The sequence below is a fragment of the Colossoma macropomum genome, unplaced genomic scaffold (genome assembly GCF_904425465.1).
Source record: "Colossoma macropomum unplaced genomic scaffold, Colossoma_macropomum, whole genome shotgun sequence".
Lineage (NCBI taxonomy): Eukaryota > Metazoa > Chordata > Actinopteri > Characiformes > Serrasalmidae > Colossoma > Colossoma macropomum.
The window spans coordinates 43,029,252-43,098,869 of NW_023494805.1; the positions used below are offsets into that span (position 1 = coordinate 43,029,252).

At 41.0% G+C, this 69,618-nt stretch overlaps 4 protein-coding genes and 1 long non-coding RNA gene across 8 annotated transcripts; 3 read left to right on the forward strand and 2 right to left on the reverse strand.

Moving 5' to 3' along the window:
• Positions 1-662: 662 nt before the first annotated feature.
• On the forward strand, positions 663-11,406 carry si:ch211-284o19.8 (protein lifeguard 1). Its single transcript, XM_036596250.1, has 7 exons — positions 663-803; positions 4,327-4,622; positions 5,534-5,613; positions 5,755-5,955; positions 8,906-9,034; positions 9,588-9,731; positions 10,556-11,406. The coding sequence occupies exons 2-7, from the start codon at positions 4,328-4,330 to the stop codon at positions 10,706-10,708; spliced, it is 1,002 nt and encodes a 333-aa protein (XP_036452143.1). The 5' UTR covers positions 663-803; position 4,327; the 3' UTR covers positions 10,709-11,406.
• A 355-nt stretch (positions 11,407-11,761) lies between these two features.
• parp2 (poly (ADP-ribose) polymerase 2) lies at positions 11,762-35,995 on the reverse strand. Of its 4 annotated transcripts, none has more exons than XM_036596247.1 (17): positions 35,888-35,995; positions 32,326-32,529; positions 31,058-31,219; positions 29,997-30,067; positions 29,825-29,875; positions 28,004-28,100; positions 27,241-27,316; positions 27,041-27,143; positions 25,071-25,224; positions 23,179-23,317; positions 21,638-21,701; positions 20,081-20,215; positions 17,785-17,912; positions 16,309-16,408; positions 14,633-14,731; positions 13,969-14,093; positions 11,762-12,209 (listed from the first exon to the last, which is right to left on the reverse strand). In XM_036596247.1, exons 2-17 carry the CDS (start codon positions 32,387-32,389, stop codon positions 12,050-12,052), a joined length of 1,728 nt encoding a protein of 575 aa, XP_036452140.1. In that variant the 5' UTR covers positions 32,390-32,529; positions 35,888-35,995; the 3' UTR covers positions 11,762-12,049. The 4 variants fall into 4 exon arrangements, with proteins under 4 accessions (XP_036452140.1, XP_036452137.1, XP_036452139.1 ...); XM_036596244.1 differs by lacking the exon at positions 35,888-35,995 and adding an exon at positions 33,638-33,809; XM_036596246.1 differs by lacking the exon at positions 35,888-35,995 and adding an exon at positions 33,294-33,537.
• mettl17 (methyltransferase like 17) lies at positions 33,837-53,113 on the forward strand. Its single transcript, XM_036596249.1, has 14 exons — positions 33,837-34,026; positions 37,968-38,106; positions 38,571-38,714; positions 40,997-41,084; positions 41,165-41,246; positions 45,450-45,523; positions 46,011-46,105; positions 46,189-46,259; positions 46,535-46,642; positions 47,623-47,691; positions 49,280-49,330; positions 49,466-49,558; positions 50,818-51,017; positions 52,445-53,113. Exons 1-14 carry the CDS (start codon positions 33,952-33,954, stop codon positions 52,533-52,535), a joined length of 1,380 nt encoding a protein of 459 aa, XP_036452142.1. The 5' UTR covers positions 33,837-33,951; the 3' UTR covers positions 52,536-53,113.
• sdr39u1 (short chain dehydrogenase/reductase family 39U, member 1) lies at positions 51,950-60,303 on the reverse strand. Its single transcript, XM_036596251.1, has 6 exons — positions 60,166-60,303; positions 59,136-59,242; positions 57,466-57,548; positions 55,792-55,913; positions 54,405-54,557; positions 51,950-53,621 (listed from the first exon to the last, which is right to left on the reverse strand). Exons 1-6 carry the CDS (start codon positions 60,179-60,181, stop codon positions 53,194-53,196), a joined length of 909 nt encoding a protein of 302 aa, XP_036452144.1. The 5' UTR covers positions 60,182-60,303; the 3' UTR covers positions 51,950-53,193.
• A 1,625-nt stretch (positions 60,304-61,928) lies between these two features.
• On the forward strand, positions 61,929-64,941 carry LOC118826627. Its single transcript, XR_005008765.1, has 4 exons — positions 61,929-62,253; positions 63,569-63,593; positions 63,777-63,800; positions 64,878-64,941. It is a non-coding gene; the product is annotated as an uncharacterized LOC118826627 (long non-coding RNA).
• Positions 64,942-69,618: the final 4,677 nt, after the last annotated feature.

The following is a 69,618-nucleotide window of genomic DNA, read 5'->3' on the forward strand; positions in this document are numbered from 1 at the left end:
TGTGTGTTCTTGTCTTGCTCCAAATGTCCTCACAATGAAAAGACAATATGAAACCCATTCACACAGACACTGATGAGGAAATTCACAGAAACACTTGTTTTACTATACTTGTCAGGACCTCTGTAGCCAAGTAACATTACATTCACACCTAAAAGGTAACATATAAATTTAAATAAAAAAAAATATGTTGAAAACTGTACAGTTTCAAGTGAAGACTTTTCCGCTGGTCAGTAGAAAAGAGCAGAAACTTTGCCCTTAGATTTGGGTTTAGGTGTAAGTAGGTTTAAGTGTTACTTGGCGTCACTATGGAAGTCCTCACAAGTATAGTGAGGAAAAAAAGGGTGTGTGTGCTCATCTTGACATGTCCTCACAGTGATAGGACAACATGATGTTTTTGCTCAAGCGAGGACATTTTGTTGAGCACGTGGTGTTTTTGCCACAAATTAAATTTTTTGGGAAAAACAAAGAGAAAGTTCAGGGTCAGGTGTCGGATTGTTTGGCTACAGTAATAAAAAATCAATAGAAATCAATAAAGGTCCTCACTATAAATGTAAGACAAACATGTGAGTGTGTGTGTGTGGAAAAAGTTCCTCATCGGCGTGTGTGTAAATCAGTGTGTGTGTGTGTGTGTGTGTGTGTGTGTGTGTGTTCACTACACAGGGAGTTTTATCAGTGCCAGTGTCAGGAAGTGAGCAGCTTCAGCTGGTGAGACGTGAGAAAACCAGTGTTTATCTTTGAGAGTCAGAGTGTGTGTTCACACCAGCGCTGCCTCAAACACACAGACACACACAGAGGACAGTAAGGTAAGAGGGCCTTTAATGAACTTTAAAATCTCCTGCTTTTAGTTTCCATGTTAAATGTACAGTTACTAAAACTGAAGGATGAAACTTTCAGTCTGTTTGAATAAAATCAGTTTAATTTTCTCTCAGCGTCTACCTGAAAACACGTCTTATGCAAAAGTTAATACGCAATTACTGTTTATTTCCTGATTTTAATACATTGTGGAAAAAAATTGTTTTCTTCCCCAATATGTTAAACTTCGCAAAATTATTTTCACTCAGAAATTCAACAACAACATTAACGACATTTTGACTTTGCATATGATTATTATATTATTATGATATTTATCTGGGCAGTAAGTATTTGTGTGTTTTAAAAAAAGCATATGTATATATATATATATATATATATATATAGTCAATGAGTGTGTATATATCATATATATATATCATATTCAGCGAGTATATATCACATATATTATACATACAGTAATATATCATATTCCTGATCACTGTCTTCATGCTTATTTGTGTTTATTTGTGTTTATTTGTGTTTATTTGTGTTATATCCAATGTTATGTAGTTATGCAGTGTTCTTACTGAGACAAACACACTTACAGCCCAGATCAATAGTTTCAATCAGGTTCCATGGCTGCCCAAGACTTTTGCCCAGTACTGAAAGTTTGAAAGCCTTACTGTAAAGCTTTAAAGCAAATTTGTGTCCTTGGTCAACTTCAAACTCAATTAAGAGTGACTTTAATTGGCCCACTGAGGACCTTCAGTTGGACACTGAGGAAATATGTGACCTGCTGAACAGTGACCGCAGCACTTTATGAGCTAACGCCATGCGCTCTGTCCAGTTACAGTCAAAGTGATCTGCTGTGAATGCGTTTGTCCAGGAGCTGATAGTGTAACATGGTGTCAGATTAGTCGCCATGACAATGACGTTGCTTCAAAGGCTGTAAGATCTTAATAGCTCTTCAAAAGCCATGTACTGAAATCTAAGCTTGCAGATGAATGTCTGAATGCATCTTCACAGCTTTCAGATAATCAGTAAGACCCCAAACAGAGAGCCTGTTTACAACCCGCATTGAGGTGTTTCGTGTCCAGATTGTATCTGGATAAACTTTGTCCAGATTTTGTTTACACTTTTCACTTAAACGCGTCTCAGTGTGACCAGATGAGATCCGACTGTACTTTTATTGTGTAAAGTCATGTCGGCAGAAACGTCGTTTCGGTTTTACTTTTGTTTAATCTTCCCCGTCACGAGACAAATGGACAAGCTTGGACGCTTTCATCAGCCTGGAGTCATGAAGGCTGTTGGTTTGGGGAACTCCAGCCTGGCATCCTCCATCTTTAGATTCCTTGTTTAACCTCTTATTCTCCAGGGGATATTTTGGTTTGTCCGTCTGAATTTCCATGACCAAATCGTGAGGCAAATTATTCAGTAACTGCATGAAATAAATGTACATTTTTATTTTATTTATTTGTTTATTTTTGTTAAAAGCTCCCCTCAAATTAACAGAACATGTTTTATGAGCTACACATATTGCTATATGCTTACAATTTACTGCTGAAAGCCAAAAATCTTAGTGTTATTTTATAATAATAATGTTTACAGAGCAGATCACTGAAGAGACGCCATCTGTTTATAGTTTATAGCCCAGATTTGTGGAAAAATGGGTCGACTTTCAGTAAACAAATAAACTGAGTTCAGCTTCTTTTATTATAAGGGTGTAAAATGACATCACCCATCTATTTGACTGGAAAGAAGACAGTCACAGCTTTCATACGACCCCCACCTTTAGAATGTAGCTTATGAAATATGAAAGTTATGAAGAATATGACGAAGTGCGTTTTGGAACCACCGGTGGCCTCAAGGAGTTGAAGAGGTTAAAGTCTCACCTGCTCAGCAAACGCTTTTCCTCTCATGTAATATTAGGGGTGTTACGATTCTCCGAATCCACAGTTCGGTTCATACCTCAGACTTTTATTAAATCACCAACAATTTGGGGCTCTAAAGAGAAGAACACTACAGAACATGGGCTACAGCTCAGCTACCTTTACACAGAATAATAATTTCCTCATTTGCATTCGCTTTAGTGTTAAATGTAATATGAAAAATGAGTTTTGATACCTTAGTAATGTAATGAGAGCTCAAGTGCGAGTCTTCACTTCTGACTTTATTATTATCCAGATGGTGTTGACATCAAAAAAATGAAAGACACTAACAACAAAACAAAGCAACTGTAAACATGATAACTTTTCATCAAATTGATGCTAAAAGTTCAGATGGACTGAAAGTTTAAATGACTGAAAGTTTGAGTAATTGAAAGTTCAGATGATTGAAAGTTCAGAAGGATGGAAAGTTTAAAGAATTGAAAGTTCAGACAGATTGAAAGTTCAGATGGATTGAAAGTTTAAATGATTGAAAGTTCAGACAGATTGAAAGTTCAGATGGATTGAAAGTTCAGATGGATTGAAAGTTTAAATGATTGAAAGTTCAGATGGATTGAAAGTTCAGATGGATTTAAAGTTTCGATGGATTTAAAGTTCAGATGGACTGAAAGTTTAGCACTTTCCACCCAGTTCATCCACTTGTCTCAAGGAGAGATAATCTGTGTGAAATTAGAACTGTGATTTATCATCGCTGGTGATGACTGTGACTTCTAATGGTTAATAACAGGTAATCTTTACACATAAGGGTTCATTTATTAACCATGATGCCTCCAATTATCAGAGCACACTGGTTCCTGATATCTTAGCCTAACGTCCTTCATTCGTTCAGTGTAAAACGAGTTGCCTTGCTCTACATGGACGTTCCTTCTGTTTCTCTGCTAAACCCCCCAGAACATCATCAAAACCACACAATGGAAAACCACAGAAACGCTGTTTCTGTCAGACACCTGTTTCCTCACTGCTGTGCGTCTTCTGCCCCACACAGTGGTGTCTCAGTGGCTGAGTGGCCTTAAAGGGCTCACAGCGCTAAAAACTGAATTCTGACCGTTTTTCTTTTAAGTAAAAATATTTGGTCAGTCAGCCTACTGCAGTTTAGCCCCGCCCATCCAGCCTACAACCACGTAGCTCAGCCTATTCATCTTATCAGTTTATTAATCGTAAGTTTAGCCCCACCCATTCAGCCTATATCCGTTTAGCCCCACCCATTCAGCCTATATCCGTTTAGCCCCACCCATTCAGCCTATATCTGTTTAGCCCCACCCATTCAGCCCACAACAGTTTAGTGCCACCCATTGAGCCTATGGCAGTTTAGCCCAGCTCACTTGGCCTACAACCATTTACCCCAACCATTCAGCCTATGGCTGTTTAGCTCCACCCATTCAGCTTAGAACAGTTTAGCCTGCCCATTCAGCCTAGAGCAGTTTAGCCCCGCCCATTCTGATTGAAGTGATGTGGAGTGTTGTTCCTGCAGACAGTCACAGTTGTGGAAGATGTGGAAAAATGTTTGCAATTAATTTGGTACATAACCCCACAAAAATACAACAGAACTGTAGAATATGGGCCCTTCAAAGATTCATCTTTCCTGCAGGATGACGGACATTGAGAAGCAGCCCATTCCTGAAGAGGTGGGCGGTGGGCCCAGTGTGTCTGCAGTTGCCTCGCCTCCGTATCCCACTGGAGCTGGACAGATGCAGCCGCCTCCACCCTACCTGCCCCCTCCCTACCCCTACGGCCCGATCGTCCAGCCCCCTTACCCTCCAGTAGAGGCATCCTGTGCCAATAGCCTCATCCCTCCCCCAGACTACACCGCTTACCCCCCCATGCAAGGCGGCTGCGTAGCGGACAACCTGCCCCCAGAGGAGAGCATGGTGATGCAGGACACAGGTACGTTCACACTGGGCTGGGACCACAGATGAGTTCTTCATGAGTTCTTCTAGGAAACTTAAGTAGCCAGCAAGTAATGGAGACCGACCCATTAGCATGGTGCTAACGGCATGTCTAAATCAGCACAGACTTGCCTCACACTGTGTGGAGTTCTTAGGACCTCTGATGTGCTCATGAGGTTTCAGACACTGTACACACATTCAGGAGGGGAGGGAACTGAGTACATTATATATTTTTGTGGTATCATTTAAGAGTAGCCTTACTTTGTGCTTCCGCTAACTGGCTACTTTATCAGAAACACCCATCTTGTGTTTCCACTAAAGGGCCACTTTATTAGAAACACCTACCTTGTGCTTCCGCTAACTGGCCACTTTATTAGAAACACCTATCTCGTGCTTTCACTAACTGGCCACTTTATTAGAAACACCTATCTCATGCTTTCACTAACTGGCCACTTTATTAGAAACACCCACCTTGTGCTTCCACTAACTGGCCACTTTATTAGAAACACCTATCTTGTGCCTCCACTAACTGGCCACTTTATTAGAAACACCTATCTTGTGCTTTCACTAACCGGCCACTTTATTAGAAACGCCCACCTTATGTTTTCACTTCCTGGCCACTTTATCAGAAACACCTACCTTGTGCTTCTGCTAACTGGCCACTTCATTAGAAACACCAAACTTGTGCTTCCACTAACTGGCCACTTTATTTGAAACACCAACTTTATGCTTCCAAGCCAAGAGTGGCTCTGTGGTCAGAACCTGACCAATGATGAAGGACTAGAGGATCTGCATTAACAGATGAATTAAAGCCTTCAGCTGTACACCAGCAAGGAGGAGTGATTTCTGGTAAAGTGGCTGCATTTCGATTCTGGTGTATGAAGGATAACTGTGTTCACTCTCGAACAGGAGCCGTGTGTCCAGAAACCCAACCTGCCTTTATATCATCGTTTGATGACAACACCGTGCGGCGGGCGTTTATCAGAAAGGTTTGTGCTGTTATTACTGTCTTGTAGCAATTAAAAAAAATATATTTTCCACATTTAAAGACGTCACTATTTACATTTGTCTCAGAAACAAACTTTAAGCATGAGCCTTTGGCTCCCGTTCCTCTCTGTGTACCTGAGCAGGTGTTCAGCGTGGTCACACTGCAGCTGCTGGTCACCTTCTCCGTGGTGTGCGTGTTCACCTTCTCGGACAGTGTGAAGACTGCTGTGAAGAAAAACATTTGGGTGTACATTAGCTCCTACATCATCTTTCTGGTGGTGGCACTGGCTCTGAGCTTCTCCTCCTCCTTAAGCCGCTCGTACCCCTGGAACTTCATCAGCCTGGTGAGAGACTGTTTGTTTTCAGATATGTTCAGTATTTTATATATATATATATATATGTACATATTTTGGACTGACCGTGCTGCTGTAGGAGCATTGGAGGTGTGGCCATGCAAAGTTCCCCTTGCAAGAAGAGACATTTGATGTTCATGTTGCTGTTGTTCAGTCTAAGATGTGCACATGTGTTACTGGTGCTATTCTGTGCTGGGCTGTGCGGTAGTTAATGCCTACCGTAGGGTCCAGAGTGTACGGCTGGAGATGACCTGCCTGCTATCCCAGAGACTTGAGTAGCGCTTGCTGCCTGTTCAATGCTTCCAGCGTCTTCTTCTTCTTCTTCTTCTTCACTGATGCTACACTGGTGTCAGAAGTGGGATCATTCCCCCCAGCAGCAGGGACAGCAGACAGATTACCTCCAGCTGTACAACCTCTCCCTACGGTTGGCACCAACATATATATATATATATATATATATATATATATATATATATATATATATATATATATATCACATATGGGACATATTATTACATATAGGTTCTTACATATATAGAACACATAAGGGATATATTATTATTTATTACAATATAACAAGGGGTCACCATGACTACAACACAAATATTGCCATTTTATTTACTATCCATTTATTTTACTATTACAGTTCATACAGTTCATACAGACCATACAGTTCATACAGACCATACAGACCATACAGTCCATACAGTTCATACAGACCATACAGTCCATACAGACCATACAGACCATACAGTCCATATAGTCCATACAGTTCATATAGTCCATACAGACCATACAGACCATACAGTCCATACAGACCATACAGACCATACAGTCCATACAGTCCATATAGTCCATACAGACCATACAGTCCATACAGACCATACAGACCATACAGTCCATATAGTCCATATAGTCCATACAGACCATACAGACCATATATGGAAACTAAATTGCAAAAACAGCCTGTTTTGAACTCATTTTGTCATTTTTCCCAACTCATTTACATATTAATCCTATGGCAGTTTAGCCCCACCCACTCACACAGGAGCTATAAGGAGTGTATGAATTAAGATTACATGTCATGTGGATACGAACCAGGGGTCACCATGACTACAACACATATATAGACATTTTATTTACTATCCAGAACCACCAGTGAACCTACACGAGTCTTCTGAGTTTATATGGAATGTTGATGATGGAAAATAGTGGAAAATCTGAAATAATAAGTTTTTTTTGGGGACTATTTTGCCTCACAGCGCCCTGCATGTATCCCTCCACCATGAATGGAGTTTAAGTTCTCTAAACTATCATAAAACAGTGTCTCAGTCATCAGGCAGTGAATTCATAACCATTTCATGTAGGAACTTTCTGTGAGGGAGCTTTTAGAGGTGGACGTCTGGTTCCTATCACCACCACTGTGAACAGTTCTCGGTAAGTTTATCTAGAACAGAGCGTTTCACACCAAACCGCTCTGAACCACTCTGATTACATATTAACAGATTAATTATGCAGAAATAAAAAAAAAATCAGTGGAGTTCCCCTTTAAAGATGAAACTCTTTGCCTGTGAGATGAAGCTGAGGTTGAGAAATATTGTGTTGGTGACTGGATCGCTGGTTAAGATGGTTGGGACACTGCTTTTTGGGTAAATCTGACAGTGTTCAGCCTTCACTTGTCTCTTGACCTGGTTCTCATGCAAGCATAAAAAGACTTACCACACAAGCAGGACATGAACTCCTTTGTGGTCACTCTTCTCTCTCGCTCTTACTCTTTCTTGCCATTAAGCACTTTCTGCAGCTACACTGTGGCGTCTTTTTCCATCCACTGTTTCACACTGCATTGTACCTTTCTGTCTCTCACAATTCAACTATCCAGTCAAACATGGGGTTCATCGACTTCAGGCCTTGAGTGTTTGAGGAGATCAGAACACGAAACACCACTTTCATCACCGACTGCAGAGGTTCTCGACTGCTTTCACGTTCCAAACTGTTAAGAAGAGCTATTTTGTCCTTTCAACAAAAATCAGTCCATCCTTGGAGCCACAACATTTTATGTCCATTTTACCATCTTGACTGTAAATATGTCTCAGTATGTGCTGATGTGCTGATATAGACTAAAAATATAAACAAAAACACAGACTTACTTTGCTCTGCTTTAAGTTTTAGATCAGCTATAGTCACTTTTCTCGCATCTCCAACAGGAAACTTTTCCACAAAAAAGTTTCCTGTAAAATGTCTCTCAACGTTCGCCTTTACGAGGCTGAAGTCGTTTTCTGGTTCAAATTTTCCCGTTCCACCTTAAATGGCGCCTTAGTGCCAGAATGTAACTGTTGCACCATTTAAGGTGGAACAGGAAAAATTGAACAAGAAGCTGGTGAACGAGAAGCGACTTCAGCTTTGCAAGGTTTTAGTGTCACTGCAGGTTAAACGTATCAGGAAACCAGCTGGAGTGATTATAAACATTAATAAGTCCATTCGTCTCTAAATTATCGATGTTCGTCTTAAATCTCTCTCTTTGTCGTTTCGTTAGCTACTAGATAGGCGAGACTGTAGTCTGTGTTGCTATGGTGACCAGCAGTCTGCGCTGATCTTCAGGGTTAAAGGGTGAATTAGCAGTTCTACATTAACTCCAGAGTTTAAGACCATTTATTGTTAAACTGTGTTGAACGATCAGCAGAGCTTTATTTTACTGTAAAGGAGGATTATTTTATTTTTACCTACAAATCAGATTCAGCTGTGGAGCCACAACAGGACAGTGAAAGAGCCGCATGCAGCTCTGGAGCCACATGTTGCCGACCACTGACCTAAATAACGTTACCTAGATTTTCAAAAATAGCTGTTCCGTCCCGACTTTGTTTCCAACTCATTAACAGCTAGTTGTATCTTATAAACAGTGTGTTAAGCCACAGTGTGGTGAGTATTGTATTTGTGTTTACAGTCAGTGGTGACCCTGAGTCTGTCCTACATGGTGGGAACTGTGGCCTCTTTCCATAACACCGATGCTGTCATCATCGCTATGGGCGCTACACTTGTCATCTCCTTCACCATCATCATCTTTTCCGCTCAGGTAAGATCTAACGCTGCAAATACAATTATTTCTGTAACTGATGATTGTAATCTATCAGAGTGACTGTGTGGATCATATGAACATTATAGAGCACTTTTTAAATGAAACAGTAGAAGCCATATCGCCCCCTACACTTCCTGTAGTGTATTACAGTCTGTCAGAGTGACTGTGTGGATCATATGAACATTAGTGGTCCTTTAGAAGTTTGGGAATACCCTGTCTTCTTTCGCAATTTTTGAGAGTTTGCTTTTGGTTTTGTTTTCAATTAAGTAAGAAAAAAACAGCTATTTACAAAAAGGATATATTTGGAGAATATAATTTTCTTACAACACAGTCTTTTTCAAACTACTGTTAAAAGCATGTATTGTAGTACTATCACTAATACCATCACAAATAGTTACGTGTTCTTCAAAACAAATCTGCTTATTATTGGTAAGAAAACATGCTGATTTGTATTGAAACATTTCAAAGAGGTGTATCTAATCTCAGTCTACATATGGAGAACTGTAACTCTCAGTGATTTTGTCTTCTCGTTGGCTTTGCTACATTTCAGACTCGCGTGGACTTCACCATATGCAATGGCATCCTTACCGTCCTGGCAGTGGACCTGCTCATGTTTGGATTCTTCACCATATTTTTCTACAACAGTGTCGTGCAGGTTGTGTATGGATGTCTTGGAGCTCTGCTTTATTCACTGGTAAGTCAGCTGATCTAATTATGCACTACAGCAATACAGGACCACTTTCATTTGTCATCAGATTTCCAGGCGTAAAGAAGGGTGTTCCTCAAGGTTCCACTGTGGGACCATTTCTTTTTCCCAGTATAGTGTTTTTCACAGTGACTCAGTGGCTCTTATAATGAATACAATGTGCTGGTCAGTCCTGCTAACAGACTTTGAACGCAGTTGACTTTCAGAAGGACTGAGAAAAGGGCCTCATGATGAAGTGAAGAACTAGGTTGAGACACTTTGTAATCTTGTGTGAAGAGAAGTTTGAGAAATCAGTGTGTTGTATGCGTGGGGAAGGAAGTGCAGGGTAAAGTTGGGAAAAGCTGGAAACAGGCGTTGCGCAACAGGACGTTACCTCATATTATAACAGGCTGAAAAGGCCACAAATCGGGGTGCATTTCCCGAAAGTGTTGTCGAAGTTAGAGAGACCATCATTTAGAAAACTCTCCACGGTTACCACAGTGGTTGCTCAACAACGCTTTCAGGGAACAGTCTAGGCTGGGTAGTACCAGAACATACAGTTGCCCCTCGTCAAATGACGTTTTGTTGATTTTCTAAGTGGAAGTAAGTTAACAAATCTTAGAAACTTAGAAAATAAACAGAAATTGTGCCTGAAAATGCCATGTTTAACTTTGCAAGTTAAATTCCAGTCACAATACTGATGTTTTCCCCAAATCGTTCAGCTGTACGTGGAGGAGCTGAAACAGGGTGGATGGAACAATGCAGTGAGGTCTGTTATGAGACTGGGATCCTGTTTAGATCTTACTGTCTCTCTCTCTCTCTTTGTGCTGCAGTTTCTGGCTGTGGACTGTCAGCTGGTGATGGGTCGTGAGAAGTACAGCCTGAGTCCTGAGGAATACGTCTTTGCAGCCTTAGTCATCTACCTGGACATCATCATGATCTTCCTCTACATCCTCATGATTCTTGGTGGAAGCTCAAAAAACTAGCTCAAACATGAGTACAAAATATAGACATTTCCTCGTCTGTTTTCAGACAATTCAGGACGGACTGCTGAGTTTTCCGTCTTCTCAAACTTCTCAGGAATCTCTCTTATCTATCTATCTTGCTTTTAGCTAGTTCTGTATATTAAAAAAGATAGTCGTCGAAGACAGAAATAGAGTTGGTGCTGTTGCTATCTTTCCTATGCGTGTACAACACATCTTTTAAATAAATGTTATATTACACGATTATGTAAATTAGGATACAGTGTAAACAAATTCTCTTCTTGTAAATTAAACTGAATATTTAGTATTGTTTTGGTTTATTTAGAGCCTTTTACAATGACTGTAGAAAAAGTGGACTACTGAGAAAGCTCTTGTTTTCCAGTCATATTTCCCGGACAGAAGGGTGTACCTCAAGGGTTGATTTTAGGGCCGTTTCTGTTTTCTTTAAAGTGTCGTTCAACTGAAAAAGAGGACATTACAATGCCATCCATTCATAATTGCACAGTACTACTGTCTGTGCTGCTTTAATGTAGTACTTTAGCACTGTTACCTTTTATTTAACTGAGTCTTCTCTTCTATTGAATAGGTACAGAGCGATAAATGTGACTGATTAATTGTTGACCTCCTTTTTTATGTTCTATTGTACCTTAATTTCAAAACTTAGTCCACATTATCAATTTCTGTATCAGGCACAGTCCTGGGCAACACCCAAATAAATGAATGTGATGTTTAGTCTGCTGTAAAAATGTGAGGTTATTTCTTATTTATGATTATGAGCTGCCTGGATTCCTAACAAGAACAGTGATATATAATATTATTATTATTATTATTATTATTATTATTATTAATAATTTATTTATTCCTGAAGTGAAAATACAAGGGAAAAAATGGATTGTAAAACCAGCAAGAACTGCACATGCACTTCTGCTTATGTCTGATCAATAAATATTTTCTCAAGTATTTTTGGTGTTTTTAATTCGTAGATTTACTCTGATGACAGAACCGAAATCCGAAATGTAGAAAACTTAAAGCAAGAAAGACACGTTCAAATATGACAATGTTTATGTGTAACTATGATGTTTTCAAAGGGTTTAATATACAGTTACAAAACTAACTCACAAACATGCAATAACAAACCTGAAAAAGTGAAAGTAAAAAAAGTAGCATTAACATGACCAAAAGCAGATCACAATGTGTCCAAAGGTCCAACTACTGATACCACAATACGGAGTCTGTCAGAATTCATCCCACTCTACATTCAAGAGTCAGTACAATTATTTAGAGGAGAAACAGGCCAGTCCTTCATCCTTCATCCGCGTTTCTGCAAAGCTAGGCCAACTAACCTCACCACAGCGAGGAGTAGTTGAAGCGGACTCTGAGCAGGTATCTCATGCGGGTTTGAGCTGGATTGTACACCACAAACTCGTTATAGAGGAGCGAGTATCCTCCACCCTGACCCACGCCAGTCTTTACACCAGGACCCATGGGCACGGTGGCACCATCCCTAAAGAACAAGAGAGAAAGAGGAAAGAAAGACAGGAGAAAGAGTGATAGGATCTCATTATTGTCCCTTTAACCCAGGGGTCGGCAACGTGCGGCTCTTTTACTGCCCTGTTGCTCCACAGCTGAATCAGATTAGTAGGTAAAAATAAAATAATCCTCCTTTACAGTAAAATAAAGCTCTGATGATCGTTCAACACAGTTTAACAGTAAATGGTCTTAAACTCTGGAGTTAATGTAGAACTGCTGATTCACCCTTTAACCCTGAAGATCAGCGCAGACTGCTGGTCACCATAGCAACACAGACAACAGTCTCGCCTAGTTAGTAGCTAACGAAACGACAAAGAGAGAGATTTAAGATTTGGATTTTTAGATTTGGAGATGAATGGACTTTTTGAATTTATAATCACTCCAGCTGGATTCCTGATACGTTTAATCTGCAGTGACACTAAAACCTTGCAAAGCTGAAGTCGCTTCTCGTTCACCAGCTTCTTGTTCAATTTTTCCTGTTCCACCTTAAATGGTGCAACAGTTACATTCCGGCACTAAGGCGCCATTTAAGGTGGAACGGGAAAATGTGAACAAGAAGCGACTTCAGCCTCGTAAAGGCGAACGTTGAGAGACGTTTTACAGGAAACTTTTTTGTGGAAAATATTTAACTTCCAACGGGAAACTGACAAACATTAAAAAGTCGCCTCTCTGCCACATGGTTTTAAAAGCTGGATTCCATGTCCTGTAGATCCCTTAACATTAAGATATTTCAGCAATTCATTCTGAAGGTAACATAATTAATGCTGCAAATGTAAACACGTCAATAACCTACTGGATTATTAACGAAGTAAACAAAATTAATTTAATTTCACGGCACTACTAATTTTACTTTAAAGATTAATGTAAATAAATATCTATTTGTCGTTAAAGTTAAAATATTTTAGTTGTATGACAGCTTTAAAAATACGTCACGCTCCTTTTCTCTGTTAAAAAACACACAGCAGCATCACCACAGCAGCGTGATTCTCACAGCGGTGTATCAGGGGCTGATTTAAACCTTCATACGCTGAGCAGTCTCTCTCTTCAGCTGTCACCAAGCTGTGATTTCTGAGGGTTAATCCTATTCATTAGCTGATTAAAGGCAAAAAACCAGGTTTACCCTAAAACAGGGTTTCTCAACCAGTGGGCCGTGAAGCACCCTCTAGTGGTCCGTGGGCCTGAACTCAGGGGGAGGCAGTAGTTCGCAGTGGGCCGGTAGCAACATATAAATGAAAACACCGCAGTCACAGGCTAATTAGACGTCATCAGCCTGAGACGACGCAGCTGACAAGAAGCAGATATCGAGTAAGGTTTATCATTATTGAAGATTTTGGCGACGGTTGTCCAGAAGCCCCCTGACCTTAGTGAGGTTTACTTCAAATTAGGCACCAAAAGCCTCAAACCTAAAGAGAGATCTTGACACCGAACAGTTCCTGGGAGCCACAAGAGTATTTTGAGTGAAAACGCGATTGACTGCAGCTCCAAATCACGGTCCACGTCTACATCCACATTTTTAAACGTTCTTCAACACAACGGCAAATTTTGGTTTCTGTGACTGAACTGAAATGGACGATCTGATCTTTTGCAGGCCGTAATTCAGAGGTTTTCAGTGCGAGCAATTAAGACGAAAAAAAATTTTTAGTTGATTTTAGTTTTTCTGTGGGCCGCAATGCTTTATAGTTATACACACCTGGGGTGAAAAAGGTTGAGAACCCCTGCCCTAAAACACTTACAATGTGACGAAGTTCTTGGGGTCAGGAGCGGTCTGTCCGAGGCCTTTGGTGCTGTGCTTCCCAGAAGGCAGTTTGTCAGCATCATAATTAGCATCCAATAATTCATTACAATCACCAAGAGCGACCTGTGGGCAGAGGAAACACTTTAACCAAGTTTTTTGTTGAGACTGCCTTTATTTTTCCTCATTGTTTGGGATCCTAAAGACCCGAATGCTGTGTCAACAAATAATAATGATTTAAATAAAATAATATTTTCCCCACTGAAATGATCTGCAGTCTTTCTTTTGACCTGGACAGAAAATTACCAAACGTTAACTTTCCTTTTTGGAGGTTCGCACATTTCAGAAAGGTGACAAAATCTATAAACACCATAAATGTCATTATTATTATTGTTGTTACTATTATTATTATCACAAGTAATGAATAGTAATTTCTATGTTTTATATATAGTATAATACAGTATGTATATGTGCAAAAGTTAGAGACCACCATTCATTTCCAGTCAAAACTGGTCATAAAGATCAAGTTATTCATTCATACTACATACATATTATTCAGCATCAGGAAAAAAACGGACAACCCATTTAGAGATAAGGGAACAAAACAGATGCCTTAACAACTAAATACAACATAAAACCTTTCAGTATTTAGTGTGTCCACTCACCTCACTCAGCAAGAGCAGCCCAATGTTGTTCTTCTGATTGGTGAAGCAGTAATTGGCACTTTTAGATGACATGTCAGCAAAATAAATGCCCTTACCGAACTAGAGAGAAGAGCAAATTACACAAATTACCATAATGAAACCATTAATATGAAGTATACCAGTGGTGCTGCGGGTATAGGGAGGGGACGCTGTTGGGTAACACGGGTACGGGGAGGGGACGCTGTTGGGTAACACGGGTACGGGAAGGGGATGTTGTTGGGTAACGTGGGCATGGGAAGGGGACGTTGTTGGGTAACGCAGGTACTGGGAGGGGACGTTGTTGGGTGGCGCGGGTACGGGAAGGGGACGTTGTTGGGTAACGCAGGTACTGGGAGGGGACGTTGTTGGGTGGCGCGGGTACGGGAAGGGGACGTTGTTGGGTAACGCGGGTACGGGAAGGGGACATTGTTGGGTGGCGCGGGTACGGGAAGGGGACGTTGTTGGGTGGCGCGGGTACGGGAAGGGGACATTGTTGGGTGGCGCGGGTACGGGAAGGGGACGTTGTTGGGTGGCGCGGGTACGGGAAGGGGACGTTGTTGGGTGGCGCGGGTACGGGAAGGGGACGTTGTTGGGTGGCGTGGGTACGGGGAGAGGACGTTGTTGGGTGACGCGGGTACAGGGAGGGGACGTTGTTGGGTGACGCGGGTACGGGAAGGGGACGTTGTTGGGTGGCGTGGGTACGGGGAGAGGACGTTGTTGGGTGACGCGGGTACGGGAAGGGGACGTTGTTGGGTGACGCGAGTACGGGAAGGGGACGTTGTTGGGTGACGCGGGTATGGGAAGGGGACGTTGTTGGGTGACATAGGTATGGGGAGAGGACAGTGTTGGGTAATGCAGGTATGGGGAGAGGACAGTGTTGGGTAATGCAGGTATGGGGAGGGGACGGTGTTGGGTAATGCAGGTATGGGGAGGGGACGGTGTTGGGTAATGCAGGTATGGGGAGGGGACGATGTTGGGTAATGCAGGTATGGGGAGGGGACGGTGTTGGGTAATGCAGGTATGGGGAGGGGACGGTGTTGGGTAATGCAGGTATGGGGAGGGGACGGTGTTGGGTAATGCAGGTATGGGGAGGGGACGATGTTGGGTAATGCAGGTATGGGGAGGGGACGATGTTGGGTAATGCAGGTATGGGGAGGGGACGGTGTTGGGTAATGCAGGTATGGGGAGGGGACGGTGTTGAATAAATCAGGCATGGGGAAGGGACACTGTTGGGGTATGGACAGTTGGGGTATAATGCTGGTATGGGGTGAGTACAGGGTTGAATCATGGCGATGGTGTGGGGGTGGTGTTAAGTGCGGTGATGGGCTGGCGATGGTGCTGGGTAATGGGTGCTAGAGTGCTAGAGATGTTGGGAAGGTTGGGGAGGAGACTGAATTTCATCTATTCCATATTCCACCCTGTAGTACAGAGTTCTTCTGCCTGACCTGACAAGGTCCCACAAAATACTGGGTTTTAAGGCTGGACTCGGATCTTGCTCCCGATGGGCTTTGCACAAGTGTATTTATGATGGGTTTAGTATGTCTCTCACTATGCAGCCATTTTTTCTGCCTGTCTTTTTATTATTTTTTCTCTTTTATTTGTGCACTTTGAGTTGCCTTTGTGCATGAAAGGTACTATATAAATGAACTTGAACTCACCATGTAGCCGGTGACAGGTGCCTCAGGAGGGGCCACTCGAAGACCCTGACTCAGGATTCCCACCCAGTTAGAGAGACGAGATCCATGCCACAACAAAGTCCTTAAATTAACACACACAACACTTACTACTAATACTTAGGCCTGCACAATATAAAATTATACTGCTAAATGCTGCAACTGTTATAAGCCTTGAAATATATTAATATATTAATACTATTAATGTGTGAAATTTTAACTGCCCCATGTTCTCTGAGCACAAATCTGGAAAAAATTTCAAATCAAAATCATATGGCTAAAAAAAATTATTTTTAATCACTATCAGTAAATACAGTTGTTTTAAAGATTTAATCATTCGCTCACTTACATATTAAATTTAATTGCTAAACATGCAGATTAATGATTGTCCTACAGAATTTTGAGCAAAATACTTGGCTTTTGTTGGCTTAGACGGTTTTGCAAAGAGCCAATTAAGTTAACATTACATGAAGGCCCAATCCCATTTCACCCCTCGCACCAACCACTCAGCCCTACCCCTCTGTTTTGCATGTTCACGTCTAGGGTTAGGTTTTCCCAAGTCTTGTTGAGACAGAGGGGGAGGGTGAAGTGTTAGAGCTACATGACCCTCCAAACAGAGGTTTTTCAGAGACTCCAAACAGAGAGATAGGAGAAAAACAGAAAAACCAGGAAAAGATGGAGAACAAGAGACCAAAGAAACACACAAATGTGAGAATTTTCTCCTTTAAAAACTAATGATAACCACTGTATTACCTTAGTCTATTAGTTTATTATCTGTCTTTCTATGCATTATGGTCCTTTTCTTCATAACAAGCATAAAAAATCGCTAATAGTATGCTAATGTCTCAGTAGCTAGCTATCTAACTTTCCCGTTCCACCTTATATAGTCCAGCAGTTCTGATGCCTGAAGCACCAGAATGTAACTGCTGCACCATTTAAGGTGGAACGCAAAAATTCAAACAACAATCTGGTGAATATCTGACTTCAGCTTCATGTCACTGAAGAATTAGCGGTGGGTGATAATAAATAATTGCCCCCTCTTTGAAGATCATATGATCCCTAAATGTAACTAAAGCCCAGCAGTGAGGAGCTGAACTTTACCCTCCTCTGCTGTCACTGCAGACTGGCAGGGTCTCCTACAGAGCAGCGCTGGTAGCTGTTAATGAAGTGATGCTCTTTTTATTTGAGGGTCCCATTTCAGAGGGAAGATTTCAACCACTACCCTGTAACTCAGTCCCAAGGGGTTAGGGTGACACTCGAAAACAAGGGGTAGGGGTAAAAAGAAGAAATGGGACTGGGCCGAAATGTTCATTTAGATGCTCACAAATATCGATGTAGTGCCACCCAAAGAGCAGCAACAGCAGCCAACACTACATTACACCACACAAATAAACCGAACTAAAATCCATGGCTTTGAGTAAGGAAGTCTGAAAATTCATATCTGAACCCACGCTTAAGTACCTGTTGTGCAGCTGAGAGAGAAAATGATCTTTCTCTCCTTCTCTGTCCACTGAGAAAACGTCCAGGACGGTCATGGTGTAGTCACTGTGGGTGGGAGCGTGAGTGGACTGAAGATACTTCTCAATCACCTAACAAGTGAGAAACAACACAGAGTTTAAATGGGTGAGACATACATCCTGTTTACAACACTCAACTCTGCTCTGCCCATTTGTTTCTACAGAACACAGCGTGAGCTCTTTTATACAGCTAGTCAGTTTTTTTAACAGAAGTATACATTTGTACATAAACTCCTCCTTACGGCGCACACGCCTTTCAACATTCTGTTCAGGCAACTTTCAAAGCAGCTTATTATAGGAGGCTAAAGCGGACGAGGTGGGAGCTCGAAACTCAAAAACACGACCTTAGGAGTTTGCAATATGGCAAAATATGATACTTTCAAGACATTTTTACAATGCACGATATGCATCACAATTATTAGTTTTTCTGAGATTTAGTAAGTTGGAACAGGCAACATAAAACCTGTAGTGCCACACATAACATAATAATAATAATAATAAACAACTGCAGTGACTTTTATTCAATGTTTTACAACCTGCACTGCACTAAATCCAACTAAACAGCCCTAATTCTGCTCATTTTGTGATGAAACATGAAGTTAGTGTTCTTTAAGTATCATCAATATCCACGATATGCTCAGAAAAGCATGCTTTGACATAATTTAATTTACTTAATATAATTTAAATTTGAGAATTTCCCCACTATGGGACTATTTTATCTTATCTTAATTTATTGCGATAATGTTAAAATATCATCACTTTCTCCACTCCTACTGCACCTCATTTACTACAGCAGCCTACTGCTGTACTTTGTTGCTAAAAAAACCTCATAATTAGTCCAGCCAAGTGCATATCATGTTAATTTCATTCTGTAACATACTGCACTTTGTCTCTTTGTCTTAATTTTTAACTTTTAATGTTGTCTTTTTTTATGTAAAGCACCTTGAATTGCCTTTCTGTATGAAATGTGCTATATAAATTTTTTTTTTACTTTATTTTTCTCTTAGTGAGGCCCTTATTTTCTATGGAACATTTTCTATAACAGTTTTGTAGAATTTATAGAAAAAGCTGTTGAGGTAATGCTGACTGTTTTTCAGCCTTTCAGTGCAAAAAAATGTGCTCTCAGTTCTGACGTAAGTAGTTGTTGGTATTTCATTTCTTTTTATTTTACAGAATAGTAAACAGTGTCTGTGTTTACATGCAAACATTTATCCCAATCCGATTAAATACATTCTGATTATCGATTAAGACTGAGGTGTTTATATCTCACTCTACACAACAATCTGACAACATGCTCACTACAGGTAATCAGATCCAAAATGACGCGCATGCGTGGAGGAGCACTTAGAGTAAACGTTACCATGACAGTGAACATCACGTGAGTCCATGAGATGAGTTTTCAGTTGGCGCGCTTGTGTTTAAATTAAAAATATGTCGGATTCAGACACATCGTGTTCTGAGACACATAAGCTGGACGTCCGTCCCACCGCCGTCTTTTAAAGATCAGAGCATAAACTTCGTCTCCTCTGCAGACCAGTTTCTGCTCCGCCATTTTGAACGGTATAAACTCTCACTATGACGCGACGAACAAGATCGGAACGGACTCAAACTTTCCGATAGGGAATGTAATCAGATACAGGCGTTTACACGGATATTATTCTTCTATTTAACGGATTATTTACAGGATTACCCACCTCGATCAGTCGGATAGAAACTGTATTCAGAATGGCCTCAATCAGACTAGACTATTCAGATTGAGGTGTTTACATGGACGTATTCTGTTCTGGTTGAGCTATTAGTCGGATTATTAATGGATTATTAGGCTGCACGTAAACGTGGCTACTGCTTTTGTATTTTTGTATATTGCTGCTTGTTTAAAGAGGCTTTAAAGAGAGGCTAGTTAGATTTCTGTTTACACATCCCAAAAAAATGTGTGCACTTGCATTACATCCTGCCAGATTCATTATTTTAATAGTAACGCATCACTTCTCATATCGCCATCGTGATATCTGACCGCTTTGTTGAATATCGTATTTTGTCGACATTGTGCAGCCCGATGGAAGTGATACCAAAAACAGTACCAGGTATGAGGTTTGCCTTACAGGACAACAAAAAAGCCGGTACCATGCAGTGGAAACGTGGCGTAGGTGCAGTAGCTCATTACTACAGCAGTGTATATAATAAAGGTGTTGTTTCTCATTAATAAGGACATCAGTGCGTCTCCTTCTAGCTGTGTGTACCTGGAACTCGTGGCTGTCGGAGACCAGAGGCTGCAGCTCACACTTCAGAGAGCGATACTGCCTGTCCAGAGGATGCTCATCACCATGGCAACTCGACTGCACCATCTTCACTGCTATCTGGATATCACTCAGAGCCTGGGAGAGGGAGAGAGAGAGGGAGAGGGAGAGAGAGAGAGAGAGAGAAAGAAAGAGAGAGAGAGAGAAAGAAAGAGAGATGTACATTGTTCTACAACCCCATTTCCAAAAAAAGTTGGGACGCTGTGCAAAATGCAAATGATGTGCAAATCATTTAAACCCTACATTTACAGTTATCAATGGTGACAGGTCTGGACTGCAGGCAGGTCAGTTCAGCGCCCGGACTCTTTTAATACCGAGCAATGCTGCTGTAATACATGCAGAATGTGGTTTTACATCGTCTTGCTGAAATAATCAAGGCCTTCCCTGAAAAAGACGTCGTCTGGATGGCAGCATATGTTGCTCTAAAACCTGTATAGATCAATCAGCATTAATGGTGCCTTCACAGATGTGCACGTCACCCAGGCCATGTGCACTAATGCCCCCCTGTACCATCATGAATACTGGCTTTTGAACTGTGCACTGATAACAAGCTGAGTGCTCTTTAGCCCGGAGGACACAGTGTCCATGATTTCCAAAAAGAATTTCAAATGTTGATTCGTCAGACCACAGGACACTTTTCCACTTCCCCTCAGTCCATTTTAAATGAGCTCAGGCCCAGAGAAGGTGGCAGCATTTCTGGATCCTGTTTATAAACGGTTTCATTTTTGCGTTTTAGAGTTTTAACTTGCATTTGTGGATGCAGTGATGAACTGTTTTCACAGTGGTTTTCAGAAGTGTTTCTGAGCCCATGCAGTGATTTCCACTACAGAATCATGTCTGTTTTTAATGCAGTGCTGTCTGAGGGCCCAAAGATCACGGCCAGCAAATACTGGTTTTTGGCCTTGACCCTTACATACAGAGATTTCTCCAGATTCTCTGAATCTTTTAATGTTATTTTGTACCGTAGATGATGAACAGCAGAAGTTTTTTGCTGTTTTAAGTTGAGAAACGTTATTCTTGAATTGTTGCACTATTTGATGGTGCAGTCTTTCACAGAGTGGTGAACCCCTCCTCATCTTTACTTCTGAAAGACTCCGCCTCTCTGAGATGCTCTTTTATACCCAATCATGTTACTGACCTGTTGCCAATCAACCAGCAGGTGTTTTTTAGCATAACACAACTTTACCAGCCTTTTGTTCCCCCAAACAAAATTCAAAATGGGCAAATATTTTTCAACAGACAATAAATATTGCTTAGTTTTAGCATTTGATAGGTTGTCTTTGTACTATTTTCAATTAAATATAGGGTTTAAATGATTTGCACATCATTACATTTTGTTTTTATTTACATTTTGCACAGCGTCCCAACTTTTTTGGAAATGGGGTTGTATATTCAAAATGACAACACAACATGAGCCATCAGCACAACTAACATAACTCATTCATAATATCAATATAATAAAGGTTTTCTATGTTTAGCTTCTATTTCTGACTCTGTTACCTCTAGCAGTGCAATTTTCTCCTTCAGCTCCTCCTCCGTGCGGATAAGAGGGGGCGTCCGCAAACTAGAGAGCATATTAGAGATTTCAGTTATTATTCTAAAGTCTTATTATTCAGTAACTACCATGAATTATTTAGCATCTACTCCTGATAACCGACCATCAACAGTCAACCATTAACTGTTAACTGACGAGAACACGACCCATCAAAATACCAATTATAAAACAGATGAATTCTGATTTACTGAGCTGCATTGAAGTTCATTAAGAAAACTTGATGAAACACACTTATGACTGCACCCGTTAACTCTGTATTAATGCACTGAGATATTATATGCATTTTTCCACTCATTACTAGCGGAAGTTAAAAGACACATAAACACCATAACTGGGGCACCTTTGACACCTTTGAACCTCAGTCTCTCTCAAAAGCCGTAAGCGTTTACCACGTCTCGCTCTCTGTAACTCTGCACAGCCATGTGTGATTTCCTCACACCGCCTGCGTCACTCTGTCTCTCCGAGAACATGAACTTCGTCTGTCTTTTTGTTTGTGAATGTTTGCTTTTGATGTGGTTCATCGTTGTTGTTGTTGTCCTGTTGAAAACTGCTACCCAACACCACTGATTTCAGCCGTGCTGCACTGTTAGTCGCCTATCTGTGAATTACACAGTATTTGCTATGGATTATTCACTGTCTACAATGACTTTTTCAATGTCTACTATGAATTATTTCGTAATTATTATTAATTATCCAGTATGTACTAGGAATCATGCAATAAATACTATGAATTACTTAGCGTCTACTAGGAATTATTCAATAACTACTAAGAATTATTCAGTAACTACTATGAATTATTAATTATTATAATTTTTCAATATCTACCATAAATTATTCAGTAACTACTATTAATTATTTAGTATCTAAGAATTATTTAGTAATTACTATGAATTACTCAGTAATTATCATTTTTCAATATCTACCATAAATTATGAATGATTCAGTAACTACTATGAATTACTCAGTAATTATAATTTGTCAATGTCTACTATAAATTATTTAGTATGTACTATGAATTATTTAGTAACTACTATGAATTATTGAGTATCTAAGAATTATTTAGTAACTAATATGAATTACTCAATAATTATTATAATTTTTCAATATGTACCATAAATTACTGAGTACCTACTATGAATTATTCAGTAACTACTATGAATTATTCGGTAACTACTAAGAATTACTCAGTAATTATTATAAACTTTTCAATATCTACCATAAATTATTTAGTACCTACTATGAATTATTCAGTAACTACTATGCATTATTCAGTAACTATTATCAATTTTTCAAGGTCTACCATAAATTACTGAGTACCTATTATGAATTATTCAGTAACTACTATGAATTATTTAATATCTATGAATTACTCAGCAACTACTGTGACTCTAATGTGTAAGTCCTGAGTGTGATGAATTGAAGTGTGGACCCACAGACAGACCCTTAACTGTTTGTAAATAATGTGTGTACTGATTACTGCGTGTACCCGAAGTCGTGGGGGATTCGAGTGTAAAACTGGTTGCAGGCCTCGAGGAGCTCCTTATTGCTGCCTTTCCTCTTCACGCACTCCTCAATCCTCTTCAGAGAGGCGTAACCTGCTCGGATCTGCTCTGTCGTCAGCTTCCCTGATAGAGACATTATAGACATTATATACAAGCTTAGCAGTTTACCTGAACAGTTCGTTAGTGCTGACGTAGCTAAAAACATATGTGCTTATTGATAGTTAGCACTGTTTTGCTGAACTGTCCCTTTATGCATTTTACAGCATCCTATCCTGAATATCTATCATACTGGCCTTTAAGAAAAATGGACATAAAAAAGGCTTTAATGTGGCTTCTGCGTCTGACATTCGTCCATGTTTAAAGATAACAATGCGTCATGCACTCTTAAAAATGATGGTTCTTGCTCCCGAGTGGCGCAACCGTCTAAGCGTTGTCCCTCATCAAGAGATCGTGAGTTCGTTCCCTGGTGATGCTGCAGCCGTCCGTAGCCGGGAGTCCAAGAGAGCACAATTGGCCTCGCTCTCTCTGGGTGGGTAGGATGGCCCCTCCCTCTCCCCCCATCACTCAGCGCGATGCTAGTCAGCGCAGGCGTCTGTTAGCTGACGTAGCAGATCTGGCGGTTGGCGCTTTCCTCCGAGCGCGTTCGGCTGTCCAGTGACGTTGCGTGAGCGGTAGTTCGAAAAGAAGCGGTGGCTGGTTTCACAGGTCTCGGAGGAAGCCTGTGTTAGCCTTCACCCTGCTAGCGTTGATAGCATTGTGTGATTGGGGGAGTCCTAACTAGCGGGTGGAATTGGAAACGACAAAATTGGGGAGATAATTGGGTAAAAGGATGGTTCTCTAAAAGTTCTTTAGTAAAGGCAATTGTTCTATTTAGAACCATGAGTTCTAAAGGTCCTTCTTGCTTAAGGAAGCATTTATTCAGACAAACTGGAGGTCTACAAATTTTCCTGTCACTTGATCTTATTCGCCAGCTTCTTTTTCGAAATTCCTTCTACGTATGAGGAGCCTGAATGTAACCGCTGCAACATTTACGGTGGAACAGAAAATCTGAATAAGAAGCTGCCGAATAAGATGCCAACTCCAGGTCAACTGTGTTTACTATTTAAGAGCTTAGGCAGTTTCGGGAGCTATGGTTATTATTTTTTTGTAAAATATCATGCATTGGAATGTTCTGAATTTGAGAGGTGTGCAGGCTATGCAGATCTACCACTGACTGTGTTTACATGGATAGAAACCGCCAATCTGATTAAATACACTCCGATTCTAGATTCAGACTGAGGTGTTTATATTCTCACTCTACACAACAACAATCTAATGGAAAATCTCCGTTTACATGCTCACTACAAGTAATCAGATCCACAATGACGCGCATGCGCAGAGAACCGCTTAGTGTAGACGTTGCCATGACAACCATGGTGAGTCCAGTCAGAGTGAGACGAGCAGCAGTGAGCAGTGCTTGTGTTTTTAATTCCTTTAAAATGATGTCAGACTCAGGAAAACGTCCTTCACATGTCCTTATTAAAGAAGGCCGAGAGGACGACGTCGTGTTCTGAGACACATAAGCTGGACGTTCGTCCCACCGCCGTCTTTTAGAGATCAGAGCATAAACTTCGTCTCCTCTGCAGACCAGTTTCTGCTCCGCCATGTTGAACGGTATAAACTTTCACTATGACGCGACGAACGTGATCAGAACGGACTTAAACTTTCCGATAGGGAATGTAATCAGATACGTATTAGTAACCCCATTTTAATCAGAGGACAGTCAGAGTTACAGCTCGCCTGCCAGAATGGGGGCGGGCATTTTTAAAGATGTAATCGAATACTACTACTACTTTTTTTTTTACATTCCATCTTAATCACACCCACAAAAACTGACCAAGAGGAGCCTTTTTGGTGTCGAACTTCATCTCGAGCACGCACTCCTCCATGGCTTTGATGTCACAGATTAGCTCCAGGAGAGACTGCACTTTGATGTCCAGCTGGGACGGCTTCTTCTGGACAGGAGTGGACACGGCAGCGGCATCTTCCTCCTACAAAAACAACACAAAACTGAAGTTAATTATTAAACAATGATTAATTCAATGCAGAAATTAATACTCAGTAAGGAAAAATGAGAAATTAGGAAATAATAGAAGATACATGTAAAAGGGTGAAACTGCAGGAAGAATCCTCACAGGGACCGGTAAGAGTTTTGTATTTATTCATTTCCCTGAGGTCCACTTATAATGTTTGTGTGGGTTTTATGTACCAAAAACAAGCATAGCACATGTTTACATGGACATCATCCAACGGTCTTCTGCCTCTGAATTAAACAGACCTTTTAGGCTACGTTCACACAGCAGGTAAAAGTGGCCCAAATCTGATTTTCTCAACAAATCAGAATTTTTTGTTTGTCTTTTCAGATTATCTTTTAAATGTGATCTGTATGCGACGTCAGTCTGAACAGATCAGCTCCTAAACTGACCCTCATGCACAAAAGAACAGAGCTTCACGCTGCTTCACGGCTCATCCAGAGGTAAACAATCACGACCGCCAATGAACGCCAGTCGCTCCCGGAGGATCAGCTTCATCTTCACCAGCATCACAGGAGCCACCGACTGACTGACAGCTGGACTCATCACCCAGAATGTGTTCGAGCCGTAAAAATGGCGCGGTCACTTCTTTGGTTCGCGTCCTCGGAGTCTTTAAACTTTGCTTTCAGACTGTTCTTTGACGCTGCAGCTTCGTTCTCCTGCAGCCGCGTTCGGACATTTCTTTAGAAATCTCTTCAAACACGGAGGAGTTGTGATGAGTCTCTTCTAATGTTTTGGTTCAGAATCATCAGCCTAAATGTTTCTGAGTCTCAGCAGCGCGAAAATGATGACAAATGTCGAGTTGGACTGACGTAAAAGTCACATGAATTCCGATCTGGCTGTTCAGACTGAGTTGAATTGGCGCAGATCAGATACGTATCAGATTTCAGTACCACATATGAAAGCGTCTCAAATTGGAATTGAAAATGTCAGATTCAGTGTGTTTATCTGTTCACACTGACACACAGACACACATCTGTGTCACACATGGAGAAAAAGAGCAGATTTGGGCCACTTTTACCTGCTGTGTGAACAAAGCCTTCGTTACTGTGCCTTTAAGACCGATCTGTTCTGATTGGCTGCACTCATTCAGTCCAGGCAGAAACACTCCTTATAACTTCAGTGTGAGTGGGCGGGGCTAATCTACGGTGGGCTGAATAAGAAGATATATGTAAATGTGATGGTTTGAGTGACATCACAAAAACAGGGAATTCCATACAGGCTGTTTTTGCAGCTCAGTTTTCATATATGAACTGTATGGACTGGAGAGTGAACAGTGCATTGTGAAACGTGAACAGTGTTTACACACTACATCAAACTTTTTCATTTAAAAAAAGTGAAGACGATATTTTCATGATACAAACTGTTAGAAATAAAGGTTCTGTTCAGGTACATTTTTCGTTCATTAAGGTACAAACAGTGTAAATGTTCCCTCAAAGCTCCAACAGTGGTTTTAGGGTCTGATTGTGAACCTTAAATAAGTTTTTCCAGGTGAAAAGTTCGTATTTGTACCTTTTCATAACCGAATGTTTTAAACAGAACAGTAAAATAAAAGCCTGGAGGCGAGACGGGGTGTGTGGAGTCAGTACAGCTTAGAACATATCATTTCAGTGGATTATGGTTCAGTTATGTTCCCTGACTGAAGGTACTGAGATGGACCCTTGAGGAAACCACCCCAGTGACCGTTTAGGACCTTTATTTTTGAGAGTGTGGGTCCATTAGTGAAAAAAATTTGTAAACAAAAATGGGTTAAATTTTTTTTCCGCTCTCTTACTTTGTCGTTGCTGCTGTAGTCCATGAACACCAGGTCATATTTTCCAGAAACTTTCTCAAAGTTTCCACGACCTTCCCACTCATTCTTGGTCTTATCAAAGAACCTGGGAAACAAAAAGGTCAAATGTAACGCCTATAATAGCACAAACACCAGCGTTTATGACCATCTACCCTTGAAGAAAACCTTTTAAAGGCGCTCACTTCTTCTTGAAGACGTCTTTGGCACGAGCGAGGTCGCCTCCGCAGGACACCAAACTGTTCTGTCCAACTTTTCCCACTGAGGAGAAGAACAACACTGTGTGTTAAAAGCCTCATATCCTCTATTTGTCTTGCATTTTATTTTTGTCCCTGAAGTTTGTGTGGATTCAACGTAACAAAATCAGTCATAATACATGTTTACATGTCCATTTTCCAACCTCTCTTCAGAATTAAACAGGCTGCTTTCATCACTGAGCCTTTAAGACTGACTTATGGGCCGATCGGCTGCTCTCTATTGTGTATCTTTTAAAAATCAGTCCAGAGTGAAACACTCCTATAACATCAGCGTGAGTGGGTGGATATATGTAAACGTGCTGGGTTTTATGACATCACAAAAACAATGAATTGAAAATGGGCTGATTTTGCAGTTTAGTTTCCATATATGTACTATATGGACTGAGGAGTAGATGGTATGTTTTGAAACTTTAACAATGGGTATAACAACTATATCAACCTCTTATTTTAAAAAATGTGACAACTTCCCCTGCAAAAGAAGCAGAAATGGCACTAACTTAGCGTGGTAGCTATCAGAGCTGGTCAGCCGTGGGTCCACGTTCTTACACTGGGTGTTCTGTTTTAACACGGTTTCAGACTTTTTACTTCATATACTCAGAGTGATTTTGGAGATCCATACATTCAAATAGCTACGCCCACACAGTCAGGTCTATTAGAGATGAACTAAAGGGCTGAACTCTCCTGCACCCACCTCTCCCCCACCGCATCCACACGCTGTAGGCTTTAGCGTTGTTGTCCTGGAGCAGCTGGATCAGGTAGTACTTGTTGTTGTTGAACTGGAGGTTCGTCTGGAACACAGCAGTGGACCTGTCTCAACTATTACATAATTTGCCTGATTACAATTATTTGAGATAATCCGTGTTTTTACAGTTAGTTTCTATACTGTTACTATACAGTTATTATAGTAACGCAACACGCAGAATGGGAAAACTATGCACTTTTGACTTTGATTAGATCAGTACAATTCTTTTTTAAAAATAAAAAACATGAGTCTTACAAAAACACAGCTCTGACCTTCAGATGGGTGTTATAGGTGATTGTTTTTGTTTTTGTTTGTTTGCCAGATAGCTAATGCTAATCTTTGCATGTATACATTAATCACTAATCACAATTATTTATATGACGATCGTCAGCTAAAATTTCACAGTCTTCACAGCCCCAGCAGAGGGAGTCTGAGCATATAAGTGAAATAATTATGCCATATTTCAATTACCTTGGGTTAGTTTCTGTAATTGGAAATGATATTCTAATGTAAAGCACAATAAAACTCAGAACTGGGTCAATAAAACCTCAAAACCTGTACCAGTTCTTCCTGCTGTAGTCGACCAACAAGCCAGAAAAATAAGTGTTTTTTGTTCTAGTCCTCCCTGCATGTTTAAAATCCCGACTGTTCCACACAATTTCAGTATCAGGGCTTTTCCAGAGCTTTTCTAGAGGACTGCAGCTTCAGTGCTGGAGGGATCAGTGACCCACTGCACCACCAATAGTTGGTGCCAATGCATGAATGTAAGTACAGCATGTATAACTGTGAGTTTGAGGAAGATTTCTAAGTGTTTCTAATTAGTACTTTATATTATATTATACTGTCGTGGTTTTCAACCTTTGGGCTGTCGTCCCCTAAAGGACCACAGTGGTACTGCTAGGAGGACACCGGCTCAGATGTTCTTTTTCATATATATATATATATATATATACATATATATATATGTATACACCGATCGGGCATAACATTATGAGCACCTCCTTGTTTCTACACTCACTGTCCATTTAATCAGCTCCATTTACTATATAGGTGCACTTTGTAGTTCTCATATCTTCTATGAGTGTCTAATAGAGTGGACAGTGAGTGGACAGCGCAACACACACTAACACACCACCACCACGTCAGTGTTACTGCAGTGCTGAGAATGATCCACCACCCAAATAGTACCTGCTCTGTGGGGGTCCATGGGGGTCCTGACCACTGAAGAACAGGGTAAAAGGGGGCTAACAAAGTATCAGAGAAACAGATGGACTACAGTCTGTAACTGTAGAACTACAAAGTGCACCTATATAGTAAGTGGAGCTGATAAAATGGACTATATATATATATATATATATATATATATATATATATATATATATATATAATTATATGTTATACGTTTAACCAAATATAATTCCAATTAAATAATTTTAAATATAGTAACCATTATTATTATGATAATTATTTGCAAAATAAAATATCATGTTTAGGTCAAGCTTGTTGAGTAAGAAAAAGTAAAGCGACCAAAAAAATAAATAAATAAAATTCATAGGTGAGAAAAATGATGGGGTATTATATTATATTATATTTTATTATATTAGTCATTGGTTTTTCAAGCTTCCCTCATTGTGTTACAGGTAGTTATTCATACTATATTCGATCTGCACATTCTTTCAGTCCTATATTTATTTATTTTTTCAGATATTACAGAAGTAAAGATGTAAACAATATAAATTTCCGGAAAAAACGCACACACTTAATACTCACCTGGTTCAGCATCACGTCATAGATGTCGTTGCCCTCACTGTAGACGAACGCCTGTGGAGGAAAGCGTGGGCCAAAGTCACGAACAGAATGACATTCTGTCTATCTAGCTCGAAGCTGCTGGCTTGGAAAATAAAAAGTGTCATGTGTCACGCTGATGTGGTCTGACTGCTACCTTTCCCTCTTTGGCCTTGCACTCTGAATCCACCGGGGCTTTCCCCTTCATCACCACCGTCTTCACCACCTCTGCAACAACAAACAGGAGGAATTACACAGTGTACAGTGCATGTGTACGCAAATCCTGGAACAAAGAAACGGAAAATAAGAGAGGGGGAGGAGTAGGTTTTTCCCTCGCTTTACGTTTTTTTTGCATCATCTCCGCAAAGGTTATTTTTCCATACTGATGTCTGATCATGAAAAATAACACCAACAACAATAAAAATAAACAAACAATAAAGGAATAAACTAATAAAAATAACTCTTTTCATCTGTTTTTTTATGGTGAGCAAACACTGAGTGCGTTTACATGCATTTAATAATCCGATAACTGCAGAAAATCAGATTTTGTCAGTAAATCAATGCGTTTATATGCACTTGAGTAATCAGATAATGGGGAAACTCTGGGTCTACATGAGTCAGACAATAATCAGATTTCTGCTTTACAACCAGCCAGTAAATTCACAGAAGAAGACGCGACGTAAACGTAACGTAAAACTCTTTTTTTTTTTAAACATCGAGTCACTTTGCCTGAAAATATGAACTTATATTATCTATAAGATGAAGAATATTTAAATCCTTTATTTCATATTTGGGTTCAGCGCCGCTCCAGCGTCGCTTATTTCCAGTGCCGCCGTCTGTTTTCGCACATGATCAGACTAAGAAATCAGAGTAAGTTTACATGCACTAAGAAATCTGATCACTGAGCTAAAATCCAGGCTCTTTATAGGAATTCTTAATCGGATTTCTAGATCAGAGTACAGTGTTTACATGACCAGTTGAATAAACAGATAACAGCAGAAATCTGATTACTGAGTGCATGTAAACGCACTCAGGGATTTGCTACTTTGTTTAAACAAATGTGACCAGAACTCTGATTCAGAAGCACCTGTGCAAGAACAGACTTTGATCTGAACAGCCCAGCGCTTCGTTAATAATTATTATTCACTGAAATGGTCATAATGGCCCTTATGAACACATAATTGTGTGTATTACCGTAAATCTCAGGGGAAACGTCACCTTTACTGGCTGTTTCCTCGCTGGGTTTGGCTTTGTCCTCTTTCTGGCTTTTCCCTCGTCCACGTCTCTTCTTCGCAGCAGGAGCCTCCTCTTCCTCTTCTTCCTCCTCTTTAATGGAAGCAGTGCTGGTCAGTTGTGACCCATCACCTCCGTTCATATCCTCTGTAAAGAGAGCCAGTGTGAGTGAGGGAGTGGTGTAAAAACGGACATTCGGAAGGCAGTGATTCATCTGCGTCAATTCTGGAACGTAACCACATATACAACAACAAACCACACGCTGAAGAAAAGATGGTTCTTCAAGGGTTCTTCAATAAAGAAAACGGTTCTATAAAGAACCATGAATACTCAAAGAACCCTATGCCTGATTTAAGTGTTCTTTGCAAGGTGAAATGGTTCTTCAGATGGATGGAGAATGTGCTGTAGATCGTTCTATATAGCACCAAAAAGGGTTTTCTGTTGTTACAATGGTGCTATATGGAACCCTTTTTAAAAACGTCCTATATAGAACCATCTACAGTACATTCTCCATCAATCTGAAGAACGCTTTCATGATGCAAATTACCCTTTAATCATGCAAAGGGTTCTTTGAGTGTTCATGGTTCTATACAGAAACATTTTCTTTACTAAAACACCCTTGAAGAACCATCTATAAGTGTGTAGTGCTGCATAACACTAGTAGAAATTTCTGTAGTATTACTACAGAACTTTTTTCCATAAGGAGTTATAACTGATTTAGTATTTATTTATTTGCGGAGTTTAACAAACCAGAAAAAAATAAACATGTAAATGTGCCATAACTGTGGCACAGGTCACATTTTACAGTTTATTTTCCTAATATTATTTGGGTTTTTTCTAACATGTAGGGATAAAAAGTAACCGTGCATTAAAATGTGCAAAAGTGTGTGTATTTGGAAAAAATATGTCCACACTACTATTTAACAGTTTACAAAAGCATTAACAATTTTTTTATATGTAATAATTATTTTATATGTAATAATATAATGTTGTTTATTGTCAAATAATAAATAATACACCGTAATGATCTATTTGCACTCATTTTTGTCAGGCTATCTGCCTTAATATCTCCACTTCTGAAATATGGTGGATTCTGGGCATTAATTTATTAGAAAACTGTAGAACATTCTTGATGTCCTACAGCTTCCTCATTCATTTTAGAAACTTCTACAGCTCTGTTCATCACTTTGGACACACGATTTTCTATTAAACAGTCCATTCTGATTCCTCTCCGCACAAACCTCCAGGCTTACCTGCCTTCACGGTGAGTGAGCGTATCTTCCTGCGGTATTTGGTCACCGAGTTAGTCTGCGTCATCTTCACGAGGTCCACCTCATATCCCGGGCCGACCTGCAGGGTCACTGAGCTCTCCCCGGCCCTGACCGCCGCGTCCAACTGGGCGCACACTGCGGACGAGTACGGCTCCCACTGTCCGTCATCTCCCTCCCACTGCCACACTGAGGAGAAAACAAACAGAAAACATCATCATCGGCAGCAAGACTGAATCCCACAACCAAGACTTTCAGCTTAAAGGGCTATTGCACCATATTTTTCAAAATTTCTGCTTAATCCAGTGTGTGGGATATAAACACAGTGACTCAGAGTGGTTTGATGTGAAATGGTTCAGATGCCTTTACAGTGGTGGTGATAGGAACCAGGGGTCGCCATGACTACAACACAGATATAGACATTTTATTTACTATCCAGAACCACCAGTGAACCTACACGAGTCTTCTGAGTTTATATGGAATGCTGATGATGGAAAATAGTGGAAAATCTGAAATAATAAGTTTTCTTTGGGGACTATTTTATCTATGCATGTATCCCTCCACCATGGATGGAGTTTAAGTTCTAAGTAAAGTTGAGTGGAGGCTTTTTAAACTCTTCAGACGTCTGGTTCCCATCACCACCACTGTGGACCGTTCTAAATCCGCTCTAAAAGTTCTTTAGAGTAGAGCATTTTACCTGAAACCACATCAGTTTGTTTACATCGCAGTGACTGAATTATGCGGAACTTTTGAAAAACAGGAGGAGTTCCCCTTTAATCATGAAATGGTTCTAGATATACGAGACTCGTGGTTCTAAGCAGACCCATTACCTATACTAAAGAACCGAGTTTTTAAAATGTGCAGCTAAATTTCTTATATTAATCCAGTGGAAACTGCTGCATGTTAATGTAACATTAGCATGATGCTAACTGGCGGGAATTAACTTGTATTACTTGTTAGCTACATTAGCCTCATTAGCCTCGTAGCTCCGGTGCTAAACTAACCGAATTATCGCTTCAACTTTAACCGCACTAACATATCCAGCTTTCCAGGCCACTTTCGGGGTGAAAACGGAGTGAAAATTAGTCTGTATCTCGAAGCTGAAATACGTTTTTCCTTATTCGCCACATTCTTATTCGAACTTTTCCGTTCCACCTTAAATGGCGCGGTAGTTGCATTCTGGCCTCTACAACGCCACAACATCTCTACAACTGCCGCACCACTTAAGGTGGAACGGGCAAATTAGAACACGAAGCTGGCGAACAGGCGTGACTGTTTGTTAACGTTACTTAGCTACCTGTTTGCGCTTGAGTGTCTGAATTTGATCCTGATTTCACTCGGGAGCTCCTGGTTCGACGCATCTCGTCATTAAAATGTGTATTAATTAATATTTTATTATTTTGTTCTTTGCTGGAGGAGTAAAACGACGCTAACTGCCGCCCTCGTGCATGAATATACAGCGGAACGACTTGCAGTCGGCTGCGTGTTTCTGCACGGGTTTATTTTGATGGTGGGGCTGGTGTGGGTCCATGTGACCGACAGGCGGACGCTGTAAATGTCTCCGTGCTGCAGATCGCTCAGACTTATTGAACAGATCTGTCTGTCACAGCCATGTCTGCTCTAAATCGGCTGTTTGGTGTTTGTTGGAGGCGCCGCGCTGCTTTTCCACCCAGAGACACGCAGAGGGTGAGTCTGAACACCACCTCACTCACTGTCCACTTTATCAGCTCCACTGACCACACAGTCTCACTCTGTAGCTCTACAGTTACAGACTGTAGTCCATCTGTTTCTCTGTTACCCTGTTCTTCAGTGGTCAGGACCCCCATGGACCCTCACAGAGCAGGTACTATTTGGGTGGTGGATCATTCTCAGCACTGCAGTAACACTGACGTGGTGGTGGTGTGTTAGTGTGTGTTGTGCTGGTCTGAGTGGATCAGACACAGCAGTGCTGCTGGAGTTTTTAAACACTGTGTTCACTCACTGTCCACTCTATTAGACACTCCTACCTTGTCGGTCCACCTTGTAGATGTAAAGCAAGCAAGCAAGCAAAGTTTATTTATATAGCGCTTTTTACAACAGGTGTTGTCACAAAGCAGCTTTACAGAAAAATCAGCATTACAGAAAGAAATCCGGGTCCGAGCCCTCGTGAGCGTCGCCAGTGGCAAGGAAAAACTCCCTAAGAGCAAGAGGAAGAAACCTTGAGAGGAACCAAGACTCAGAAGGGGAACCCATCCTCCTCTGATCGACACCGGATAGGAAACATTGTTAGTATAAGGTATTGTAGTACACAACAGGGAAAACAGGTGGAGCAATGGTTAATTAGATTAGTTTAGTTTAAGCAGCAGCAGCGTGAGGGTGAGGTTTGAACAGCAGAGTTCAGCATGAAGCTCAGTGGTTGTCAAGCCGGTCTAGAGGGCTGGTGAGCAGTGGGCACCCAGTCGGTGTTTAAGAACTCCAGCAGCACTGCTGTGTCTGATCCACTCAGACCACCACATTATTATCCCTATAATTATTATAATAAGCATTAATTGTATACTTGTACTTTCACTCAGTTGTTCTGAAATAATTATTTTAAAATGATTTTTGACTTATTATGTTGAAATAGTGACTTCTGTACTCTAGTATTTGTTATTTGTCCTAAAGTTTTGATTTACTGTGTAAAAAAAAAAACTGTCAAAATAAATATATATATATTTTCAAAATATTTATTATTTATCCCAAAATAATAATAATTTTGTTTTTTTAAAATCTGGTCATGGTGGAGAGATATATGCAGGGCATGTGAGACTAAATTTTTGCAACTTAGACTCTTAAAAAGATGGTTCTTTAATATTTTAGTAAAGAAAATGGTTCTATAAAGAACCATGAACACTCAAAGAACTGTTTGCATGATTAAAGCGTTCTATGCATCAAGGAGGGGTTCTTCAGATTGATGGAGAATGTGCTGTAGATGGTTCTGCATAGCACCCAAAAGGGTTCTTCTATCGTTACATGTCAAGCTTGCATATAATAGAAGAACCCTTTTCAAAAAAGGTTGAACATAGAACCGTCTACAGCACATTCTCCCTCAATCTGAAGAACCCTCTCATGATGCGAAGAACCGTTTAATCTTGCAAAAATACACTGCCTGACGTCTGAGACACTTTCACAATAGTTTAGAGAACTTAAACTCCATTCATGGTGGAGGGATACATGAAGGGCGCTGTGAGGCAAAATAGTCCCCAAAGAAAACTTATTATTTCAGATTTTCCACTATTTTCGTTTAACCCACCTTCGTAGTACATCATCAGAAGGAGGTTGTTTGGATCTTTAAAGTAGGAAATCTTAAATTGGAGACGACTGCAGCACTGCTGTAAGAAGTGAGAAGCTATGGGCCACTATGGCTGCATCCAAAACCACACACTACCATACTAAATTATGTGTTAAAGTGCACCACCAATAGAAACCCACTCATTAGTACAGTATGTGGTTTCGGACAGAGCTTGGGTCTGGACCTAGATACCTCTACTGTGTGTAGTGCCTGCTAGAAGGCAGAGCTGCATCATACCCACGTGATCCTGCCTGGACCAGGCTGTCTGGAGATGATGGTGACTTCATGACCTTTGCTCTTCAGCAGACGAGTCAGTTCACGACCCACAAACCCCGACCCTCCACCTGACAAGGAGCAAATTAATGATGAAGTCCAGATATGAGCCGGTCATTTAAAGAGGAACTCTGACAATTCTTCAAAAAATCTACATGATCAAACGATTAAGACACAAACAGAGTCATTCAGAGTGGTTTGGTGTGAAACGCTCTGTTCTAGAGAAACTTACCGAGTCAGAACTGTTCACAGTGGTGGTGATAGGAACCAGACGTCCACCTCTAAAAGCTCCCTCACAGAAAGTTCCTACATGAAATGGTTATGAATTCACTGCCTGATGACTGAGACACTGTTTTATGATAGTTTAGAGAACTTAAACTCCATTCATGGTGGAGGGATACATGCAGGGCGCTGTGAGGCAAAATAGTCCCCAAAGAAAACTTATTATTTCAGATTTTCCACTATTTTCCATCATCAACATTCCATATAAACTCAGAAGACTCGTGTAGGTTCACTGGTGGTTCTGGATAGTAAATAAAATGTCTATATTTGTGTTGTAGTCATGGCGACCCCTGGTTCCTATCACCACCACTGTAAAGACACCTGAACCATTTCACACCAAACCACTCTGAGTTACTCTGATTACATCTCACACGCTGAGTTATGGGTAAATTTTGAATAATCGGTGGTGCTCCCCTTTAAAGGCGGAGTGAATGTGAGCCGCTGTGTCGGTCTGCGGCAAAAGCGGGGGGAGAGTAGTCTGAATTGGGTTCCGGTGCGGCGCACCGGCTCACACATCGCACTCACTACGCCAGCCGCGAGCGATTCCAAGCCTTGCGCGCGCCGCATCGGCCGCTGGCGCTCAATGTGCGCCCGCAGCGTCTCGTGCGGGAGCCCGCGCGCGGGCCCACGGTTTCTGTGCACTCGCTCATCCGGGTCAGATGACGCTCTGCGAGAGCGGCGATTGGCTCGTGTCTCAGACCTTCCCCGAGATCAAGGGACGAGTGACGAGCACTCTGCATGTGACCTCTACAGTGAGCTTCCTCCCGCTCCGGAAGTAGAGGAGTTAATACCCGCCTATTTAAAGCCCGGTGGAGTCGGTACGCGTTTCGGTCATGGTGGTGGGTTAAACTCCGCGCGGATTCGTGTCGGCGGAGTGTCTCGCAGATAATTATTCGATCATTAATATGTTGTTATTTAGAGCTGCAGCGCGACTATTTATGCATAAAAAACATAAAAACACGTCGCAGACGCTGAGATTATAGATATTATGCAAATTAGCGCGCAGTGATTGGCTCAGCGAGCAACGCGTCACGGGGACAGCTCAGATAAAGCGTTCAAATACTGTTATCCTCCGAAAATCTGTTTTTTTTTTTTTTACTTTTTTTCGCCTAAATATGTGTGTATAAATGATTTCTCCTTATTTTATAAATGTGTATTAATTAAGGTTTGAAATATCTGTAAAGGAATAGAAAAAATGTGCAAAATTTCACATTCTCAAAATGTGAAAGAATTTAAACAATACCTACAAAGTATTTATGCTTCAAACAATACTAAAGCACTTTTCTTTTGTTGAGGTTTTCACTTGATTGGGAATTATTTGAACCCTTAGCAGTCTCTTTTTTGTTTTTGTTTTCTGTTCTCTTTGGACATATATGTGCGTTTTATACACTGGTCATTCTGACCACCTCCTTGTTTCTACGCTCATTGTCCATTTTATCAGCTCCACTTACTATATAGGTGGACTTTGTAGTTCTACAGTTACAGACTGTAGTCCATCTGTTTCTCTGATACTTTGTTAGCCCCCTTTTACCCTGTTCTTCAGTGGTCAGGACCCCCATGGACCCTCACATAACATTAATATGTTATTAGATTGATGAAACCACACACACACACACACACACACACACACACATATATACATATATATATATATATATCAATCTAATAACATAAAATATTATTGTTGTTGTTATCATTTTGTAATTTTCTGGTAAAATGTATTTAACACAGATCAATCCTTCTGTATGATTTGTCCTGCTAGTGTAAGAGTGCTGCAGCAGCTCTGGTCCAGCCTGAGTTCCTGAGAGGCTCTCCGCACAGGAAACACCCCGGAGTGACGACCCTCAAAACCCTCCGTCTGCCCGAGGGTCTCCAGAGAGGAGCTCTAACAGTCATACACAGTGAGTAATAAAGTAAACAAGCCTGTGCAGTAATAAAGTTAATTTAACATTAGCATTAATATAGCTAATAATGTAACATTCATGAAGTCAGTTTGTTAGCATTTATAGTTTAATAAGTTAAGTTGGTAAAATGAATAAATTAGTATTAGTAAAGTTGATAAACCCGATCTTGCTGAGTGCTGCTGCTCTGTACTTTATCCTATAAGTTCTGCTGGCGTGGCGTTGGGCACAGTGTTACTTTATATTAGCACCACAGTGTCTTCATCATCTCTCCACGCCACTAAAGCTAAAAGCCTGTATTGCTGTGGGGGGGTGTAGCCTGACCACCTCCTGCTGTGAACTGCACATTTAAACCACGCGTGTAAACATGAAACCTAAGCTCTTGTCTCACTGTGGCTCAGAAACTTAGAAAAGGCTTTAAACTCTCTGTTGAATCTCCATCTTTGCTGTGTTTGTTGGTGCAGAGTCAGAGGTGAAGGATTTGGCTGAAAGATCCCGCAGACTAAAGAACTACCTGTGGAGCCGCAAGCGAGCGGCAGAAGCCCCTCAGCTGAGAGAGAAGGCCATCGAGCTGGAGGAGAAATGGATGGAGAAGGAGCGACAGAGCGGTGAGCTCCAGCAGGACGAAAGAACATTACTAAGCTTTCCCCACATTTTACGGAGCCGTGCTGGTATAATACCATATAAATAAAAATAACGCATGGCCACGATTTAGCAAGGCTTGTTCCCATGCCTTACTAAGTCATGGCCACGCATTAGTATCTCATTCCCACGCATTAATATGGTGTGGCCACGCATTATTTTTACTTATACCGGATGTCACCAGCAGGGCTCCATAACTTAATAAGGCATGGGAATGAGATAATTAAGGTATGATCTCATTCCCATGCTTTACTAAGTCATGGCCACGACTTTAATTATCTTGTTCCCATGCCTTACTAAGTCATGGCTACGCATTATTATCTCATTCCCACGCATTAATATGGTGTGGCCACACATGGCTACACATTATTATCTTATTCCCACGCATTAATAAGGCATGGGAATGAGATAATTAAGCCTTGACCACAGTTTACTAAGGTATGATCTCGTTCCCATGCCTTACTAAGTCATGGCCATGCATTAGTATCTCATTCCCACACATTAATACAGCGTGGCCACACATTATTTGTATTTATATGTGATGTCACCAGCAGGGCTCTTTAACATTTACCCCAAATAAGATTGATCTGTTTTCAGCTGCCCCATGTTTACAGATTACAGTGTGTCATATAATGTGAGAGCAGCTCTGTCTGAGATTGATTTACAGTCAACCTGAAATCACAACTGACCTTTTTAACCCTGTTAGTTTGTGTATCTTGTCATATTAAGCATGATTCATCATATTTAAATGGCTAAATTCTTCTTTTTCTGCAGTCCTTCATCAAAATCTAATCACTCGCTTCCTTCTGATTTTTTGTTATATCATATTGCGTCAGTGGGCAGGAAATAATACTAACCAATAATATCATGTTTCAGCTTCCCCTTCCACCACTTTAACCTATGAGGGCATTATGATTTCTTTTCTCATTGGCTTTAACAGCTCGACGCGGTTCAAGGCATGTGTGTCATGTTTGAGGCTGGTGAAACTTTCATGCAGCTTTAGTTGGATGAAACAATGTGCAGACTGTTGAATTCATCCTTTGGCATGGCAAAATTAAAAAAAAGAAAAAAAGTAAAAATGAGAAAAAATGTGACAAAAATACAAATGCTTAAGGAGAAACAAATAATTAAAAAGTAGCTAAAATTATATGCAAAAAGTACAAAACACTTAATGGCTAAAGGGAGAAAGCGAGGTCATTTATTTTGGCTGTCCAGAAATCCAAACCACTTTGAGGCCACAATGTTTTATGTCCATTGTACCATCTTGGCTGTAAATATGTCTCAGTATGTCCTGATTTACAAGTATAGACTAAAATATATAATAGAAACAAAAACACAGACTCACTTTGCTCTGCTTTAATCTTTAGCTCAGCTATAGCTGCTTTTCTCGCATCTCCAGCAGGAAACTTTTCCTCAAAAGTAGAACAGTTTTTTGTAAAATGTCTCTCAATGTTTCCCCGTTCCACCTTAAATGGTGCCCGAGGCGCCAGAACATAACTGCTGCACCGTTTAAGGTGGAACGGGGCAATTCAAACAAGAAGCTGGGGAATGAGAAACTGACTTCAGCCTCGCGACTTTTTAGTGTTTCAGTTTTTCATTGCAGATTAAACGTATCAGGAAACCAGCTGGAGTGATTATAAACACAAATCCATTCGTCTCCAAATGATCGATGTTCATCTTAAATCTTTCTCTTTGCCGTTTCGTTAGCTACTAGCTAGGCGAGATTGTGGTCTGTGTTGCTATGGTGACCAGCAGTCTGCGCTGATCTTCAGGGTTAAAGGGTGAATCAGCAGTTCTACATTAACTCCAGAGTTTAAGACCATTTATTGTTAAACTGTGTTGAACGATCAGCAGAGCTTTATTTTACTGTAAAGGAGGATTATTTTATTATTACCTACTAATCTGATTCAGCTGTGGAGCCACAACAGGACAGGAAAAGAGCCGCATGCAGCTCTGGAGCCACATGTTGCCGACCCCTGACCTAAAAGTAAAGTGTTACCGAACCATCTGTATGCTTAAATGGCTCTTTTTATGGTGAAATGGTTCTTCAGGTCGATGGAGAGTGTGTTGTATATGGTTCTGTGTAGCACCAGAAAAGGTTCTGCTATTATGCTGTCGAGTCTGTAGCAACAGAAGAACCCTTTTAGCCAGCTTTTTTAAGTGTGTACATTGAAGGGGTCAGGGAGAAGGAGAGCGCGAGTCGTTCTTCAGGGCTGTGAGTGACGTTTGTTTTGTCCGTGTTGTTCAGATGGAGATGATCAGAACTTTGAAGCTAAAATCAAGAAGAAGGTTTTGTTTGAACTGAGGAAGACGACGTATCACTGGACGCCTCTGAGGTACAGATACGGTTCTCAGTGAGATCTCAGCTCTTCTGTGAGGTCAGTGTTCTCTGTTCCTCACACTGTGTTTCTGTTAGGTACGATGCGGAGCTCGGTGTGGTGTTTATGGCTGCCAGGCTCGCAGGAGGCTACGCTGCAGTCATGAGAGCCCTTAATGAGGTATTACACACACAGGGTGCTGCACTCATATGGAAAAAATATATATTCCAAATGTATTTATCAAACATATTTTTGCAATATATGAAAATGGATTTCGTCCCGTTGGGATTATAAGGTTCTACCTGTGTTCTGAGCATTTCTGAGATGTTGAGCTTCAAAGATTTTGCATTCCAAATAGAAGAACTGATGGGTGGAACACACGTCTTTAATACATGAAAATGACAGACACTCTAAATTTATTGTAAATGTACAACATCAAAATGCTATCAATTTTGTAAATGATTTTTTTTGGAGCAGGTCAATGCAGATAGAACCATGTTTCTGATGGAGTTATAAGGTTCTATCCAGCACAACATGAAAAGAAGCATAGAAGCAAGGAACACAGTTTACTTGTAATTTGTTTCAAAACAGAAGATTAGTGTTCTAACAAAATGTCTGCATCATCAGAAGGCCAAATTTTCTGCTTTGACATTTCTATAACAATTATTATTATAACATTTGTTGTTTTAGGACCAGTCATCTTTTTCTTATTCAAAAAGCTTTGATTGATAGATTACATACAAACTAACTATTTTGTCCAGTGCAGAGGTCAGTGTTAGGCAGAAGCCATTAGTTTCCTTTAAGTTAGACAGAAACCAGGGGCAACATTACAGAAACTTCTTAACTCTGGAACCTTTTCTTATCGGTTTGGTCTCCATGACGACTTCAGTACTGACTGAATGTCGGACAGTAGCTATTCCAGAATAACAGTTCCTGACCTCATAATCTCATCATCAACTCCAGATAAGAAAACAGCATCACACAAACATCCTAACTAGACTGAACCTCCTAAATCCTGTCCTAACTTTAGGATGAACCCCAACAGGGTCCTCACTTCTGTTTAAGGTCCGTTTCTATGGTTTTTAGGCAGCTGAGTCAGCAGCATAGTTCACTACCAGCATAATGAGCTCCATTTATCTCTACTGTAAAACGCTGCTTTCACTGTGAGATGATTTTCTTTTCTAACTCTGCGTTTTAAAGATCTCAGACGCTGCAGACTCGATCTCCACCGCCCCTCTGATCACCTTCGTGTGTTAATGTTGATGATGAAATATTACAGTGATGGTGGTGAATAATGAGGAGACGGAGCTGAACGTGGGTCTGTTTATTAGGAGGAGTAACGTTAGCGCGCTCGGCTAAAGCGTTTGGGAAATGGAGACTGAAACTGGGGAGCGGCGACGCTCTGATAAACAGCAGGGGGCGCTCTCACAGTATTCACTCCTTACAGTTTATCACACTTTAGTTCTGTTTGACCTTTTTTACATCCGTAACAGCAGCTTAACTCACATTTTAACATTATTTTGATGACGTGTTTACGTTTCAGTGCACGTATGGTTGGTTGCTAAACAGACATGACAGTTGATTGTCGACTTCAATCGAGAAAGTTTAGATTTCTTAACTTGAGATTAGAAAAGATGCTGTAAAATAAGATTCCTAAATTAAGATCAGTTTTGCTTCTGTAATACAAATTAGTGAAAAATCTTATCTTGACCTGTCAGATCAAAGTTAGAACCTGAACCTGACTGGTCCTCTTGTGTGTATATAAAGTGCTGATTGGCTCACAGATAGAACCTTATAGAACTAAGTTAGAGTTTGACTTTGGAGATGGAATCTTTTTGTTATTCTAGATAAAGAATCCAAAAATGCAGACAACTCAAAAACAGCTCACAAAATGTGAAGAAGTTATTACAGAATAAAAATATGAACCTTATAATTCCAAGGGGATGATTTGTTAAATATAGTTTTTAAATGCATTTATCAGTATTAGTAATTAATTATCTTGTTGTGTAATGAATTTTCCAGATGTAACTAAACGTACTGACTTCTGTGATCTGCACTGTACTTTACATTAACCATGTACGTCTGCAGTCAGACTCTCACACACAATGTATTTCACATAAACAAGATATCAGATCATAACTGCATTTTCACAGAGCATCAATACCCACAACACTCGCTTCTGTCCTGATAAAGGATCATTTGATCAGATTTAAAATGAAGATACTGGAAATTCATTTCTAAAGGTATCAGACAGTGAAGAGCATCAGACAGGATTTGATAAACACATTTATATACAGTTATTTTTGTCTGTGTGTAATATTTCCCCATACATTTTAAAATAAATGCATTTTGAAATATGTTTGGTTAATATGGCAAAATATTCTGATATTTTAGATAAGACCCTGTTGAGCTTGACACTAGTCTGTCATTGTGAAGAGACATGAGAGGTGTAGAATAAGTGGGAGGCCCCGCTCCGAGTCCTCGCAACCCCCCTGGGGTGGGTGCGGGGCTTGGTTCGCTCCGATCAAATGGCATACCCGGCCCGCCAGGGGTTAGGCCACCGTCCAGCGCTAGATATTTGTTTGAATGTGTTTAAATGTATTTCAGCATCGACTGCTGTGTGTTTGAAATGTATTTGAAATATCTAAAAATATAAGTCCTTATAGTTGTGTGTAGCTGTTCAGTGTCTCTAATAGTCCTGATTATGTGGTTTCTAACACTGTGTGACTCACTGTTCTCTATAAACATGGACTAAAATACGTTAGCAAAGCTAAACACAGAACCAGCCACCAAAAAGAGCCTAAATTATACATGTTTTTGTATTTTATGCCTGATGTCTGAGACACTGTTTTATGATAGTTTTAAGAAGATTTGGGCCTTAAACTCCATTCATGGTGGAGGGATACATGCAGGGCGCTGTGAGGCAAAATAGTCCCCAAAGAAAACTTATTATTTCAGATTTTCCACTATTTTCCATCATCAACATTCCATATAAACTCAGAAGACTCGTGTAGGTTCACTGGTGGTTCTGGATAGTAAATAAAATGCCTATATATGTGTTGTAGTCATGGCAACCCCTGGTTCGTATCCACATGACATGTAATCTTAATTCATACACTCCTTATAGCACCTGTGTGAGTGGGTGGGGCTAAACTGCCATAGGATGAATATGTAAATGAGTTGGGAAAAATGACAAAATTAGTTCAAAACAGGCTGTTTTTGCAATTTAGTTTCCATATATGGACTGTATGGTCTGTATGGGCTGTATGGACTGTATGGTCTGTATGGACTGTATGGTCTGTATGGACTGTATGGTCTGTATGAACTGTATGGACTGTATAGTCTGTATGGTCTGTATGAACTGTATGGTCTGTATGGACTGTATGGTCTGTATGGACTGTATGAACTGTATGGACTGTATGGTCTGTATGGTCTGTATGAACTGTATGGTCTGTATGGCTGTATGGTCTGTATGAACTGTATGGTCTGTATGGTCTGTATGAACTGTATGAACTGTATGGTCTGTATGAACTGTATGGACTGTATGAACTGTATGGTCTGTATGAACTGTATGGTTTGTATGGACTGTATGGTCGGTATGAACTGTATGGTCTGTATGGACTGTATGGTCTGTATGGTCTGTATGGACTGTATGAACTGTATGGTTTGTATGGACTGTATGGTCGGTATGAACTGTATGGTCTGTATGGTCTGTATGGTCTGTATGGACTGTATGGTCTGTATGGACTGTATGAACTGTATGGTCGGTATGAACTGTATGGTCTGTATGGTCTGTATGGACTGTATGGTCTGTATGGTCTGTATGGACTGTATGGTCTGTATGGTCTGTATGGACTGTATGAACTGTATGAACTGTATGGTCGGTATGAACTGTATGGTCTGTATGGACTGTATGGTCTGTATGGTCTGTATGGACTGTATGAACTGTATGGTCTGTATGAACTGTATGGTTTGTATGGACTGTATGGTCGGTATGAACTGTATGGTCTGTATGGACTGTATGGTCTGTATGGTCTGTATGGACTGTATGGTCTGTATGGTCTGTATGGACTGTATGAACTGTATGGTCGGTATGAACTGTAGGATGAAGGCCATGTTTTTAAACTTTAACAGTGTTTATGTATTACATCAACCTCTATTTAAAAAAACAGGGAGGAACATTTGTTTTTCCATGATATGAGCCTTTCAAAGCCTGAATTTTATCCATATCTTGGCCATTTTTATAGATAGCAAACATTTTTGCCTTACATTTGGGGTAAAATTACGTAAACCTGATCATTTTCCAAACTATTTCTGTAAGTTTTGTTGAAGCTGAGGCTAAATAAAGCTCATGAAATTCACCTGCAAGTTCACTCCTTTCAGATAAAGAAGAGAGACCTGTCGTTTGCACCTCGCTCTCTGCTGGACTTTGGCTCAGGGCTCGGCACGGCTCTCTGGTGAGGATGACCTGACTGAGATTTGTGGTGTTTTCAGTGTAGGTTGCACTGTAACCAAGGCTGAAAGGACAGTACGGCGGTGTGTGATCGTTACTGTGATAAATGCCAGTCATTACTGGGCAAACTGAATCTGAATGTGCCGTCAAAATGAACCGCTGTATAATATTTAACTATTTGTTTATTTTTCTGTTTGCTTATTTTTGCAAAGGTTGCGGTAATGATGTTGCATTTTCATCACAAAAAATCAACAAAATATGTAATTTGGCAAAACTTCTGTTGCAGCTAAGTATTGTGATGTCATATTTCGGCCACATCGCCCACCCTTAAGGCTGACGCCCCTAAGTCATTCAGGGTAGATGTTGGTGAACGTCTGAGTCAGTAAACATATTCAGATGAATTGCAGATCATTACTGTAACTCAACATGATCATTTTCCTTCATCAGTGCAGTTTTATTCTGTTCTCTTACCCCTAAACTCTGTCCCGCAGGGCCTCACACACACACTGGGGCGACTCCCTAAAGGAGCACGTCTGTGTGGACGCCTCTGGAGCCATGAACAGACTGGCCGAGCAGCTCCTCACAGGTACGTTTATTTACCTTTAGAAGGAGTGTAATCTGAACTCACGCCGGTGCCAAGGTGTTGATCATATTCGTGTTGTTTCTCAGGTGGCAGCGAAACTGAAGATCCACTTATTAAACACGTTTACTTCCGACAGTTCCTTCCAGTCTCCCCGAAGGTGTGTTCACATAGCACTGTGAAAAAGTCAGAGACCCCTCATTTATTTAATATTCAGCCAGAATAACCATTAAATACAAGTTATTCATTTTTCAGCATCAGGAAAAAAGCAGAAAACAAATTTAACAGATTTTCTTCTAGCTTCTCATTTTGACTACATAGTATATAGTAGTTTGACTACTGGATAATGTGATATTTTCCCAAATTTTCACTTCCATGCAATTCCAGTGCATCCATCTAACGGATCTCCTTGATTTCTGTGCTTTTTTTCTGTAGGTTCAGTCTGATCTGGTGGTAGCAGCTTTCTCTTTGTCAGAGCTGGCCTCTCAGAAAGAACGAGAAGATACGGTTCTCACACTCTGGAGGAAAACAAACGCCTACCTTGTAAGTGATCACTTTTAACTTTTAACGTGTATACTGCTACATACTAACACTGGCCACTTTATTAGAAACACCTACCTGGTGCTTCCGCTCACTGGCCACTTTATTGGAAACACCCACCTTGTGCCTCCACTAACTGGCCACTTTATTGGAAACACCCACCTTGTGCTTCCGCTCACTGGCCACTTTATTGGAAACACCCGCCTTGCACTTCCGCTCACTGGCCACTGTATTAGAAACACCCGCCTTGCGCTTCCGCTGACTGGCCACTTTATTGGAAACACCCACCTTGTGCTTCCACTAACTGGCCACTTTATTAGAAACACCCACCTTGCACTTCCACTCACTGGCCACTTTATTGGAAACACCCACCTTGTGCCTCCACTAACTGGCCACTTTATTGGAAACACTCACCTTGTGGCTCCACTAACTGTCCACTTTATTGGAAATACCCTCCTTGTTCCTCCACTAACTGGCCACTTCATTGGAAACACCCACCTTGTGCCTCCACTAACTGGCCACTTTATTAGAAACACCCACCTTATAGCTCCACTATGTAGGTATACATTTACAGACTAGTCCATCTCTTGCAGGTTATCAGCCCCTCTGTATTTCATTCATCATTGGTCAGTTACTGACCATGGGACCGCTGTTGTCCAGATGTTATGTGGGTGGTGGTCCATTCTCAGCAGGGCAGTGACACTGATGTGGTAGTGTGCGTGGTGCTGGTACGAGTGTATCAGACACAGCGGTGTTCCTGACTCATCATCAGTGTCACTGCTAGGGTGAGAGGGGACCACCACCCAAAAATATCCAGCCAAGAGTCAGAAACTGACCACTGACAAAGAGCTAGACGATCTGCACCTACAGATGGGCTCCAGACTCCAGCTGTGCACCAGCAAGGTGGAGGGGTTTCTGATAAAGTGGACAGTGATTGTTTTCCTTTATTAAAAATAAACAACACACCTCTTGTTATGTTTTAGGTGCTGGTGGAAAACGGAACAAAAGAAGGGCATCAGGTTTTAATGGAAGCCAGAGACGTGTTACTGAAGGTATGGTTTAAAATGAATATAATGTTGGGTAACACTTTCTTTGAAGGCTACCTGCATAGGGACTACATAACACAGGCATAAGCACTGAATAATATATTTATAAAGCGGTTTTTGAGCGTTTATGTCCAGCTTATACTAGCAACCACAAGATGATCCCAGATGTTATATGAAGTAAATGACATTGCTTTGACATAAGAGACCTTAAACTAAAGTGAGGGACATTTGTTCTGTTTATAACACCATTATGAACCATCATTCCCAAGTAATGGAGCTTAGAAGGAAGGTTTAGTTTAAAAGTCAATCCTTCATAGTTCTGCATGAGTTAAAGTACAAAACACTTATGTCAATACAAAGTTGTTTACTTCAGCTTATGGATGATATCTCGATTACTGGCATAAGCTGTTCATAAACACTCAAGTATTGCTTTATTAATATGTTATTCAGTGCTTATGTATGTGTAATGATGTCCTTATGTACATAGCCTTTGAATATTGTGGACAAATGCTGCTTAAGCATGTACCTGGCATCTGTTGTCAAATGCCTAATTAACGTTATTAATAATAATTATCACAATAAACAGTTTTGCAAAATAATGACTGACACAACACTCAACTAATGACTGCTTAGCCACCTTAGCAACTCAGGAGTAGCTTCAGTCGCTCCTTATTAGACATGAACACCTTCGGTTTTAATGTTGAGTGACTAAACAGCTTCCCTGCTTTCATTAAATATATATACACCGGTCAGGCATAACATTATGACCACCTCCTTGTTTCTACACTCATTGTCCATTTTATCAGCTCCACTTACTATATAGGTGCACTTTGTAGTTCTACAGTTACAGACTGTAGTCCATCTGTTTCTCTGATACTTTGTTACCCTGTTCTTCAGTGGTCAGGACCCCCATGGACCCTCACAGAGCAGGTACTATTTGGGTGGTGGATCATTCTCAGCCCTGCAGTAACACTGACGCGGTGCTTGTCTGAGTGGATCAGACACAGCAGTGCTGCTGGAGTTTTTAAACACTGTGTCCACTCACTGTCCACTCTATTAGACACTCCTACCTCGTCAGTCCACCTTGTAGATGTAAAGTCAGAGACGATAGCTCATCTGCTGCTGCACAGTGTGTGTTGGTCATCCTCTAGTCCTTCATCAGTGGTCACAGGACGCTGCCCACAGGACGCTGTTGGCTGGATATTTTTGGTTGGTGGACTATTCTCAGTCCAGCAGCGACACTGAGGTGTTTAAAAAATCCAGCAGCACTGCTGTGTCTGATCCACTCAGACCAGCGCAACACACACTAACACACCACCACCACGTCAGTGTTACTGCAGTGCTGAGAATGATCCACCACCCAAATAGTACCTGCTCTGTGGGGGTCCATGGGGGTCCTGACCACTGAAGAACAGGGTAACAAAGTATCAGAGAAACAGATGGACTACAGTCTGTAACTGTAGAACTACAAAGTGCACCTATATAGTAAGTGGAGCTGATGAAATGGACAATGAGCGTAGAAACAAGGAGGTGGTCAGAATGTTATGCCTGACCGGTGTACATGGTTGTGTTCTATCTCTCTGTGTGTTTACAGAAGGAAGAGAAGGTGATTCATGACTCCCGGAGGCCGGTGGTGTTCGCTCCTGTGCGTTTGAACTATTTACACTTTCACTCATTATGTTTGTCCCTGTTTTTGTGGTTCATATTCAGTTTTCTTGGTTTTCTTGTTTGTAGTCCTTTATTTCACTGCAGTCTCTCCGCCCCGTGTGTGTTTGTGTAGTGCACTCATGAGCGGACTTGTCCCAAACTGCTGAACCAGCCGGTGGTGCCCTGCAACTTCCTCCAGCCCTACCACCCCCTGCCTTTACCTGGGGTGAGTCACCTGCACTGTCACTTTAAAGCGATAGTTTGGCAAAAAATCAAACTATCGATCAGCCAAAACAAGATCAGTATCTGAAGTTTCCTCTTTCAGTGTTAGCATTGGAGCTACAAAGCTAATGCAGCTAACAGCTAATGCAAGCTCATGGTTGTGTGCAAAAGTTTGAGCACCCCAGTCAAATTAGGCTTGGTTGATTTTCTAAGTGAGAATAAGTAAAAACGTCCTCTACAGGGAACAAACTTTAGTGCACAATTTCTATTTGAGTTTGACATATTGGAAAAGATAAAACATAAAAATGAATAACATTTTTTTTTGCATATTTTATGTTTTATTTTTTCCCACTGTATTAAATTCAGTGAATAAACAGTAATTGTGCATTAAAATGTGCAGAAGTGTGTCTACACCACCTCCTTGTTTCTACACTCACTGTCCACTTCATCAGCTCCACTGACCACATAGTTTCACTCTGTAGTTCTACAGTTACAGACTGTAGTCCATCTGTTTCTCTGCATACTTTGTTACCCTGTTCTTCAGTGGTCAGGACCCCATGAACCCTCACAGAGCAGGTACTATTTGGGTGGTGGGTCATTCTCAGCACTGCAGTAACACTGACGTGGTGGTGGTGTGTTAGTGTGTGTTGCGCTGGTGCGAGTGGATCAGACACAGCAGTGCTGCTAGACTCTTCAAACACCTCAGTGTCGCTGCTGGACTAAGAACCAAAAATATCCAGCCAACAGCGTCCTGTGACCACTGATGAAGGACTAGAGGATGACCAACACAAACTGTGCAGCAGCAGATGAGCTATCGTCTCTGACTTTACATCTACAAGGTGGACCAACGAGGTAGGAGTGTCTAATAGAGTGGACAGTGAGTGGACACAGTGTTTAAAAACTTCAGCAGCACTGCTGTGTCTGATCCACTCGTACCAGCACAACACACACTAACACAAGACCACCACGTCAGTGTTACTGCAGTGCTGAGAATGATCCACCACCCGAATAGTACCTGCTCTGTGAGGGTCCATGGGGGTCCTGACCACTGAAGAACAGGCTAACAAAGTATGCAGAGAAACAGATGGACTACAGTCTGTAACTGTAGAACTACAGAGTGAAACTATACGGTCAGTGGAGCTGATAAAGTGGACAGTGAGGTTATTTCTGTCCATTTTTGTGGAAACATAAGCCTCCATTGCTTGTTAGCTACATTAGCCTTGTAGCTCCAGTGCCAACAGAACCTGTACTTGTCCTCCTCAGAGCGCCGACAGGGAGGAGGAGAGGTTCAGCTACCTGATCGTGAGCAGGGAGGAGAGAGAGGCGCCGGGAGAGAGAGAGGGTGTGGAGTGGGGAAGATTAACCGCTCCGGTCCATCGCAGAACCAGACACGTCCAGTGCCAGATCTGCTGCTCCACCGGAGAACTCAAGCAGCTCGCTGTCACTGCGCGCCAACATGGAAGGTCCAGTTCACTCCCCTCCATTCACTGACCTCTCCAACGTTATCCAACATTGTAGTTTCACTTTGAGCCAGGAGTGGAAAATACTGTAGTTCATTACTGTTTGTACTTAAGCATTACTGTAACTGTTCTTACAGTACAAAGTACTAAATACTTTAACCTTAGATAGACAGATTGACAGATCGCCATAATGATAACATTTTGTCATACTGCCCACCTAATAACTTTACTAGTAGTTTTAATTTATCCATTACAACATGTAATTTTCACTTTTTTTTTTTTTTACTTTACTTTCTCTTTATTTTTCCCACCCCTGCCCTACAACTTAGGGCAACTCGTCCCACATTTCACCAGACAGTCCCAAAAATCCAAGGATCGTCCCACTTCCCGCAGAAACAAAAGTGCCTGGACTTTCAAAGAGCACGGGGAGAAAATAAAAATATTCTTTCATTTTTTTTAAATATTTATTTTACACATATATAAAATATCAAAGCGTTCAGTGCTATTAAAGGAGACGCAGCTTTCGCACAAGTAGTGGTGCTTTATTAACCAGCTGTTGTCGGCCACAACCACGCCGTACATTAGGAGAGTTTTCTAGCTTCGCTACGTCTTCTCACTAGACTGATACTCAGTTCTTCCTGATCTACACATATAAGAGTGCCTTCACAATAAGAGTCCTTATAGAATAACCCAGCAAATAAATGCTGTAGAACTATAAACATGTCAACAACATTTCTTGGACCTGCTACAGTATGTATAAAAATTAAATATTGTCTTGCTCCAATTATTATTCCCACTGGCTTACTCTTAAAAAGGGAGATGTGACTGGTTAAAAAAGAAAAAACCCACAATCCTCAGCAAAAACTGCCTGCGAGTTTCATAGTCGTATCATAAAACATACATCATAAACACATTCACTCGTCTGAATGAGCAGACACAGAAGAAAACAGCTTTTATTTACAGTAATGACTTAAATCAGTTAGATACAGAGAACAAGATGTGCATAATCATGCTTTAATGTTGACTCCAGCAGGTGAACCTACATTTGATCTATTACTATCCATATTTACACTTAATAAATTAAATCAGACTTGATAGATACAGGCATGGAAGTACTGATTATCCAGAAACACATCAGCAAGGACTGACCACGGCATTTTCGGTAACACTTCATAGCATTCGCTATAAAAGGTTACATTTGCCAATTTTGATCAAAGTTATCTAAAGTAGCCTTTATGACAGATGCTGCCTACTGGAATAAGGATTTATAAACATTTATGTAGGGTTATGTCAGTTGTCATGACAAGCTTATGTGGGTGTCATGTAGCCTTATGAAAAGCACCTTACAGTAAAGTGTTGCCGCATTTTCTTTACTAATAACGGAATCTGCTGTGATCTGATCTCCTAACGTTGAAAATTCACACTTTCAGGGACTCGTACCGCTGCGCCCGGAGCAGCAACTGGGGAGACCGGCTGCCAATCATCAACACAGAGGACGACACGCTTACAGAGCAGCCATAATCACCTTAAACGGTCGATGTGCGCGTTGCTGATGAAGGAAGGACGGCGCTGAGTCCCTGAAAGGACTAAAGGGAATAGTGCAGCTGGAGGGAACCTGTGATGGACGTCAAAGCCACTGCAGAAACCCGAGCATGTGAATGAATGAACAGCACACTGTCTGCACCAATGACTGTACTGGGTCAGAAAACAGGAACAGGCTGACTGCTTCTGGGGACAAACAAGAGGGTCCACAATTTTGCTCTATTCTAGCTCCCATCACACCCGAACCAGGTGTTCTGTGTTCAGGTTCCACAGTGGTCTGAAGGCTTGTTGGTCCAGTGAGTGCTCTGCTGGTTTCTAATCCGGATCTTGGGGACACCCAGGAAGTCTCTAGCTGTCTTTCATCCATATCTAGAACCGAATACCTGGCACAGGTGTACTGGGAGGTGGGATACAGCAAAAAAGTGGACCGTGTGGAGGTCCCCAAGGACTGGATTTGGAAACACTCTTGAACCGTGGACCCACAGAAGTATTTACAACTGTGTACTTAAAGCCTTTAAAATAAACTGATTAGAATAATAAAGTGATTGCTCTTTTGATCTGTTTCCTTCCGAAATGTCACTCATAGTCTCTGCACTGCTGAAAATGAGTAACCAATAAACCGGCTACGTTCGAATATCTAGCTTCCAACGATCTCCCGGAGGGCCGAGGTCAGGTCTGGGTACCGAAACTGAAAGCCGGACTCCAGAGTCCTCTTGGGAACGACCTTCTGACCCTGCGTGAGGATGACGGTTCTCTCAGAGCCCAGCAGGGCGTCCATGAGGAACCCCGGGACGGGAAACAGGGTGGGCCTCCTCAGGATTCGACCCAACTCCTTCGTGAACTCGTAGTTGGTGTTCAGCGCCGGAGCGACACCGTTAAACACCTCCGGCTGTGTGGAGGGGGGTGAGCTGGAGGTCTCCAGAGCGTGAAGGATGATTCCAGCCAGGTCTGAGACATGGATCCAAGGAAAAGGCTGACGGCCCGAGCCCAGAGGACCACCCAGACCCAGCCAGAACGGGGTCAGCATCTGCTTCATGGCACCACCATCCCGCCCCAACACAGCACCTGAGAAAAGAAGCGGAGTTGTTATACTAAAACGCCACAAATAAGCGCAGATAACGAAATACGTCTGGCTCTTTATTCTAGATAAACACAGTTTCCTGCTCAGCTGTTTCAGCCGGTTCTTATACTAATAACAGGCTGGTGCTGATGTGCAGGAGAGACAGGGAGACTGAGTGTTTCTTTATGGGTGAATCGATATGAAAGTAGAGCTCCACCAACTCACCGCCCCTCATTTAACACCAGGAGGTGCTGCCTTCACTTCGCAAAGCCTTTGGCCACAATATTGAGACCTTTCCTGGTATTAATGCCACTTTAATGTCGTAATTCTACGACCTTTTGTCTCGAAATGTTACAGTAGAAATATAGCTAATTCTTCATGTAGAGAAGAAATAGCCATGAACCCACACCAGCGGGAGCTAATGATCACCATGTTTACAGTCACAACTTTTACAAACAGATGAGTGTTTACTCCAAAAAAATACTCAGTTACTCAGAATGTTATGCATTTTCCATTAAAGGATCACTAAGTCAGTTAAAGCTGAAAAGCGTGTGAGTTAAAGAGCGTAAAGAAGTGTGTAATTTTTCTCTGCTGATCTTATCAAACTGTGCTGACCGCTGCAGGAAAGCAAATTTAAAAAAAGTAGCGTTTTAAATGTTAGTATATGCCTCGTCTTTTGCTTTTTTCTGCCTGTTTTTCTTTCACCCGAAAGCAGAAAGTCATTTCGGGTGAACAGTTTTGGTGGCCGATATTTTGGTGCATCCCTAATTAAGTGTGTTACTGGTCACCTGGTCTGATGACCACTTGTCTTGTGCTCTGAGCGAGGCTGTGAGGAAGCCGGCCGGCCTCCTCCCACTCCTTCACCAGCTGAGACAGGAGGTCAAAGGGCGTCCACTCGCTGTCCTCTGTGTACTGACTCTGCAGACTGGGCTTGTAGCAGGCTGTAGATGAAGGTTCACAGTGAAAGAGAAGAAAAGGCCGAGGAGAGGAAGAAGAAACAAGATCAGATCGTGTTTACAGCGCTGTGCAAAACAGAGACTTTAATTTCCAGGTAAAACAGCCATTAAACACACTTTTTACACAGAAGCCTCAGCAGCTGAATCTACTCTCAGCTCTGATGGTCAGTGAGTCTCTCTTCACCTTTATTCCAGCTTCCTTTCTTCTCAGGAGACTCACTTTCAGCTCCTCAAAGAATCTGCAGACACACCTCCAAAGTTCAGTCTTAGAAGCTGGTTGATGATTTTCTGAAGTAATCAAACACATTCAGTGGTGTTGAGGTCTGGACTCTGGGGTGGTCAGTCCATCGTTCAGCTTCTTTGTTTGATGTGTCCGTCTCCTTTTCTCAGTGAGGTTCTTCTTGATCAGCTACACATCCTTTCAGACCCACAGCGCTGAGTCGTCTTCTCACAGTGGAAGGATGGACAGAAACACCTGTGGATGTTTTCAGATCTGATCAGCTTGATTTTCTCCTCTCTCTCAGAGATGAAAGCTTTAAGTGCTGTTTATCTGATGGGGGCAGTTTTGGGGTCGACCAGCTCTTCCAGGTGGTTGTTAGGAGCCACATTTGCTCTGGAGCTTTTAATCAGTTTTGAAAACTCCTGTTTCATCACTTTCACTTTCTCCTTCTACATGCAGGTGGATTATCTTACATCTAATTATTTAGAAATATCACCTGAAAAATTAGGAACTTAATGGCTGTTTTCACTGGAAATTAAAAAAAAAAAATCAAGGGTGGTTTTGCACAGTAATTAAGATCTGATTCATCTTAAAAAAGATGGTTCTTCAGTAAAGAAAATGGTTCTATATTGAACCATGAACACTTAAAGAACCCTTTACATGATTAATGGGTTGTTTGCATCATGAAAGTGTTCTTCAGATGAATGGAGAACGTGCATGAATGGGCTAGATAGTTCTATATAGAACCTTTTTGAAAAGGGTTCCATACAGCACCAAAAAAGCATTCTTCTATTGTGACAAGCTTGACGTGGTAACAATAGAAGAACACTTTTTGTAAATGTTCTATATAGAACCATCTACAGCACATTCTCCATCATTTGAAGCACCATTTCATGATGCAAAGAACCCTTTAAATATGCAAATGGTTCTTTGAGTTTCCTTTACTAAAGAACCTTTTGAAGAAGCATCATTTTTACAGAGTGTAGGTAACGCACTCACCCACTCCTGTGATCAGGACCCAGGACTGCGGAGGCGAAGAAGAGGCCGCGATGGCTTGAGCTAAAGTTCTCGTCGTGTCCACTCGACTGGAGAACAGGTCTTTCTTATAACTGTCGTTCCACCTGAGAGGATGAAGGAAGACAGCCGGGGATACAGGCTGAGTTAATGAAGTGAGGGATGTGAAAGAAACAGCAGAAATCAGAGTGAACGAGTGACGTTTTGATGAGAGCACCTGCAGATATCAGACGTCAGCAAGTACAGACAGGAGATGTGGAAAATTATACAACAGTCAGTTCCGGCCACGCGAGCTGATTGGTTGAGAGCCGTTCTAACTGTGCTGTTATTTCACCATAACATCACAGGTTTTTCACAAACACTGTATCACTCCACTGAGGCGCTGTTGCTAAGCAACGACTTTGACAGCTGTAGGAGACGCTCAAGACATTTGAACGTTTTTACTTCTTACTTTGCCACAAACAGAAAACGGACACTTTTAAGATCACATTTGACCGACAGCCGATTTGGTCAGACTCTGAAGATGAGACGACACTAAATTCCCAAACTGTCATCACCACTGAGCAGCTTTTCAGTCGGCAGCTGTGACAGAAGAACAGCTGAACAACCTGGAATCAGCCAGAAATGAACCCAACACCATTCGCCAAACTAAACGGGCTGTAAGATGCTTTACAGACTGGCTGGAACAAAACAACATTAATACTGATCTGGCAAAAACTGACAAAACTGAGCTGAACTTGATATTGCGGCAGTTTGATGGCTCAGTCTGATTTGGTCAGACTCTGAAGATCAGACTACACGTTTGGCGAATGGTATTGGGTTCATTTCTGGCTGATTCCAGGTTGTTTAGCTGTTCTTCTGTCACGTTTTTGAAAAGGATTCTACATAGCACCCAAAAGGGTTCTTCTATTGTTACAGTGTCAAGCTTATATGGAACCCTATGTTGAGCTCGTAACAATAGAAAAACACTTTTTTGGTGCTATATAGAACCTTATGGAACCCTATGTCAAGCTTGTACCAATAGAAGAACCTTCTTTTGGTGCTATATGGAACCCTATGTTGAGCTCGTAACAATAGGAGAAACCTTTTGGGGGTATACAGAACCCTTTTCAAAAAGGTTCTATATAGAACCATCTTCAGCACCTTCTCCATCAAGCTGAAGAACCCTTTCAAGATGCAAAGAACCCTTTAATCTTGCAAAGTGTTCTTTGAGTGTTAAAGAACCCCTTGAAGAACCATCTTTATTCAGAATGTATGGAATGATATGAACGATACGCTCAGAAAAGCATTTTCTTTATCACAATATCAATATTGATCACAGTGACAACAGAATATCATCCTCTAGATACAAAACCAGGAGAATTCAATTCTCAGTCACACTCAGAAAAAATGGCGCTGGGAAGTGTTTCGCAAACGACTTCAGTCACGTACTGTTCGCTCAGGGGATCAAACCAGCGACCTTCCAGTCACAAGGCTGGTTCCCTGACCTCCAGCCCACGACTGCCCCTAGACTCTGACACCTTGTTGTCGTCCTGTTTAATCTTTTGTTTACTTTCAGTCCAAATTTTCACCCTTTTTCCTCTTTTTGACAAACTTTTGACCGTTTTCAGACAAAATTCCATTGTGTCACCTAATCAGGCAACTCGTGTGTTGACTGACCATCTCAGTGGGTTCATGATGTTTTCTCCAGCCAGGTTCACTGCCCCCTCACACGGCGGGAGACCACCGGATTCAACATCAGCCTGCAGAGAGAGGGACAGGAAAAAAATAACTGACCGCTTCCTCCACTCAAGGTTTAACCTTTACAAGAGAAAACAAGGACGCCACTCTAGGGCTGGACAATACGACAGTGTTTATCGTTATCGTGATAAATGACCTGACAGCATGTCACAGTCTTTTCTGACTATATAGAGGATATCGTCAGTACTTGCGCAACACGGACCAACTGCATGTTTGACTGTGAAAAGAGTAACATTAGTCCAGTTAATCTGGATTTAGTGCAGCGCAGTGTGAAATGTCACTGTATTCATATTTTTCCATAGTATTTTTTAAATGTAGCACTACTTTGTCTGCACCTTAACACGTAATTACAACACAAGACATATCGTGTTTATTTCATTTATTTTTAGATAGCCGCTATTCTTCCTGGGGTCCAGTAGACATACATTACAAAATAGTGCAATAACGATCAACGAAACAAGTCATACAAAACACGAGTAAAAATAAAAGAAAAACAAAAAGAGAGAGCAAACAAAACACATGAAGAACGGAAAATAACATAGTGGGACTATTTAAAACATAAAATAACAGTAGGACGACGACTGATATATATCATGATGTTACATTTTTAGCTTTATCTTTAAAACAAATCCTAGTGTGACTGCGATTTGATTGTCTGTGCACTTTGTTAAAACAGGTGTGAACTACTCAAGCCTGCCGCACCAAATAAGTGGACTGAGACCTCCTGAAGAGGTCAGTCACAGCCCGCTTCCAAACGAATGCAAAATGGACCAAAGATGTCTAAACGGACCAAAGGAGGGAGCCGCTGTCTCACCCCCTTTAAATTGGAAACTGCCGAACTGATATGACCGCATGCATCTTTTGTATTATGTATCAAAGAGTGGTGGTGATAGGAACCAGACGTCCACCTCTAAAAGCTCCCTCACAGAAAGTTCCTACATGAAATGGTTATGAATTCACTGCCTGATGACTGAGACACTGTTTTATGATAGTTTAGAGAACTTAAACTCCATTCATGGTGGAGGGATACATGCAGGGCGCTGTGAGGCAAAATAGTCCCCAAAGAAAACTTATTATTTCAGATTTTCCACTATTTTCCATCATCAACATTCCATATAGACTCAGAAGACTCGTGTAGGTTCACTGGTGGTTCTGGATAGTAAATAAAATGTCTATATCTGTGTTGTAGTCATGGCGACCCCTGGTTCCTATCACCACCACTGTAAAGACATCTGAACCATTTCACACCAAACCACTTTGAATGAAACTGAAAACTGGTTGTTTGGATCTTTACAGTAGGAAACCTCAAATTGGAGACTACGGCAGCGCTGCTGTAAGAATGTTTACCACAGATGTATTGATCTTTACACTTTTCATTTCGGCTGGTGTGTCCCTTTAACAGTGAGAAGCTATGGGCCACTATGGCTGCATCCAAAACCACACACTACCATACTAAATTATGTGTTAAAGTGCACCACCAATAGAAACCCACTCATTAGTACAGTATGTGGTTTCGGACAGAGCTTGGGTCTGGACCTAGATACCTCTACTGTGTGTAGTGCCTGCTAGAAGGCAGAGCTGCATCATACCCACGTGATCCTGCCTGGACCAGGCTGTCTGGAGATGATGGTGACTTCATGACCTTTGCTCTTCAGCAGACGAGTCAGTTCACGACCCACAAACCCCGACCCTCCACCTGACAAGGAGCAAATTAATGATGAAGTCCAGATATGAGTCGGTCATTTAAAGAGGAACTCTGACAATTCTTCAAAAAATCTACATGATCAAACGATTAAGACACAAACAGAGTCATTCAGAGTGGTTTGGTGTGAAATGCTCTGTTCTAGAGAAACTTACCGAGTCAGAACTGTTCACAGTGGTGGTGATAGGAACCAGACGTCCACCTCTAAATGCTCCCTCACAGAAAGTTCCTACATGAAATGGTTATGAATTCACTGCCTGATGACTGAGACACTGTTTTATGATAGGTTAGAGAACTTAAATTCCATTCATGGTGGAGGGATACATGCAGGGCGCTGTGAGGCAAAATAGTCCCCAAAGAAAACTTATTATTTCAGCTTTTCCACTATTTTCCATCATCAACATTCCATATGAACTCAGAAGACTCGTGTAGGTTCACTGGTGGTTCTGGATAGTAAATAAAATGTCTATATGTGTGTTGTAGTCATGGCGACCCCTGGTTCCTATCACCACCACTGTAAAGACATCTGAACCATTTCACACCAAACCACTCTGAATCTCTCTGATTACACCTCACACACTGAATTGTGCAGAAATTTTGAAAAAAATCGGTGGAATTCGCCTTTAAGAGGACACACTGACAAGGAAAGTCACCCATCTAGCTACTCCTGCGCATGCGCCACGTCTGAACTTACAAAACAGTCCACCTCATTCGCATAAAAAAAATAACCTACGAAGCTGAAATAAACAGAACCGTGCATGTTTGACTGTATAAATACAGGGTCATATGTTGTGCATGTTGCAGTGAGATACAGCAGGAACGTGTCAGTAGAAATGAAACCTCGAGTTAGTGCCTTAAGAGTCCAGCACAGCCGTGTTTTCATGTTCACTCACATAACGTTTCGTCAACTGACTTACCGATCAATACTCTCATGTTGTTGTCAGCAGGCAGGCGAATGCCCTTCCCTCGTTCGGTTATCCTCAGCAAATCAACCTCATTCACATGTTTTTACCAACACTGACCCTACAGGAGCCCCATAGGCTCACCACGTGACCCACGTGGGCGGTGAAGAAGAAAAAATAAATTAGATTCAGATTAATTTTGTGATGTGTGAGGCTGGATTTATCCATATTAAATATTTCGCATTGTTAATCATCAAATATTTCGCGTTTTAAACAGAAAATGTATTTGTACATGGATTTGTAGTTCTTGTTAATAGTCCATCCTCTTCCGAACTACATTTCCGCAAGAGCAACGCGGGGACGGTCTAAACAAATCAGAGGCGTCCGTGTCATCCGGGAATTTGGCATCACAGAGCCAGACACGAGAGCTACATTCTGCTGAATTATCAATGCAGACCGAGGCCTGTGTACAGAAAATTCCCCCAAAATTCACCTTTCGATAACAGGCAAAATAAACAACGCTACAGGATGTTAATGTTTTGCAGGCAGCGCCCTCCCTAACTGAATTCTACACCGCTGCTAAGCTATACGCTAACACTAACCAAGCGGGAGAGCAGTTGTTTATGGGAAATGTAGTTTTTAGACGGGAGTTGTGCCACAATCCGCAGCAAAAAATAAAAATAGGACGTAAAAAGGTCCTGAAAATTAAGCATTTCGCGAAAACAGTGTATAATCTGGACATGAAGCGGATCATAAATGAGTAGGAATACCTTAAAAACGGAATATGTAAGTGAAATGAATGACGCCACTGTCCTAGTTGGGCAGACGCAGCCATGTTGGTAAGGGCTCGGTAGCTCGTGATAGATAAACGGTGATATTCTCCTAAATAATCAATGCAAAAAGACACACCTGTGCTGAAAATTCACCTTTCGACTTCAGGCGAAATAAACAACGCTGCAGGACTGCTGCTATTTCGCAGCGCTCTCTCTAACTTCATTACACACCGCTGTTTAGCTACAAGCTAATAATAGCTACGCGGAAGAGCGGGTGCTTATGGGAAGTGAAGTTTTTTAGACGAGGGTTGTACTACAAAATAAAAATACGACGTAAAAACGGCTCTGAAAGACAATCAAATCGCGAGTACAGTGTATAATCTGGAAGTGGGGCGAATTATAAATGAGTAGAAATATTTTAAAATTAAATTATAAAAGCGAAATTGATGAAACCTCTGTACTGTTGGGGCAGGCGCAGTAGCCATGTTGGTGAGGGAGTTTTATGAGCCAGCTTTAATTAGTTCATTTTAAATTAAAGGCTGTTATTCACACATGGTGCCGTTATTTGGCGTGAGTTGCCAAATACTGAGTAACTAAACACCTTTGCTTTGTTATGGACTCCCAAGATAAGATATAATAAGTGGGGAATCATAAAAAATATTTCTGTTTATTTTTTTACGTCCTGCCGTGTTTGATCTGGCTGGGTGACAGAACACATAAATCAGTTTACAGTAAATTAAAGCTTATAACAAACCAGAACACGGTGCATTGTTATCAGTCTTTGAGGTATTCATTTTAAAATAGTGCCTCCTTCACATTAATATTTAATATCCCAATCATTCACATCAACATTTAATTTAATGTTGAACTGTCTTCGTTTAGTAATGTAATACCGCTAGAGCGACTCATTAAGAGGAGGAGTGATGATGATGCCTCTGCCCGAGCACGTGGGTGATAGAGGAGATAAAGCGCGTGCACAGGGGCTGCGGCTTTCTTTCTGCAGGAGGATGTGAGCTCGTGAGGACGACACGACACAACACGACAGCAGGCTGCACGTGGGCCCAATTTAGCTTGATCCTCGTATAATTGAGTCCCTCAGTTCGCTGAGTCGTGTTTATTGCGCTTTATTGTGCGGCTGGGATGATTTAGCTTTCATGCACTAATAATGTGAAGGGCTGGAAAGGGTTAATGCGGCTAACGGAGACAAAAGGGAAGCTAATGGGCTACAATGCTTTACAGGTTGGCTTCCAGCTGAGGCACTGCCTCTTTTCTCTGACTATGCAGATGCCTTTGGGCGCAGCAGCCTCAGACCTGGAGGAGCAGCGAGCTGGTAAGAACATGGAGATGAATGTAGAGACCGTTTTGTAGTGAATCAGCAGGTGCATCCATCCAAACTGAGCTCAGCGTCCACGTGTGTCGCACTTCTGCCTCTCTGAGGCTCCTCACACAGCAGAAAGAGGTTATAGCCATTGCAGTGCTGTGTTTAAAGGAGAATTCCACCGATTTTCCAAAATTCTTACATACCGCAGTGTTTCACTGAGCGGTTTGGTGTGAAATGGTCCCAATTTATTTACAGTGGTGGTGATAGGAACCAGGGGTCGCCATGACTACAACACAAATATAGACGTTTTATGTACTATCCAGAACCACCAGTGAACCTACATGAGTCTTCTGAGTCTATATGGAATGTTGATGATGGAAAATAGTGGAAAATCTGAAATAATAAGTTTTCTTTGGGGACTATTTTGCCTCACAGCGCCCTGCATGTATCCCTCCACCATGAATGGAGTTTAAGTTCTCTAAACTATCATAAAACAGTGTCTCAGTCATCAGGCAGTGTTCTTTTGCATGATTAAAGGGTTCTTTATCATGAAAGGTTCTTCAGATTGAGGGAGAATGTGCTGTAGACGGTTCTGTGTGCAACCTTTTTTGAAAAGGGATCTTCTATTATATACAAGCTTGACTTGTAACAATAGAAGAACCCTTTTGGGTGCTATGCAGAACCTTCGCATTCTTCATCAATGCACAGAAGCGTTTTAATCATGCAGAAGTGTTCATGCTTCTATATAAAACCATTTTCTTTACTAAACTCTTAAAGAATCATCTTTTTAAGAGTCTAAGTTGCAAAGCCAGAGGTGTTTCCCCATTAAAGATCCTTGCTTAGGCCTAATCTGGTTCTGGGGAAACTGTCCTGTTAATTATTTACATTGCAAGTGTCCATTCAGCCCCAGGGTTATTCAGCTCTGGGGGTTTTGCTTTGTAGCTTCACCCTAGAAAAAGATCTGTAGTAACACTAAAAGAGCTTGTAGTGCTGTATAATATATCTATGATCTCCTCTGTTTTACTGTAATCTAATACACAATACTCTGTAGTAACTTCTCATGACTGTGGGTTTAATCAGAGGCTCTTATAGGAATCCTGTAGTTCTAGTGTAGCTCTTTCTCAGGAGGCCTGGTCTTCACTGCTGTCTGCATGTTGGATGGGTGTCTCTGCTGTTTTATCCTGAGATGATGAATTGTGCAGTCCGTGTTTCACCTGAGTCTGATGATTACGCTCTCACTGCACTGATCGGGGCTGTGTGTGAATGATACTGGGTCATACAGCAGGAGGTCACTTCAACATGTTTTCTTTCTGCTCTCTTTCAGAGCCGCCGCGGTCGACGGTCTAAAGGTGAGTCTCGCTGTCGTTAATCATTTCCTTTTCCCTGAAAGCGCATCTTGCTGATGAGTTGCATGTCTGTCCGCGTTTCACCTGAAAAACTAGTGATTATTTTCATGCTCTGAGAGACTGAGATGCATTTCTGAGCACATCTTTACTGTGACTTGTCAGCTAATCCTTCTGTTTTAATAACAGGAGACCACCTGGGACCACTCTGAGGTATGAACTGAAGACTTTTTATTTTTTTATTTATTTATTTATTTTTTTTTGGTCAGTGCCTTAGAGGTGGGCAATATGACTATTGTATCATTATTGCAATAAATTTTATCATGATACCCAGTATGCTCTCAACATATTGTGGGTAGTCAGTACTTAAAGGAGAAGTCCACCTATTTTTTCTGTTAATTCTGTTACAATATAAAACCAAGTGATTAAGTGGTTTGGTGTGAAATGGTTCAGATGTCTTTACAGTGGTGGTGATAGGAACCAGGGGTCGCCATGACTACAACACAGATATAGACGTTTTATTTACTATCCAGAACCACCAGTGAACCTACACGAGTCTTCTGAGTTTATATGGAATGTTGATGATGGAAAATAGTGGAAAATCTGAAATAATAAGTTTTCTTTGGGGACTATTTTGCCTCTGCATGTATCCCTCCACCATGAATAGGTTCAAATAGATGGAATAAGATGTTATGGGACAAAACTATCGTGAAAGTGTCTGACATCAGGCATTGGTAAGTTTCTCTAGAATAGAGCGTTTCTCACCAAACCACTCATCCACTTAATTATGCAGGAATTTTTAAAAATCTGCAGCGTTCCCCTTGAAAGAACCCAGAACAGCTGCACGTTTATTTAAGAGCGTACTTGGTACTGTTTAATTGCTGCAGTACAAAATGTGAATTATCGTTCCCAATTTTGTTGGCAGTTTTCATGTCTGAACATGATGTGCATCAAATGTCATGACGCTATTAGTGTTTTATTTATTTTGATGAATCACCCACCTCTGCCTTAGTTTCATTTGAATTGAACGGTGTACATGAATTAATTCTGGCATCAATACTGTTACGGTTTTTACTTCCTTAATTTGGTGTGTAAATCTTCTCCCTCTTTCTTTGTGATGTGGAAACGAATTTCTGTTCAGTTATTTTCTTGAGTAATTTCTTCATCAGTTTTAAAGCTCTGAAATTGAATGTAATGTATGTTTTAATGTGATTTGTTTTAACTTTAAATTACTCACTTATTTGCTTTTATTTGCTGTTTTGTTCCGTGTTCACCTTTATGACTGTAAAGCTCTAAGATGAAGTTGGCACAACTGGAAGCTGCTGCATGAATAAAGTTCTTGAATGCATTGTGATACTCTGTGTTGAGTCATTGCATATCAGTGTTCACTTCTAATTCCCTGAGGCTTCTTGACCAACAGCCCAGAGCTCAATCTGCAGGTGTGCTGTGATTTGGGATGTATTGGAAATATTAGTGTTCAATTGCAGTGCATCAAAGTTGCATCCCTGTTTACTACATTGCACCTTCCCTCAGTGCTGCTTGCGTATTATATAACATTTTTGCTCTGAATCACTTTAAAAAGGAACTCCACCAATTTTTCTAAAATTCTGCCTAATTAAGTGTATGAAGTGTAAAGTCACTCGGTGTGGCATGTCGCACCAAACCCCTCTGAGTGACTGATACTGGGCCTTAAACCACAGCAGCTCGGTGCCACCTTGAAGGCTTGGATGTGGTCTGAGCAGGTTGAGATGTTATGTATTTATGATTTTGGGTGACTGTTCACCTCTAGTGTTAGCAATTTTGGCCTCTCCAGTTCTAAACAAGAAGCAAAATTTCAAACATGTCTTGACTGAGTGCATTTGAGGTTAGTAAAATTCTGAAAATCTGACTTTCTGCCAGACTATTACTTTAAAACTGTCAAACGGGAAATGAGTAAGTTAAGCCATGATGAGTCTTGCTGGGTACGGCACATACAGAGCCTGCATGGCACGCGAGTCTGCGCACTTTTAAACTAGAACCTTCGATCTTTTGCTCTTGGTGTCTGCAAGCTGTTGCAGTCACTAGTGTGGACTTGGAGGAGGACTGCAGGGTTCAGAGTGCTGTTTATGACAGGAATGTTCTGTTTTTTTCCTAATTTCAGCATAAAATCACACAGTAATGCCCAAATAAGTTCCGCCCTTCAGCAGAAACAAGTTCAGGAATTAATAACCAAGTGCTTTCCTGAGAAGTTACAAGAAATCACAATTAATTTTACATAAAGGAGAACAATTTTTTTTTTCTCAAAAAAGTGTCTAATTCAGTGTGTGAGATGTGATTCAGAGTGGTTTGGTGTGAAATGGTTCAGATGTCTTTACAGTGGTGGTGATAGGAACCAGGGGTCGCCATGACTACAACACAGATATAGACATTTTATTTACTATCCAGAACCACCAGTGAACCTACACGAGTCTTCTGAGTTTATATGGAATGTTGATGGTGGAAAATCTGAAATAATAAGTTTTCTTTGGGGACTATTTGGCTTTAGAACACCCTTTATGTATCCCTCCACCATTATAATGAATGGATAAAAATACGTTTTAGACCAAAACTTTGTCAAAAAACTATCATAAAACAGCGTCTCAGTCATCAGGCAGTAAATTCATAACCATTTCATGTAGGAACTTTCTGTGAGGGAGCTTTTAGAGGTGGACGTCTGGTTCCTATCACCACCTCTGTGAACAATTCTGACTCTTTAAGTTTCTGTAGAACAGAGTGTTTCACACCAAACCACTCTGAATGATGAAAATTTTAAAAAATCAGTGGAGTTCTCCTTTGAACAACCACCACCATTTGTTATGTTCCAGTCAAAGTTCAAATACTCGATTTATACAATGAGCATCTAAAGTGTCCCATATGGAAAAACAATGTATTTCAAATGTGTTTATCAAATATATTTTTGAAATGTATGAAAATGGCCAAAATATATTTGTTAAATATATATTTTAAAATGCATTTATCTGTATGTGTTATTATGTGTTGAGTTGTGTGTAATGAAGGTTCCAGATGTAACTAAATGTACTGACTGTGATCTGCACTGTACTTTACATTAACCATGTACGTCTGCAGTCAGACTCTCACACACAATGTATTTCACATAAACAAGATATCAGATCATAACTGCATTTTCACAGAGGATCAATACCCACAACACTCGCTTCTGTCCTGATAAAGGATCATTTGATCAGATTTAAAATGAAGATACTGGAAATTCATTTCTAAAGGTATCAGACAGTGAAGAGCATCAGACAGGATTTGATAAACACATTTACATAGTTATTTTTCTCTATGCGTAATATTTATCCATACATTTTAAAATTAATGCTTTTGAAATATATTTGGTTAATATGGCAAAATATTCTGAAACATATTTCAGTGTTTGAAATGTATTTCAAATATATAAAAATGCTTGTCCATGTATTTTTTCCATATGGAACGGCCTTATTAATGCTCCCAGAAAGCTTCAGCTTATGCTAAAATGTTAAATTGGCGATTACTTTGTGATAAAACTGTGTTTTTATAGTTGTTTGTTGGAAATTATAGCTGAGTCCTCACAGAAGATGAGCTGCTCATAAAGCTCTGCTCATCACCTTCACACCCAGTTTGACTCATCAATTCTTGTTAACATGCCAAGAGCTGCTGTGTTCAAACAGGCTAATTTGAAGCAGCAAAGTCTATAAATCTCTGTATTAAACCTCTGATATGAGTGCTTGGACACAGAATGCCAGCTGAGGTCTGAAAACCTGGAGTCAGACGATGCTGTAGGCTGTGGATTTGCTTTAACAATAACACGTCGCCTTATATCTCAGTTATGACAATTTTCATTTTAACTCTGTAAAACTAGCCTGAGGCAGATCTTTATGGATGTTTCTCAATACAGAGAACACGAGGAATGGACTTGAGTACTTGGGTAGAACATTCTAGACCTTGCAAGCATGAATTCACAAGAAAAACAGACGGAGAACATAATGAAAGAGTTTCGGATGAGCCCGGCTGATTTCACCACACTGGAAAAAAAAATTATACTTATATTTCCAACTGAATAAAATAAATCAACAATGTCTGCTGCCTTTTAGCTGTAGTTGTGTTCATGTTAGATATATGAAAATTATCCCATTTAGCGAAATTTGTCTGGCCCACATTCTAGGCTGTGTTTTGGCCCAGTATATGGCTGAGTCTTCAGCCCTGACCTACACACTGTAAAGTGAGTAGATCTAATGGATGTGGCCCAAATCTGGCCCAACTACATTGTTGGTCCACCACATTCATGCTAGAATTGGCCCACAAATAAAGACACAAGGCAAAACCTTAGGAACCTGTACAACATCTGGCCGTATTTTGGCCCGCATGCCTAACATCTGCCCGGTAGTCAAGCGACACTGAAACAGGAAAACCAGAATCGGCCCGAAACTCTCTGCTATCCTGTCTAGAAAAGCAGCACAGAGCAGCATGACTGGGAACCAGCAAAACCAGCACATCGCTGCAGTGGGAACAAAACCTCGTATCTCCATTTTTGACAATTTTCAGTTTTTGACATAATTTGAAAGTGCCTGTTGCCCGATACATTGTATGTAAATTGCATGAACTGACCAAAAGAAACGGCCCAAAATGACTTGGAATAAGTCTGGTTCCATTGACTTACATTAAAAGTAAAGCATGTTTTTTCCTTCTCCTGCAAAGTTTCCATTTTGTCGATACGAGGTTTTGTTCTGACAACAGCGAAATGTTGTGTTTTGGATGCTGGTATGCTGGTCTACCAGCATGAACACTCTAGGGTGACCAGTTAAACCAGAAGCAGACCAGCACTAGACAAGCATAGACCAGCTTAGGCCACCATGAAACGCCTGCTGGTCTGTGCTGCTTTTTCAGCAGGATTGTTCTTGAGTTCCAACCCAAAAATAACATTATTAACCACCTTAAAATCTCAGGATTATTACATAATAAGGCTTATTATTCAGTAACTACAGGGACTTCAATGCAAACTGGCTGAGCTGTTCTTGGATTCTTTGGACCTGCCCGCAGGCCCTGGCCTGTTAAGGGCTTAAACCACAGTTCATTACGTTTTTTTTTTTTTTTCATAGCATGTATGTAGGACTAATATAATAACATATAATGCACTTATTTTAATTCATTAATTACATTTTATTTAACTAATTATATTTTTTATTTACTCTTATTTTATCTCATTTATTAATGCGCTATATTGTTGTAATGTTAATGGTTTATTGATTTGTTTATAGCTTTTGGTATGTTTTATCTTCTCAATCCCTGATTTCTGTACTGAGTGATATTAAAGGTTGATTGATTGATTGATTGATTGATTGATTGAATTGGAAAGCTAATATATCTGCAGTTGTGTTTGTATTGATAATCACAATCACTGTGCACTTCCAGTGTTTGTGAATGAAACTGCTCCAACACATAAATATGAAACAGCCTGTAATAATTTACCAAATACACCCTGTCAACAGAGTTAGCGAATTCACCACTTAAACACACAGACATGCTAACTGGCTGAAGGTTTTCTCACATCATGATGCAAACAGAGCCCTGTGAGAGTGAAGGGAAGACATTCAGAGCTAGTCTACTTACAGGTGGTCATTACTTAATGAACCTACAGCCCAACACACAAATACCACATGCATATGCAAATGTTTGGGCTCCCTGGTCAAAATCCATGTTTGGTTGATATTTATGCAGTAATGTTCACACGGTGTGACGCTCAGCTGCTGCGTTTGAATGAAAAATAAGAAAGTGATGAAAATGGAGATGCAATCAGGGTTTTGTTTTGGACAGTGAGGCTGTATAAACGCCAGCGGCTGGGTGTGGATCCGTATCTGGGGAAATTCCACACTCAGTAAAGCAGAACGATGTTCTGAAAGATTGGAGAGATAACAGTCTGGAGTTTAAAGCGTGTCGATATAAAGTTAATCGAGTTTAAAGACGATGTGGAACGAACACAGCTCAGTTATTTTTAACACACAGCGTCACCTTC

Bases quoted from the DNA above. Each gene is read 5' to 3' on its own strand.
- si:ch211-284o19.8 (XM_036596250.1), top strand. From the start codon at position 4,328: ATGACGGACATTGAGAAGCAGCCCATTCCTGAAGAGGTGGGCGGTGGG. The intron at 9,035-9,587 runs GTAAGATCTAAC...GCTACATTTCAG, and splicing joins TCATCATCTTTTCCGCTCAG to ACTCGCGTGGACTTCACCAT. The intron at 9,732-10,555 runs GTAAGTCAGCTG...TTTGTGCTGCAG, and splicing joins GAGCTCTGCTTTATTCACTG to TTTCTGGCTGTGGACTGTCA.
- parp2 (XM_036596244.1), bottom strand. From the start codon at position 33,701: ATGCGTCGAACCAGGAGCTCCCGAGTGAAATCAGGATCAAATTCAGAC. The intron at 28,101-29,824 runs GTGAGTATTAAG...GCTGTGTTCCAG, and splicing joins ATGACGTGATGCTGAACCAG to ACGAACCTCCAGTTCAACAA. The intron at 16,409-17,784 runs GTACTTAAGCGT...TGTTAATTTAAG, and splicing joins CTCTCTCAGCTGCACAACAG to GACTTTGTTGTGGCATGGAT.
- mettl17 (XM_036596249.1), top strand. From the start codon at position 33,952: ATGTCTGCTCTAAATCGGCTGTTTGGTGTTTGTTGGAGGCGCCGCGCT. The intron at 46,106-46,188 runs GTACGTTTATTT...GTTGTTTCTCAG, and splicing joins GGCCGAGCAGCTCCTCACAG to GTGGCAGCGAAACTGAAGAT. The intron at 51,018-52,444 runs GTCCAGTTCACT...TCACACTTTCAG, and splicing joins ACTGCGCGCCAACATGGAAG to GGACTCGTACCGCTGCGCCC.
- sdr39u1 (XM_036596251.1), bottom strand. The intron at 55,914-57,465 runs GTCAGTCAACAC...TCATCCTCTCAG, and splicing joins ATCATGAACCCACTGAGATG to GTGGAACGACAGTTATAAGA. The intron at 53,622-54,404 runs GTGACCAGTAAC...TTCTTTTCTCAG, and splicing joins ACAAGTGGTCATCAGACCAG to GTGCTGTGTTGGGGCGGGAT.